The sequence below is a fragment of the Cucumis melo genome, chromosome 1 (genome assembly GCF_025177605.1).
Source record: "Cucumis melo cultivar AY chromosome 1, USDA_Cmelo_AY_1.0, whole genome shotgun sequence".
Lineage (NCBI taxonomy): Eukaryota > Viridiplantae > Streptophyta > Magnoliopsida > Cucurbitales > Cucurbitaceae > Cucumis > Cucumis melo.
This window is the reverse complement of record NC_066857.1, coordinates 24431705-24503793: the sequence shown is the minus strand read 5'-3', so window position 1 is coordinate 24503793 and position 72089 is coordinate 24431705. Positions and strand designations below refer to the sequence as shown.

General features: G+C 32.9%; 4 protein-coding genes and 1 long non-coding RNA gene across 19 annotated transcripts; 3 read left to right on the top strand and 2 right to left on the bottom strand.

Moving 5' to 3' along the window:
* Nucleotides 1–23549: 23549 nt before the first annotated feature.
* On the top strand, nt 23550–27745 carry LOC103497639 (B3 domain-containing transcription factor ABI3). 2 transcript variants are annotated; one of them, XM_051086611.1, is made up of 7 exons: nt 23550–25732; nt 25934–26026; nt 26178–26278; nt 26376–26422; nt 26547–26623; nt 27083–27231; nt 27341–27745. In XM_051086611.1, exons 1-6 carry the CDS (start codon nt 24077–24079, stop codon nt 27224–27226), a joined length of 2118 nt encoding a protein of 705 aa, XP_050942568.1. In that variant the 5' UTR covers nt 23550–24076; the 3' UTR covers nt 27227–27231; nt 27341–27745. The 2 variants fall into 2 exon arrangements, with proteins under 2 accessions (XP_050942568.1, XP_008458109.1); XM_008459887.3 differs by having other exon boundaries at nt 23551–25732; nt 27083–27745.
* Nucleotides 27746–29653: 1908 nt separating this feature from the next.
* Nucleotides 29654–34156, bottom strand: LOC127148719 (triacylglycerol lipase 1-like). Of its 8 annotated transcripts, XM_051082986.1 has the most exons (10): nt 33552–34146; nt 32840–32893; nt 32130–32192; nt 31465–31575; nt 31241–31384; nt 31111–31150; nt 30929–31005; nt 30698–30720; nt 30234–30383; nt 29654–29828 (listed from the first exon to the last, which is right to left on the bottom strand). In XM_051082986.1, the coding sequence occupies exons 2-7, from the start codon at nt 32843–32845 to the stop codon at nt 30983–30985; spliced, it is 387 nt and encodes a 128-aa protein (XP_050938943.1). In that variant the 5' UTR covers nt 32846–32893; nt 33552–34146; the 3' UTR covers nt 29654–29828; nt 30234–30383; nt 30698–30720; nt 30929–30982. The 8 variants fall into 8 exon arrangements, 7 of the variants coding, with proteins under 7 accessions (XP_050938943.1, XP_050938928.1, XP_050938925.1 ...); XM_051082971.1 differs by adding an exon at nt 32706–32754 and having other exon boundaries at nt 30234–31005; nt 32130–32143; XM_051082968.1 differs by having other exon boundaries at nt 30698–31005.
* An 11455-nt stretch (nt 34157–45611) lies between these two features.
* LOC127149861 (uncharacterized) lies at nt 45612–49419 on the bottom strand. The gene is made up of 2 exons (XR_007821675.1): nt 49048–49419; nt 45612–45877 (listed from the first exon to the last, which is right to left on the bottom strand). It is a non-coding gene; the product is annotated as an uncharacterized LOC127149861 (long non-coding RNA).
* Nucleotides 49420–51354: 1935 nt separating this feature from the next.
* On the top strand, nt 51355–55768 carry LOC103497532 (pentatricopeptide repeat-containing protein At5g48910). Of its 5 annotated transcripts, none has more exons than XM_051090521.1 (3): nt 51355–53407; nt 54202–54355; nt 55623–55768. In XM_051090521.1, the coding sequence occupies exons 1-2, from the start codon at nt 51496–51498 to the stop codon at nt 54267–54269; spliced, it is 1980 nt and encodes a 659-aa protein (XP_050946478.1). In that variant the 5' UTR covers nt 51355–51495; the 3' UTR covers nt 54270–54355; nt 55623–55768. The 5 variants fall into 5 exon arrangements, with proteins under 5 accessions (XP_050946478.1, XP_050946507.1, XP_008457970.2 ...); XM_051090550.1 differs by lacking the exon at nt 55623–55768 and adding an exon at nt 54845–54862; XM_008459748.3 differs by having other exon boundaries at nt 51356–53407; nt 55576–55768.
* Nucleotides 55769–59205: 3437 nt separating this feature from the next.
* On the top strand, nt 59206–63268 carry LOC103497530 (putative kinase-like protein TMKL1). Of its 3 annotated transcripts, none has more exons than XM_051081658.1 (3): nt 59206–61207; nt 61739–62365; nt 62936–63268. In XM_051081658.1, the coding sequence occupies exons 1-3, from the start codon at nt 59731–59733 to the stop codon at nt 62938–62940; spliced, it is 2109 nt and encodes a 702-aa protein (XP_050937615.1). In that variant the 5' UTR covers nt 59206–59730; the 3' UTR covers nt 62941–63268. The 3 variants fall into 3 exon arrangements, with proteins under 3 accessions (XP_050937615.1, XP_050937620.1, XP_050937612.1); XM_051081663.1 differs by lacking the exon at nt 62936–63268 and having other exon boundaries at nt 59208–60463; nt 60656–61207; nt 61739–62553; XM_051081655.1 differs by lacking the exon at nt 62936–63268 and having other exon boundaries at nt 59208–61207; nt 61739–62553.
* The last annotated feature ends 8821 nt before the right edge of the window (nt 63269–72089 follow it).

Here is a 72089-nt window from a genome sequence, read left to right as displayed (position 1 = left end):
ATATTCCGTTTTTAATGAAAAATTTATTCTTCCCTCGTTTCAAAAAGTGTCTCTTGTCATCGTTTTGTTTTAGTAACGACCTCAGCTTAGTATAAAGAGTTGGGTCGTTACATTTGGATAGCCAAATTGAAACGATCGCTACAAAAAATAGTCAAATCTAAACGATATTGTCCAAAAAAATAAAAGATCGTGTATCTAAATCTAAACAATCGTGTACAAAAAAAATCTTGAAATAAATCGTTTTTCCAAATCTAAAATCTATCCAAATCTAAATGTACCAAATAATATTGAAAAAATCTTTTGGATTTGTCTACCCAAATCTAAACGATCAAATCTAAACGATTATATATAAAGAATCTTGAAAAAAAAAATTGATCGTATACCGAACAATAGACAAATCTAATCGATCGTGTATCAAATATATTACGCGTTGTTGATGAGGACATTTTTTGTATTTTTATTGTTGATCTGTGGACTTTTTTATTTTTTTAAATTGTTTTATGCAATGTAAATATTTTGTATTATTTTTTAAAGGGTTTTTTTTATTTTAATATATAAAATTTAATTTAAAACAAACTAAATAAAAAAAATGTCTACCGATCAAAAAGAGGGTATGTTGAGAGAATTTTTGTAGCATTTTTTTTTAATATATTAAAGTATTTTAGTTTCAGATATTTTAAAGGAATATTCGAATTTCTACTAGAGAACTAAAAACAAAAGTAAGTAAGTTTCTGAGACTTGTTTGATGATGATTCTTATTTTTGTTTTCTGCTTCTCTTTTTTTTTTTTTTTTTACTTCGAATTTAGGCTTGTTTTATATGCTTTCTAAATTATGGTTTTCTATATTTTTTAAATGAATCTTTCGAAAATTTCAATCAAATTCTAAAAACAATGACCAACAATTATTTACAATTGCTTTTTTAATACTAATAGAAATTAGTGCAGGCCAAAACGTTAAAACTTATGGTAAGATTAGTAATTCATAAGTTTTAATTTTATAAAACAAAATTTTTTAAAATAAATAGCAAGAATAATGTTTATAAACTTAATCTAGATGTTCTAACGTGTTAACCTACCTACCTTTGCCTGTTGCGTTAGATTTAGAAAATTTATATAGGAATATTATAGGGGTCTTTTAAAAAATAGACAAAGTGGCAAAATATTTACACTGTATAAAACAAATTCTAAAAACAGAAAAAGCCTATAGGCCTATCGTGTAAAATACCAAAAATGTCCTGTCAACAACGCCATCAATAACGCACGCGTAATATATTTTCAATCTTTTAGATATGGTTCAATATATACGCGATCATTTAGATATGGTTCAATACACACGCGATTGTTTAGACATGGTTTAATACATACGCGATTGTTTAGATACGGTTCAATATATACGCGATCATTTAGATATGACTACAAGGCGATCATTTAGATGTGACTATAATTTATACGCGATCGTTTAAATATGGCTACAAGACGATCGTTTAGATATAACTATAATTTATACGCGATCTTTTAGATATGACTACAACGCGATCGTTTAAATATGACTATAATTTATACACAATCGTTTAGATATGACTATGACGCGATTGTTTAGATATGGCTACAATTTATATGCGATCGTTTGGATATGGCTACAACGCGATCGTTTACATGTGACTACAATTTATACGCGATCGTTTAGATATGACTACAAGGCGATCGTTTAGATATGACTATAATTTATACGCGATAGTTTAGATATGGTTCAATACATACACGATCATTTAGATATAGTTCAATATATACACGATCGTTTAGATATGGCTACAATTTATCTTTTCAACTTCATCGTTTAATTTTGTTACACGATCATTTAGATTTTGGTTCATTTAGATTTGGGGACCCAAATCTAAATGATTTTTTTTAAGATTTGGTACACGATCTTTTAGATTTCTTTACACGATCGTTTAGATTTATTTACACAATCGTTTATTTTTTTTACACGATCATTTACATTTTGCTACTCCAATCCAAATGATTTTTTTACAAGATTTTTTATATACAATCTTTTATTTTTTTTACACGATCATTTACTTTTTTAAGCGATCGTTTACATTTGGCTACTCCAATCTAAATGAATTTTTTTTCAAGATTCTTTATACATAATCTTTTATTTTTTTACATGATCGTTTACATTTGGCTACTCAAATCTAAATGATTTTTTTTTTCAAGATTCTTTATACAGATTTTGCTAATTTGTTGTACACAATCTTTTACACAGTTGTTTACATTTGGTTACCGTGTAAAAAAAAGAATCTTTTACACAGTCGTTTACAAATGTAAACGCGTAAAAAAAAGATGATGGAAAGATTAAACGACGTAAAAAGAATCGAAAAAGAAGAATGTGTAAATATTAAACGATGTAAAAAAAGAATAAAAAAAGAAGAAAGACGTTGAAAGAAATTGCAAAATCGGAAAAGAAGAAATACGATGAAAAGAAATCGTAGTGAGAAAAAAGAAGAAGAAATACAATGGAAAGATTAACAATGTAAAAAAACAATTGAAAAGTAAGAAAGATGATGGAAAAAATCGCAAAAAAAAAGGAACAGGAAAAAAAGAAAGACGATGAAAGAAATTGCGAGGAAGAGAAGGACAAACCTGGAATATTTAAAAAATGACTAACTTTATGGGATTTGTTACACAGGTCGTAAATAGTTTGGTGTTTTGTTACATTTATGCAAGTTTCCCAATATTATATAATAAATACACTAAAAAATATTTAAAAAATATTAATAGCTTCAAAGATTAATTAATTTAATACGTATTATAATTTTTCTTTATGAGTTTTTATGTTTTGAAATCGATCCAATATAAGTTTATTAAATCCTTTTCAATATAAGCTATAAGACAATCACATGGATTGAAAAATATTAAAACTAAAAAGATTAAAAAGAATTTGAACTTTGGTGAATTGATATAATATGCATATTCTAACGATGAACAAAAAAAATTATCTTGTAGCATTTAATTCTAAAATTAAATAAAATAAATATATACATAAGTAATATAAATGTGAATATAAAAATGATTGAGAGAGTAAAAGTTTAGATCATCGAATTTGTTGTATTTTTTTTAATATTTGTTAAATAACAAATGATAGGAAATAAGTTATGGCTTTTCATAAGGGCACAACCATTATACCTACAACCGTGCTTTAGTTAAAAAAAATTATTTAATATATATTATAATCTAATACTTTAAAATTAATATTAAAATACAAAAATCGAGTACTTAATCAAACCATTCTTGTTTGCCCATAAGTATTTCCATATGCATACGCAAATATCTAAATTATATGTAATATAATAAAGAGCAAATGTTGGACAACAAAAAAAAATGTCTTTAAAATTTCTCTTTCAAGGACTAAAACATTACAAATATTGATATGGAGAGGGACCAAAATTTAGACTATTTACAAAAATATATGAAATCAATAGAAAAACAATTATAAAGTGAATATTGGTTATTATTTTTATTTTAAGATGATAAACATTTGAGAGTTGAACATATAGATTATTCAATTAATATTTTGTTCACCATTTTCAACAAATTTGTCCTTTTGCTATTTTTAGATTTTGAAGTAATGACTTGAAATGTCGCCATCAAATTTGGACTTTTAGTTCCCTTAAAAACATTGGCTTATCCTTTCGAACTTTTTGCTTTCTCACCTAAATTTAAAGCATGGATGGGTAAAGGAAGGATAAAAATAATGGCATGTGAGAGTTTTCTTATTCTCCTTTCTTTCTTTTTTTTTTTTTTAACAATTAGAAAAGTAAATAAAATATTAATTTTCATAAATATAACAAAACACTCTAATATTTACTGTTCGTGTAACAAAATAAAAAAAGAACCAAGAAGCTGATAGAATTTTTTTCATAAATTCCACACCTATTTTCTCTTGATATTGCACAATCACTTTTCTTTCTTCTTCTTCTTTACAATTTGCTTATCTTCTCTTCCAAATATCATGTTGATATTACTTTGATATGATATAAACGATCAAAGCATTTTTTTCCTTCTGTTAAAAAGAAGTACTACATGATAGTGTAACATTTTTTAAACAATCACATATCATTTCCTACATGATCACCATGATCATTTAGAAGAAGAATTATAAGAAGCATTTTTTCCATATCGTTAAAAAGAACTACGTGATCGTGTATCATTTCCTATATGATCGCGTATCATAATCGTTTAGAAGAAGAATTATACAAAACATTTTTCTCATTGTTAAAAAAAACTACATGACTGTGTATCTTTTGCTAGCTATATGATTGTGTATCATTTTCGCGTATCATGATTATTTAGAAGAAGAATTACACAAGCGCTTGTGGTCGGTGTTGATACTACCTACACAATCGTGTATCATTTTCTAGATGATTGTGTATCATTAATTTCTTACACAATCTCATATTATGATCGTTTATAAGAAGAATTATACGCACGTAAGTGACCAGTGTTGATTCTACCTATCGGATCGTGTATCATTTTCTAGACAACCGTATCTTATTTCCTACACAATCATGTATCATGATTGTTTAGAAGAACTATTACACGCGCACGTGTGGTCAATTAATCGCGTCTTGACTGAGGCCTTTTTGGTATTCCAAATCGTAGGTCTATGAACTTTTTCCATTTTCAAAATTGTTTTATACAATATAAATATTTTGTTGGTTTGTTATATTTTTTTTTTAAAAAAATAACCCTAAATAAAAATATATTTTAGAATTAATTGAAAATATTTTAAAATACTTCCAGCTCCATAAACGAATATTAATTATTTTAAAGTCAAAATATCATTTTGGTCTTTAGGCTTTAGAGTTTGTTTAATTTTAGTTTTTGTACTCTCGAATGCATGTTCAATTTATAGTCCCTAGGTTTTCAATAAATCTTAAATTTAGTCTCTACTACTATTAAATTTCTAAAAAGATTTTTCAATTACTTTTTATTTTCATTAGCATTTTTAATATAAAATTTAAAAATATGAATATTTGTAGAGCTAAATTTATTTTGGAAAATAGGAGTAAATAACTAATTGTTCTAAAATAAATGGTTTTTTTTAACAATAAACACAAGATATAGATCAAGAGGAGGTATACCAAGACATCTCAACTAGGTTGACATCTCTCTAACATCTTCATCATACTCCAAAACCAAAAGATGCATAAATATTGAAAGAATGAGTACACAACAAACTCGAGGGAAGCTTGAGGTAATATATATAAACAAAGCAAAAGGAGGTTAGAGGAACCCCACCCTCCAATTTAGAGAAATACTTGCAATATCATAGCTACAAAAAGATTGCTTTTATCTTTTACACTAGAGAGGTGAAAGATTAAGAATATCTTCGTACAAGCGAGAGCCACAGATCGGCCAGGCATTGAACGTACTACGATCATTTCTTTCCAATCAAATATTCCATATAGAGGCACCAATAAGATTGCACAAAATGATATTTCTTTAAGACAAGTTGTTTAAATGGCAGAAAATAGCAAGAATCACACCAATAGATTGGAGAGAACTTCTGTATAGCCTCTACGTATTCACAAGTATGCCAAACTTGATTTAGAAAAAGGACAAACTATTATCGACAATTAATGAAGTTCCTTGTAATAAATGTAAAATCATGTAAATGACAAAACTCTTGAAATATTTACGAAGCTTATTAGTATCGATAGAATTTGAAATTTTGTTATATTTTGTAAATATTTATGTTTTTGAAGAAAATGATGAAAAAACTAAAATTTAATTTTATCTCCAAAAACTTCTGATTTAGTATTATTTTTCACCCTCGTAATGTCGAATACATAAATTTAGTTTAATATATGTTACAACTTCTAGCATCTGTTCAATCTCAATTATTTTGATTTTAATGGTAATGTAAGAAAATTTTGTTGATTCATTAATTTTATTTCCATCAAGTTTGAATTTGCATAAATTAAAGTTTGATAAGTGAACACGTTAATAATTAAAGATGCGAACTGAGTTTCACATTAATTAGTTAGGAAAGAATCATAGTTTACCACTACAAATGTCTTCCTAATATCCTTCAGTCTTAGAACAAGATGGTAGGACGATGCAATGCCAATAAGTGATGACTTTAAAGATATTTGATATTTGTTAGAGAGTTTGGTTAAGTGTAAAGTTGTAGATTTCAGCCAACAACCAAGCTGCCAAACTAATATAAGTTAGCGCCTAATCACATGCAAAATCATGTTTGGATAATAATTTGACACTTTTAACGCACATATAAATGAGTAGGAAATGTAACTTATTTGTGAGAAGAACAACAAATTAAGCCTATAGGTTATTCAAAAAATTCCACTAATGTGGGATAAACCCACTTAAGATGGATTTTTTCCACTCACACTAGTCCAATTCTTAACCCATGAATATTGACTCGGTTAAACTTTGACTACATATTGTCAATCTTTTTACTATTTCATATTTTTCCAAATTCTAACTTTAACCTTTTTTTTCCAATTCAAATTCAAATTTAACTAAAAAACTCAATTTTAATTTAAATAATTAATTAAACAATTTAATTAATTTAATATCCAATATTAAATTTCTCTAATGCCGATCAATTAAATTGATCCATCTCAAGTCTTTGCTAGAAAATTCGATATTTCCAATCTTGTTTAAATATCATTTCTCTCGTACTATCAAGTTATTAATCATATTGAATATATTTAACGATTTACTCTCTAGTTTAATTCAAACAATTTGAATTATTTCATCATATTTTTTTAAGATTAATTCTAATATGAGCTTGTAGAGAGATTTAATGAATCTACAGATCATGAGCTCAAATGATTCAAGATTAACTAACCAAATTCTTTAACTCAGTTAACCAACATTCATTAACTATCAAGAATATCCATTATAGACTGTAATTGCATTCTCCTCACTGTAGATATATTTCTGTCCACTTAGTATAACCAAGAATAGTAAGTCAATCATTCATAGATTATTCGTAATTGTGGGTACGTTAAAATATTGTTGTGTCCCTGAAATTACTTCTTGTTCCTTAAGTCTTGTTGATCCTCTAATGACCAATTGGTTTGTAGTCCGACCATTAGACCGACTCTCTCTCTCAAACCAATGAGAGGGTAGGACCTCTTGGTCAAGACTCGAAGTCAGCACTTAAGGGAAAATAACCCTTCTAATAACCCTGGAAAGCGGCTAGAAGTGAATTTTATGCCTTGCACCATGTCTCTAGCTACCTACTTGGTTTTACCCTCGAAAGACTAGAGTTGTTGAGTTCCTCACACCATGCGAATTTAAGGATAATTCCAAATAAGTAGGTGTTCATAGTTAGATCGGGATTAAGATCAATTTACCTAGGTTATCAAATTCACGAAATAATCAGTATAACGTCTCAAGTTTGGGAGGGGGACATGAATGAACTGATATTACACTTGAATGAAAGGGATTATGAGGACATGAAAGTAAAGTTAATAAAAACTTAAAAGAATTAAAAGTTACTACCTATATACCAACAAGGTGCACCTTCCTTTTTGGTGGATTAGTTATAGGAACTCTTAGTTAAGCATGCTTACTTGGAACAATCCTATGTTGTATGTTGGGTGGCCTCTTATGAATTTTTCGAGGATGCATGTGAGTGAGGACAAAGTATGCTGAAAAGACTCGTTTGGTTTGTCAAGCCTTTAAGATAAGTAAAGATGATTTTTCTGGGTCGCAAGATGCAGGGAAATGTCGGGGATCCGAATTCCAATCCTGAACCTGCGGTTTTATAGTCAGTTTTATATAGTAAACAGTGTTATAAAGTAAAAGTGATTATTTCATGGTTCGGTTTTATACGAACTCTTTGCATAGAAAACCCCCACTCCCATGTCTCTACATGAATGACTTAAGATCACATCATTTAATCGAATCAAACCAGGTCATATCCATAGTGTCTCCATAATAATATGTCCAACTATAAGAAATTTTACCTTTGTCGATGACAAACATGCCAACACCCCTAAAGTTCGTCGGTAGAAGTGGTATACGCCGACGGATTTTGTTAGCGTCGGCAATAAGTAGAATCACGAACGACAAAAATTATAGCGTTACCGTAGATAGGTTTTTGCCGATGACATATTTTTGTATCGTCGGCATTTGTAGACATATGCCAATGGTGTATTATAACCGTCGGCTTAGATGGACAAACGGCGATGGAATTAAAATTACCGTCGGTAATTCTTTTAAAACAAAATTAGGGTTTTTCTTTTCTTCCCAATTTTGTCTTTCTTCTCCCAAAATACGCCAACGCAACCGAGAAGAACTTCTGTAGACGATTTTTCTGCCACCAACACCCTCCATCGGCCGCTGCTTCTATTCTTCCCAATTCCGACTCAATCGGCCACCAACCCCCGCAAGTCTCCATTAGCCACCGCCGTCGGAGTGCCTTTATTCCTCATTTTTTCTTCTTTCTCCAATTCTTCTTCGTAAGTTCAAATTTAATTCCCTTCTTTTTTATTCTTACTTTCTTGTCAATTTATCATCCATTTTCATTATTATGTATTTCCTAGGTCTATTCTTGTTTCAATTTCAACTTAGGGTTTTGTTTAGATTGATTAGTGTAAATGGAATTTATAAATTTTTGTTTTAATTTTTAGGGCAAACATTTTAGAACCAATAAATTATGATTTTATTTAACAAATAAGTTCACATAATTACTACTCATAATAAACATATAAATTTAATGATTTTTTCTCTTAAAGATATTGCATAGAAGGTTAAGTACTATTGAATCCAGTTGATGATCATCATGTTTTAGTTACTTTTCTGCTTGGATATAATAAGCATGTGTGGTATAAAGTGAATTTTCTTGTAATAAAATTGCATCGAAATTTAAGGTCTTAAGAAATTTTGATACTTTCCTCCCATTTTTAGAATTAGCTATGTTAGTTCAATTCAAGTTTTCGATTTTATCATCCACACATGATTGTATTTGTTTCACATACTATTGTGATTATTAATTTTCGGTGAAGCTATGTTCTACTACTTTTTCTAAAAAAAATTAACGTTATTTTAAATTAGAAACTCTTTTATTTTTAAAGCAATCAAATTTAAAAAGACACAAAAGACAACTTATCTCTAACATAAAAAAAGCTTTTATTAAATTTTCTCATTGTTTAATTTCAAAGTTAAATTGCTTTGAGTTTCTTTTCTTTCTTTTACCATCTAAAACTTCGGTTTTGATATCATTTTACCTCAAAACATTGCAAATTTCTCGGTGAAAATCCATATACTATTCATTCAATTCTTGATGTTACACTATTTATCCACTTTAATTCTTTTTACTCCAAAAAAATAAAAGTATTTTATATTGTGAAAATATTTTTAAAATATTGTGAAAATAAAAGTCAGTCAGTCATTGTTTTAAACAAAAAACTTATAAAATTTTCACTATGCTTCAATTGGTGTGAGTCATTCTTCTATTAAGTTAGTCAACCATTTTGGAATATATTTTCTTATAGTCTAAAATGTACAGTGGTTTCTTGGTTTATTTGCTCGACCAAATCGTATCTATGAATACTCAAATGCCTCAAGATACAGTTTGTTATAATGTATTGTTTGGAATGAATTGTTATTCAAGTATAAAAGATTCAAGAAGAGAGAGAAGCAAGGAATGCAACAAAGGAAGAGCTTATGGCAACGAAGGCAGAGGTTGACGGTTTGAAAGAATTAATCAAGTAATTCATGGCATCACAAGAAGGAACTTCAAAATAGGTATATGCACTATTATTTTATTCATATGACCTTTGTTTAAGCATTTGTTGCTATCATGTAATACATTAACATTTTAGGGATTGCTTAGATTTACCATTGTTTGAATTTGTTGCTATCCTGTACTTATGGTAGCAATTGAGATGTTTTTAGGAGAGATGTTCTGATTTATTATGCAATTTTGCCTAAAATGTAGTGAAATGTAAATGTAGATTTGTTTTCTTTAATGTGGGATGAGAAAATGTAGGATGATTGTTTTTGTTATTGTTTTGGTTATGTAAAGTTTGATTATTTAGTATGTAATTGTTATTGTTTTAGTTGTAGAGAAAAGTATGTAACTTGTTATTCTAAGTTTGTTTTTCAAGAAATTAAAGTACGTAAAGTTTTTGTATATATATATATATGTGTGTGTGTGTGTGTGTAAAGTGTAAATTATACTTACTTTATTAAATATGTTTCTATTGTTTATTTTTTCTATTTTTCAGGTTCACCTTTCAATGAGATCACTTCAAGCAAATTAGAAGTTTATGTAGTTTTATGTATTGTTGTCATTTTTGTTATTTAGGATGAATTTACTGTTTTTGCTTATATTAATCGTGTAAGAAACAATTGTAACTTTTGTTGAAACATTAAATGAATTTTAGTATTTTCTATTTCTATAGTTTGAATTGTGTTTAGGTACAAACCAAAAGAATTGTGGAAAAACAATACAAATGTAAAATATATATTTAAAAAAAAAAAGTTTCTGCCCACGACATTATTTTAAACCGTCGGCATTTCATGGATTTGCCGATGAAAATTATAACTTTCGACGTAATAAATCGACACCGTCGGCTATAAATGTTGTAGGCAATACGAGGATATGTCGATGACATTCTTACACCGTCGGCATAATAAATGCCGACGAAATATTTTTTTCGTCGGTGAATACCACTTTCGCCGACGGTTAATTTCTAGTGTCGGTATAACTCCGTTGGTTCCATTCCGTCGGCGATTCCTATATTTGCCGACGGTCTCTTTTTTGTCGTCGGCGTAGGCTCTTCCGACGGACCTACACCAACGGTTTGTGCCGACGGCTGAAAATCGTTGGCAAAAGAAAAGCCAACGGTTTTTTGAAGATATGCCGACGATTTTTGTCATCAGCAAAAGGTGAATTTCTTGTAGCAACCTTATCTATATATTATAGATCGTTTAATTTAGGCTATTAAACTCAAATTTGATAAACTTTTATGTCACTACAAAAAGTTCAAATATACATATTATAGTCATTGGACCCTAGTTTTTGTTGGATTTAGGATTATAATAAGAAAATCACTAATTGAACAATCCATCAATAACAATTTTTTTATTGAATAATAGGGCATGTTAAAATTTACAAGCCACAGGTTTTAGGACATAAAACCCAACAAGTTAAATAAGGGAGTTAAGTATTATCGTTATACAAGTAATGACAACAATCTCCAATTGGACGAAACTAAAAGGCAAAGTCACAAGAGTATATGCTCAAAGTGAATGAATATAGCATACGATTGTGGAGATATTTTGGACAATCGTCATCAACAACAAAGTGGTATCAAAACCATATCTCCTACTCAACCGTGTCAACACAAATTTCCTTTTTATGTCAAAGTGGACAATATTGTATCATCGTATAAATATTTGGGGTTTTCATCCCCCAACATGAGCCATGAACTAACTTTGCTAAAATTTACCAAGTTTAACATTTATTTAATTTTCCAAAATGAGCCTAGTTCATATTTCATATTGTTTGTATTATCAATCTTAAAGTCATTGGTACAATTCTTCCACCCAACATATTGTCAAATAAAAAAAACCATATATACGTATCTTTATTTTAGAAAAATAAATCTTACCGATTTTACAAGATGTTGTAGCTGAAATGGGACCTGACCAAGTGACCAAGTAAGACAAATTAAAAATCAAGAAGAGATAAAAGGAAAATAATTAAATAGGAGATGAATAGACTATAGTTCAAATAAGTCTTATTGTATCTGATAATCATTTATCCGATCAAACTTAATTCTTAACTATGTAATTAGACCGGGTAAAGTCTATCTCATTAAACCTTAGAAAAAGGTAAACTTCATCTCATTTTCTTTATTAAGTAAACCATATTTTCGGAGAGCCAAATTGAGCAAATTCAAAATCAAGTGTACAATAATAAAGAGTTATTAAATACATTATATTATAACTCCCATATGAGAAAACCGCATCTAAGAGCTAGAATTTCGTTTGAAACTTAAATGCAGAATTATTATTCTTCATTATATAGTTATTCATCTTTGGTTTTGTTATCAGAGTCATTTTTTTCTTTTTCATGTTTTGTGTTCTTCAAATTACAAATTTATCGTTATTGTCATGTCAATGTTAGGTGCATTATTTTTTTCCGTTCAAATTTTGACATTAACCGTCGTTGTTGTCTGTGGGGAAAAGAGTGTTTTATCTTTGTTTTCCAAAGTAAATAATAATGAGAGACCAAGTAAAACTTGTTTGTAATCCAACCAAAGGTGGTAAAAAACATTGAAAATTTTCACATTATAATCATAAACCAAAGAAAATAGAACCCTTTAAAGCCGAAGAAGTCTTTTTGGTTAAAAAAGAAAAAAGAAAAGCATTTGGTGAATGTCATCCATATGATAAAAAACTAAGACAAATCCTAAAAGGTAGAACAAACAAGATGATGAAATGATATATGTTGGGCATAGAAAAAACAGATTTTGATGGAAGAAATATACAACATTGGTGCATTTATCTTGATTATGCATAGGGATATTTCTCTTATTTCCATTCCACATTTTCTGTTATTATATTAGCCTAAATATAGCTTAAAATTAACGGTTTAGTACTTAATTTCATCTTTCTTTCTTCTCTAATTTATGACCTTTCAACTTCCTACATTTCTACCCAATGATGGAATAACTTTAGATGAATTTTATTTTCAACTTCAAATTTTCTAATGCTTCATTAATATTTGATAGTGAGTTTGTTTAAATCACATGTTATATTAATTAATAACTAAATAATACACGACATAATAATTCTGTTAATAGTATTTTGACATTAAAGAAATAGTCGATACCTTAGAAGGTAGTACTCTCAAGTTGGACTCTAAACGTCCAACTAACTATTGAAAATTTTAACCTTGAATTTCAAGTCTTGGGAGTGGAGGTTAAACATTGCATGTGAAATTAATGGATATGAAAAAGTAAGCTAAAAATAGGAAAAAAATCAATAAAGATAAATACAAGATAAAGTGAACTTACACTCGAATAAGTTTAAGGGTCAACTAATCATATCCATTTCTATCTGATCCTCGCTTATCTTAGGGTAGGGAAAAATTTTCATCTCATATACCTCTACAGAGAAAAAGTAAATTTCACCTTATTCTCTTTATAAATACATTATTATAACTCGTAAGTGAGAAAATTAAATCTAAAATTGTCACATGTACATTTTTTTATATTCAAACTTTTTTTTTTTTGACATCGAACGTATGTTATACACGTATTATTGTTTACTAAAAGAATGTGAGACAAATATTTTTTTTATAAGATATAAGTTGATGTTAATTTTTTGTTTGAAAGATTAATTTCTTTCCATTGACGCCCAATTTAGGATAGGAAATTGTTTAGATCAACTTTAGCACCAAAATAATAAACTATAATCAAATAAAAAAGATTTTGGGGTGGGTACATGATAAATTAGTAATATAATATTTAAAATGTATACACGTGCACTATTGATATTTTGTTAGTGTATGAAGTGTATCACGAATGTCGAGTATATCAAAGATAGATATGAGGAGTGTATCAATTGTATCGTGTGTAAATGTGTACTAAAAGTAGTCATATATATTTTTGATATTTTTCGAGCACTCATAAAATAATTAATGTTGTTTTTATTTTTCCATTTTCTGAAATAATTAATGAATTTGTTGTTGGGATAAGATCAAATGATGGGGGAATTTAACATCGGGACTCCCAGAATTTATTAAGATAATTTGGTAGATCAGTTGCTTATCCATTCCAATTTTCTTATGTAACTTCCGCTATTTCTAGATCAATAATAATTCTATTAGTACACTATTATATAATAGTTAAAGAAGAAGAAGTTAAAATTTGTTTAGGATATCTATTCATTTAGTTGTCAGAAGTCACCTAATAATAATTCTTTTTTTTTTCATTTTTTATTCACTCATGTACATGTATATTGATATATATTATATATTGATCCCTCAAAATTATTGTACATTGTTTATATATTTTTTCTAGTGAACATTATAGCATAAAGAGTCACAATCCAATTAACTCTTTATATCTAAGAATTTCGAGTAGGAATATATATAAAGCATATCCCTAAATGTTGCCTATATAGTAAGATTCATCACTCTAGATAAATATAATAATTAGAGGATCTTACAAAGGTTTTTCTTATTTTAAAATACTATATTTATAAAATATTATTAACGTGTAATTATAATTATAGTTCAAAATAAAAGAATTGACAAAATATTTACATTTCGTACAAAAATAATTATAATAAATTTTTGTCTATATTGTGATTTTGTCTATAGAATATAAATAGTTTTGCTTTTTTCTATTTGAAAAAAAAGGTCTTTACAGGTCCTTCTCTTTTTTAACCAGCATTTTTATCTTTGAAACTCTATGAAATAATCTCCTATATACATTATGATCATGGACTTTATTTGATAACAATATTATGTAAATTTCATGGAAAGTGGTTAAGTATAACAAATCCGGGATATCTTTCAACAATAATATTAGGTTATTCATTTTAGACACAAACTCTAAACTTACTCTCAAATTAATTTACTTTGGGGATTATCTCAAGTGCACCATAATCACTTATATATGTCAGGGTTCTCATTTCGTTAACTAATATAGATTTTTTTTTTTTTCTTTTGCACCTAATAGAAAGAATTATTGTACGGATTTGTAGGTGATTTAGGGAAAGAACATCGTAGTTCACTACAAAAGTTTATTGAGTAGATCAGTAGAACCAAACCAAAGTAGGTATGGAGCTTTCAAGTGACAAGTCCATACCAAAGTTTGTAGTGTGAGAAAAGGGACTGTTTTTGCCTCTTTTATTTATTTATTTTACGGGTGTGATGAAGGTGCTAGAAACATATCTATTTAGTTGAGATATTTCAATGCACTTATTTAATTTTTCTTAAACCCAATTGCTTTTAAAAAGGAAATAAATCTCATAATGTTCAAAGACACATCTCAATGAACACATTGACATGTATAAATGATACACCAAGTCTGAAGCAATTTAATGTTACTCTAGTATCATATTAAAACTATAAGTTGTTGAAGAAAAATATGAGAATGTTGAACTAATAAATTGTTGTGTCATGATGAACCAATGCCTTGAAAATAATTATGGCTGATCGAGGTGCTAATCGTGTTGTCGGTTGCTCCTCAAGGTTAACACAACTTCCTTATTCAGACATGCACTCGCTGGAATAAAGAATTGATACAAAACTGATAAGCTTAAAACTATAAGTGAAAAGTAGAGAACATAGAAAAGAGAGAATAGAGACTTCGAGAAATTATGATTTTCGAGTGATGCCTCAAATGATGAAAAGTCATAAATGATGAAAAGTTGTTGCAATTTATAGAGGAGGTCGAACTGAAATCCAAAAGTGAGAGAAAACGTGAGGAAGAGCGTGAGAGAAGAAACGAGTGCACGTTGTGGAAGAACATGAGAACTGGACCGATCGTGACCAACGACTGAGAAAGAATTGAGAGGGAGAACGCCCCCAATGACTGCGTTAGAGAACCCAAAATTAATTTTCTGATAGGTAATAAAAATTACCTCCTTTTTCGTGGTTACCCAAACCCACCTATCCATCGACACACGTGTGTTGACAAAATTATGCTTTCACCACCAACATACTCTATATCCCACTTACATTTCTCTGGTATCTATACACATTCCCCTCTTCTAAAACTAACAATGTGGGACAAGGAAAGTCAATTTTTCTTATGGGCTTAGGCCCACATGTCATTTTCGAACAATTCCCATAAATGATTGTAACAGCAAAATTACCGGGTAGACGAAGGAGAGAACAAGATTTTGACAATTTTGTTTTGAGCTAAGATAGAATATTAAGCTTAAACATCAATATCCAAATATGTGAATTGATGCATAGTAAAGTAAGGCAACAAACATGTTAAAGAGAGTGAATTATATCTTGAACTTTTCCAATAACACTGATTGAGACCTTTACAACACGCTTTATTTTTTGTTTTGATTTTGTTTATGCAATAATAAGTTTGTGCTTTTATGGCCATGCACATGAAATGAACCTCGGGTCATCCTGAAAGCTCTGAAAAGAGACCTTTAAACTCTTTCATAAAAAGCAAGCCCACCTTCACTATCACGTAATATGCTTCATCAAGTTTGTCAAAACAAATCCCTCTAAAAGAGCTATGAAGACTTATCATCATCCATACAAATTATGGACCACTCGAATGTTTTAATATCATCCATTAAGTCCATTTAAGGACTATCCACACAATGGATTGTGGACCATCAAGTCTATCGCAACAGACTATCCAATAAGAGGTTATGGACCATCAAGTCTATGACAATAGACCACCGGGGCTTTAGGTCCCTGTTTACTAAGGAATCTAGAACAACTTTTCTAGTTAGTCCTTTAGTTAAAGGATCAACCATTTTCTTCTCAAATCAAACAAACTCTAAGCAAATAGTTCATTCCTTTAGCAATTATTTCACAACTCGATATCTAAGAAGTATATGTCTTCTTTTGCCATTATAAACGTTGATCTTGGCAATACCTATGGCAACCTGTGAATCATAGTGTATAGACACAGGTACAAATGTCCCCCACAATAGTACATCTCCTAGCTAGTAGGATTTTAATCCACCCAGCTTCTTATCCTGCCAATTCTAATGCAATAAACTCAGATTCCATAGTGGATCTAGTTGTGCAAGTCTATTTTATAGACTTCCAAGATATTGCTCTACCTCCAAGCAAAAATACATAGCCACTATTAGAGTTAACCTCATCATTATTTGTAACCTAGTTTGCATCACAATATCCTTCTAATACAACAAGAAATTTGTTAAAGTGCAAACAATAACTATGCCTTTTAGATACATATGTATTAACTGGCACATATTTTACACACATCTTCAAATTAGGAGTGGCGGTGGTAGGAGACGACGAATGACAGCAATGGAACGACGATGAGCGGAGGTGAGCACGACAGCGAGTGGCAAACTTCTCTTCTCTTCTTCTCGATTCCCCTCAATCTTCTAATTTCTTTTCTCTTTCAGTTCTATGATTTACATAACTAAAATGGTGTTTTTATAGGAGAACTCCCGATGTAGCATGAAAACGTCGGACAAACTCGCCTATTCTTTACACCATTAGTAATGTGTTTGGAATAAAGTCCCCTATTCTTGATGTATTACTAATAGCGTCGGGACTACTTATCTATATTTCTAACGCCAAGCAACAAGCAAAGGGGGAAACGAGATATATTATTTAATTGTTTCATTTCCCTCGACGTTGTGGGACACAACATCGGGGTCGGGTTCCATTTTTCCAACATTCTCGTGCATGGCATCGTGAAAGGTGGAGCAATTTAATAATAGTTTCATTGTTCCCGATGTCATCTAGATAGATGTTGGTATTATTAAAGCTAGTCTCGATGTTATTCTACATACCATCAAAGAAAATGAAACTATTATTTAAATCTTCTACCTTCCTCGACGTGTAAGTGTTAGGTTTTATAGATGGTTTATCCTTCTTCGACGTTGTTGACAATACATCGAGAACGATTCATCTTCCCAACGTACCCCTGACAATGTTGGGGGAGACCTTTTCCCTCGACATTTTTTCTCTGACGATATTTTATGCATCTGGAGAGTCTCGATTTCTTATAGTGTAATGTTGACAATTGCAGAACTAATGTTGTGGTAAATCTTTTAGGCTTACAAAAATAGTTTCTTCTATCACTTACCTTGGAGCCCCGTTAGAAGGAAAACTATCTTCAGCATCTTTTTAGGAGAATATCATTGGGAAAATTCACAAAAAATTGAATAACTAGAAATTCTTATATATTTCGAAAGGGAGCAAATTGACACTCATCAGATCCACACTTACCAGCTTACCCATATAACAACTATTCGTTTTTAGAGCTCCCGTTGGCATCTGTAAGAAAATTAAAAAACATTAGAGGAATTTCTTGTGTAAAAACAAAAATGAGGATAAGCTCACCCACCTCCTTAGATGGTCTAAAGTCACTCTTCCTATTGAAAAAGGTGGTTTGGGTATATACAAGCTTGCTAATACAAAATTCTCCTTTCTATGCAAATGCTTATGAAGATTCCATTTTGAAGTTGATCCCCATTGGAAGAAAATTATCATTGCAAAATATAATCAGTTATACATTGGAGATGTAAACCCCAAACCTTAAAAAACTTAGATGTTTCTATAGAGTTTGAAAGGTTAGTGTTGAGTAAGTTAAGATGGAAAATAGGTTTAAGAAGTGCCTTCTTAAGTGTGTCGTTGTAAGTAGGAAGAAGGAAGAAGGAAGACTATGAAGGAATGGTAAAAGTTAAAGGAAGTTAAGTAACAAGTAAGAAAATTTGGCTAAGTACATGACTTAGGTTTTTTGGGGCTTGGTAGGTGGCCAAAGGAGGAGTAGATAACCTTCAAGCATTTAGACAAGGGTAGGAGGCAAGCTTGAGTTGTGAGTGTGTGACCGAGAAGGATTAGAAACATCTCTAAGAAGTGCTTGGCGTTTGGACTAGGTGAGATGACATGTCCTTAGAGGTTTGTTGGGCATTTAGACTTGGCAAGAAAGCTTGGATAGAGGTTAGTGTCGCATTGAGAAGTTAGACGTAGAGGACACAAAACACAAGGAGGCCACAGAACACAATTCGTAGAGTTTGTGGCTGAAGTTTTGAGGTAAGAAAGTTAAAGCATTTTTCAGTAACTTTGTAAAAGGAAATATTTTCGTTTGAGTCATGGAGTTTAAGATATTAAGCTCTAAAGTGAAGTTAAGTTTCTAGCCAAGAAATGGTGTTTTGGGCAGTGTTGATGGTTAGTTGAGTGTCAGGTGTTGCTAGGTAGGATGAGCATGAAAGATGGTTCAAAGAGGTTAGTGGTGTGCAAGGAGGTCTGTGCTAGGTGCATGACTGAGAAGTTGTGCGACATGGCCTGCACATAAAGACAAGCAACGTGCAAGGTGCATGGCGTGCCCTTGCAAGGTTAACACGCGATAAGGCCTGCCCAAGCCTTATGTGCGCATGCTAGCCCCTGCCACCTATACCTGCATGCCAACATGCATCAAGATGTGATTTTGGGCTGTTTTAGGTGTTCTTGGAAAATTTAAGAGAATTTCTGATATTTTTAGGATTTAAGAGAATTAAATGGAACTATTTCCCATTATTACAGGTTAAAAGAAGATTGGGCAAGTTTACAAGCTTAGGGTCTAAGCTACCATCAGTTAGTGACAAAATGATTTTTAATGTGTTTTACATGCTATTATTTAAGTATGCTTTGAAATTATCATTGAGTTTTGTTGAGCATTATCTCGATTACAAGCATATTCATGAAAAATATTTGAGTATAATAATTATTTAGAAATGTTTCCAAAAGATGTGTTTAAAAGTATTTGGCAAAGTATGTATATATTAATAAGTTTATTAATGAGTTTTGCAAGTAGTAATTTATGAGCAAATTTGAGTTTTTGAAATTGAATTGTTTACTGTCTTTGAGCTGATTGAAAAACATGAGTTTGATGAGAATGACTTTAAGTAAGAAAACCATGATATTCTATATACTGAGTTCTCGACGGTCAATGTGCACAATCTGGGGTATGGGGCTTTGTTGACCACTTAGCCAGCTACTACCAAGATCTGGTAGGATAGGAAGATAAATAATGCTTTGCTATCTTGACCGCGTTTATTAACTCAGGCACGATAGATCGAGATAGTTACTACCGTGACCAAGTTTCCTGGGTATAGAGTACATAGAGATAAAGGAATATTTGAAAGACAGAAAGAGTTTAGCATAAAAAAGTTTTTAAGATTTTATACTTATGTTAAACTTTATAAATGTGTATTTGTTTAAAAGTATGTTTTGCAAAATCGTCACTCACTACGCTCTTTAGATTACCCTTTCCAAATTTTTCCACTTTCTAGGAAGAGATCATGATTCGAAAACTTGACCATTGTCTCCAGTCTACTGTACATAGTTGTAAATAGTTTGATTATTGTCGGTCAGTACTTGGACTCGCTCATGGTATTTTACATAAGTTCTATATAGGGTTAAGTTAGTTAAGATGTGTATCTTTTGTTGCTTAATATGTTGTCCGTAAACGATGGCATTTAGCCTTAGCTTATTTTGAGGTTATGTAATGAAAATGATTTAATGTATGTTTATTATGTTATCCACTGCATGAATTTTTTGATTTATTCAAAGTCATTTTTCATTTTAGTAAGATAGTAGTCAGACTCAATTGGTGTTATTCAGAAAGGGAACGATGTCGATTGACTTCACGTCGTCTCTCTGATCGAGAGTAGGTGATTCGAGAGGGGTGTGATAGGTGAGCTGCCTACTATTGGGAAATTCAATTTTATGTAAGCTCTATGAAGAAATATTATCAGAGGGGTCGATTAGTACAACGCCCAAATCAAAATGGTCTATCAATAATGGTGAAAATCTTTCTTTCTGAAAAGTAAATTGGTGTGAAATCGGTCCCTTATACACTTACAAACCAAGATTATTTCCTTTATCTACCGTTCAATCTGGTTCTATTAAAGATATGTGGAATGCTAGCATCTTGGATTGGGATATCAAATCTAGATGGCCTCTTCGCAGTAGTGAACATCAGTAGTGAAATGAAATTGAACAAAAATTCATCTCCCTAAACGACAGTAGAGGCTTTGATTTTCCTGTTTGGAATTTGAACATTGATGATAAATTCTCTATTGCATCGGTGAAAAAAGTCATTTCCAGTTTGAACCAGAGAGATGATATTAATATCACTGATAAAATCTTCACACAACTATGGAAATCCAAAATCCCCAAAAAATGAAGATTCTTCATCCGGTCCTTCTTACACAGTTGTATTAATACTGCAGACATTCTCTAGAGAAAAATCCCAAAGCTCAAGCTCAACCCAATTGGTGCTTTTTATGCAATAGGCAAGCTGAGGAGATTGATCACATCTTCATCTCTTGACAAACCTCTATGATACTCTGGACCAAGCTTGAAAGTCTTCTCAGATTGGAGAATCCAACATCAGAATGTGAAATCCCTCTATTATGATCTTTGTTCCATAAATCAACACAATAAAAGGGGTATCATCAAATTTAACACCACAAATTTAACATCACTTCATCTGTGTTATGGTCCAAATGGTTGGAGAGAAATAACTATATTTTCAAAGATAAAGGAAAATTGATAATTGATCTTTTGGGAAGACATTTACACTTTTGGGATTTTGGGCTAGCAAATCCTCTATGTTTTCAGATTATAGTGCCTCCCCTATAGCTATCAATTTAAATGCTTTCTAATTTTTTTTGTTTCAGACTTATCTCTGGCCTTATAGCTTTATTATATTGTCTTTTGTCCCTTGCTGCTCATGTACTAATTCTTCCTATATTAATGAAGGGGGAGATGATGAAGGTGCTAAGAGAGTGTTCACCTAGTGGAAATGTGTGGGTGCACCTGCTGGCCCTTAGTATCTTTTTCAAAAAAAAAAAATTTATGGACTAAAAAGTGATTTTTAACGTATTTTATGTCTCATTTGATAACTATTTGATTTTTTGTTTTGATTTTAATTAGAAAATTGTGCTTGTTTCTTACCATTGTTTTTAAACAAGATACTAAAGGGAGAGGGAATGAAGGTGCATTGAGATATCTCAACTGGGGTTGACATATCCCTAACAAATGGACGACTAGACTAAAATTTGAGTTTTTAAAATTTTACTTGATTTTTGAAGCCAGGATTAAAAGTTACATAACAAAAATGAAAAAAAATAGATAAAAAAATGATTTTTATAAGCTAAATTTTCAAAATTAGGAAAAAATATGGACATTTTTAAAAATAGAAAAATAAATTAAAATATTTACAAACTATAACAAAATTTTGGATTTTATCAATAATAGAAACGGATAAACTTCTATTATTGTCTATCAATGTGACTGATAGAAGGATATTTGTGTCTATCAATATTTATTATTAATAGAATTTGAAATTTTATTATACGTAGAAAATATTTTATCGAATTTGTTATTTCAGACCATTATTAAAATAAAAATAATAAAAAGAAGAAGCTAAAAACCAAGTTAATTTTCCAACAAACTTAAATTAAAAATTCAAAGTCTAAAAGTAGAAACAAATAAAAAGTAAGTTGAAAAAAAAAGCATAGTTTAACCTAAAACGGAACTTGTGTATTTAGAGTTGGAAAAAAAGGGTGTAAAAGAAACCAAAAGCAAAATAACCTACTTGTCCTTATCTGAGTTCTCAAAACTAATTAATAAATAAAAATAATAAGAAAATGTAGATAGAGAAGATCACCAAGGAGTGTACAAATTTGAAGGGGAAAAAAAAAAAGTATTTTCCTCAACCAGTAAAAACCAGATTGGAGGCCACATAACAAAACTCAGTAACAAATAAGAAATTAACTTTTATATATATAAATTTTAAATTTATTTTAGTATAAAAAAATAATGCTTTTCTTTTTAAAATAATAAAAGTAAGTTTCTGATGAGCACCGTTGAAGAGGACCATTCAAGTGTAAAGTTTCGATGAAAAAGTGTGAAGGGCACCGTTATTAGCCTCCATTCACAAACTAACGTATGGGTTACTCGTTTTTGCACCAAATCCGGATTCTAATTCACAGCCTCCACCCACACACCCACCCCATCTCTTTTTTCTTATTTTTCAAATATATATATATATATATATATATATATATATATATATGTATGTATGTATGTATGTATGCTTTCCAACCTTTTTTTCTTCTTACACTAATAATTAAACTTTGGTTTTTATCAATTTGGTCTCAATTTTAACACATCTAGCATTTTTTTACTAAAATATTAGAGAGAAGTTACATCAGTAAATGCATTAAGTTATTTCAATTAAGGTTACACATGCATGCTTAGTATTATTATCATCTTCCTGACCTTAATAATTTAGTCCTTTTTTATAAAATTAATAAAAACCCATCAAATTTGTGGAAGAATTGTAGCAACTTGATTGTTAAAATAAAAAATTGATAGTAAGTATTATTACTTTATGATATGAACTTTGTATGTTTTATAAAAATATTAAATCTTATTAATTTATCGATTTATCTAGTTTAGAAAAGAAAGTTTATTAGATAATTTTTAGAGTATAATAAATCAATTCTCTAATAAATCAATTAATAATTGTTGAATGTTAAGAAACGAAAATGTTACAAAATTAAAAACATCCACAAATTATTACGTACGAATTAAATTGTAGTTTGGAGAATTTTAAATTTTAAAAAAACTGTCTTTTTTATTATAAGGATGAGTTAAAAAAATTTTGAACTTATCTCTAGAAAAAACCAATTGAAACATAGTGGAAGAAACCAGAAGTTGCACATGGGGGGCCTAATATTTTTCATTCAACACCATGTGAGTATCTCTTCTCTTCTTCTTCTTCTTCATCATCTTCTTCAAATACTCTTTTTTTTTTTTTTTTTTCAAAATCAATTTTGTGCCAAAAGAAACGAATCTTAAGAGTGGGTTAATTTAATTTATACTTCTTTTAGTGGATGAGATCTCCAGATGCTTTTCTGCTGCTTTTCTTTTTGCTTCCTTAATCACAAACAGAATCCTTTGAATAAAAAAAATAAGAAAAGAAAATTATCTTCTTTCTCTTTCCTTATCCGTACTGATCACTTCTCTGCAAAAAAAAAAAGTTCATTATTATTATTATAAAACCCTATCTATCTTCATTAATATCTGAAACCAACATAGGAAGTTTTGTTTTTCTTTAAAACCAGCCCACAGAAATGGAAAACATGGTTTTGTATTAAAAGTTTTCAACTTTTTTTTTAACCAATTTGGGTTTATTTTGTTCCTTGGTTGTAATTGGAACAAAGTTTTGGTTTTTGATAGGAATAAAAAAGAAAAAAAGAAGAGAAAAAAAGAAATGAATGATCTTGTTGAATTCATTCTCAAGATTTGCATGCAGGGTTTGTAAATGAACAACAAGAAGAAATTATGGATCATACACAGATCTGGCTTCATGATCATCAACAACAACATCAAAATCATCAAAATTTTCTATCTGATAATGATGATGATACTTTGATGTTCTACTCAGATTTCCCTCCACTTCCTGATTTCCCATGCATGTCATCGTCTTCGTCGTCTTCGTCAACTCCTGCTCCGGTTAAAGCCACGGCTTCATCGTCGTCGTCATCCTCGTCTTCCTCAGCCACTTCATGGGCACTTTTGAAATCAGATGGTGATGAAATTACTGAAGATATCAAACCAAATTATGATAATAACAAATTATCATCGCCGGTAGCAGAGACCGGGTTTGATTGTACGGACGAGATGATGATGGAGAGTTTTGGGTACATGGATTTACTCGAAGATAGTAACGAGTTTTTCGACCCATCGTGTATATTCCAGAACGAAGAACAACAAGAAGAAAAAGTTGTAGTTGCAGAAGAAGAAGATCAAGAGGGTAATTTAGAGGATTTACAATTGGAGAGATTTGAAGAAGTTGAAATGGAGGATTTGATGATGATGCATGGCGGTGATGAGAGTAAGGATAATAGTAATAATAATAATATTAATGAAAATATAAATGTGGAGAAACTACAAAACGCGGTCGTTGAGGAGGAAGATATGGCTAAAGTGTTTTTGGAGTGGTTAAGGAGTAATAGAGAAACGGTTTCTGCTGATGATTTGAGAAATGTTAGAATCAAAAAGGCCACAATCGAAAGCGCCGCTCGCCGTCTCGGCGGCGGCAAGGAAGGAATGAAGCAGCTTTTGAAGCTTGTTCTTCAATGGGTTCAAACAAATCATCTCCACAAGAGGAAATTCAGAGACCTCACTGTTGAAACTGATGCCCATTTCTTAGGGTTTCAAAACAACCCTAATTCCTCGTCCAACCTACCTTGGATCCAAACCCCGCCCCCGTTACCGCCTCCACCTTTGTATTCTCCATCAATGATTGGGTATGTCCCGGCAACGGGTGGAGATGCGTATGGTGGTGGCCGGGGTTTCTCCGATCATTATGGTCAGTTACTTGACTCCTCTTTGTCCTGGAGTAATAATAATAGTGGTAATAATAATAATAATTTTTCGGGACAGTTTGGGCTACCCCCATCGCATTTTAACTCTTTTGTTGATAATTTTCCGACGGGCCCTCCTCTCCCACCGCCGCAACCACAAGGTTTTGCGGCGGGATACGGTGGAGCGCATCAGTTCCCTTATGTGGGCCAGTATTTTCAAGGGCGGGGTGGTGCTGGCGGTGGTGGAGGTGGCGGTGGTGGAGGTGAAAATGGTTTGGTTAGGTTGGATTCATCCGCAACGAAGGAGGCCCGGAAGAAGAGGATGGCAAGACAGCGGCGATTCTCGGTGCACCATCGCCACCATCACGGTGGGCACCACGGGAATGGCCACCAAAATCAGCATCCGACTCAGATGAATCCGAATGCTTCAGATCATTGCAACATGGCTACAACTACTCAGCCCAATGCTGGAAACTGGGTCTCCTGGCCCTCCCCAACCGGTGCGGGAGCCTCTTCCACCACATCGTCTGGTTTTCCGGTGGACTCATCGCCTGTGCATACTGCTGATCGCTCTAATTCCTCTCTGCAGAATCAGAACTATCCTCCACGAATCCCAACGGAGCGGCGACAGGTAATTGGATTTTCACACACACTATTATGTACTCAAATTGCACGCTTAGTTCTTAAACTTTCATCATCTATGTTAGTTTAGTACTTAGTAGATACAAAATTGAAATAGTCTGATTATATATTATATGTGTCTTTTACAATCTCATTGGTTAATTCTTCAATGAAATTAGAACTTATTTGATTTTAAATATCAATTGTTTAGGGATGGAAACCAGAAAAGAATTTGAAGTTTCTATTACAGAAAGTTTTGAAGCAAAGTGATGTGGGCAATTTGGGAAGAATTGTATTGCCAAAGGTAAAAAATAATGGAAAACCAAGTCAAGTTATTCCTTTCCAATTTCTCAAAAAGTCAAAAACTAATTTGAAATAATTCAAACCAGAACTCCAACTCCAACTCCAACTCCAACACAAACTCAATTTCTTTTTCTTTTTGTATCTTATTTCAGAAAGAAGCAGAAACCCATCTCCCAGAACTGGAGGCAAGAGATGGGATTTCCATTGCCATGGAAGACATTGGAACTTCAAGAGTTTGGAATATGCGTTATAGGTACTCTAAGTTTTATTATAATTATTTTTTTTAATATTCTACATAAAGCCTTTTCATATTTTATTTTTAATTTTTTGATTACTATTGTTGTTTATAGGTATTGGCCAAACAATAAAAGTAGAATGTATCTTCTTGAAAATACAGGTATTGTAATTTGAATGTAATGATGAGATCATATAATTTTTATTTTTTTGATAAAATAAAATTTATTTAGTTTATGTTTATGAAGGGGCATTTATTTTATTTCTGTTTTTTATGCGAATTTCAGGGGACTTTGTAAGAGCCAATGGACTTCAAGAAGGAGACTTCATTGTCATTTACTCCGACGTAAAGTGTGGAAAATATGTAAGTAACTTTCACTATTATCTATATACTTTTAAAATGTTCATTTTGTATATACAACTGCCTAAGAATCAAACCTACTGGCTAATACGTGATATTATTTGAGTAGCACCAGAATGGTTATAGGTTTCAGCATTCGAGAGTGACTTTGATATAGGGCAAAAATAAAATGCAATAATTAGGTGGTAAAATTTAAGTGATTTCAATATAAAAATGTGAATAATTAGGTGTAGTCTATCGGGTGCAACCTCTCTTTTGTTGCATAGTAAAATAAGAATTACCTCACATCCCAGATTTTAATTGAACAAATATCTGATTTACAAAGATAGGTGAAATCCAGATAACACCTAAATATTTGCCAATTGGTAAATGGAGGCAGGAAAAGTAGAATATGAAAAATAAGATTTGAAACTTGATATGTAATTTTTACATTTTATAACGATGGAGCGTAATGTTTAACAGATGATTCGAGGAGTGAAAGTACGGCAACCAGGATCGAAACCCGAGAGCAAAAGGCCAGGAAAAACACAGAGAAGCCACACGACTGCAGCTGGCAACGGGTCGTCACCTTCACCAACGACCATGGCAACCCCGAAGAGACACTAAAGGAAGTAAGAGAGAGAAACCCATTTTCTCTCCTCCTTTAAGGAAGTGAAATGCAACAAATGTAGGGGTGGATTTGTTCTATTTCCAACGGCTTTTTTCTGATTCTCTTGAAAGGTATTTAAGACTTGAAGGGGCATTGGCCACTGCATGAAGAACAGAGATAAAAGCAACCATACGTATATATATGTGTGTGTGTGAGAAATGATGAAGGGGTAAAAGAGAGGATTTTGCGTTATTGTGAAGCTCTGTTTCTCTCTTTTTCTATGGTCAGCAAAATTAGAGTGATAAAATGCGATGTGATATGAAATGGAGAGGGATAATTGGGATGTGTTTTGGTGTTTTTTTTTTTTTTTTTTTTACCATTATAGGCTTCGTTGGTAATTAAGGTTTTTTCTTTTAGCTTTCAATTTGTAACATATGCCATATTATTGTTAATTATTATGTGGCCTTGTATACTTTACGTGGCTTAGTATGAACAAATTAAAGAAATAATGCTATTAGCTAGAAACATTTGATGTATGATTTTTGTTTGTGAGATATATGTACAAGAATATTTTTTTTTTTTTTAACCTAATTTTTAGCTAGGTAGGATTAATTCTTAATTAATTGAATAAAATCCGTCAGAAGATTGCGCACATGAATTATAAAAAGAAAAAAAAAACGTTTAAATGTAAAGGTACAGAAGTTATAATATTTTTTGTATATGTGCTTCAATTATATTTATATATATAAATAATAACAAAATAGATTTAAGACACAAGGTACCTTAAACAGAGTGATGAATTTAGCAAGTATGGGACTGGTAGATAGGTGAGTTCCATTTTCTAATGACACCTTCCAATTTTTGCAAGAAAGCATCATTATTGTTGGTAATTGAAAAAATAAACAAAAAAAATATATGGTTATATTTAATTGCATGTAGTCTAATAAATATATCGAAGATTATGGAACTGTTTGAGATTGTGGTGGGAAGTTAGATTATGATAAACCTAATATTATCATATATTTAGGATTGTGATAAGATGTGTTTGGTGGAATAGTTATAGAAGAACTATTATGATAAGATGTGTTTGGAAGAAGGTTTATAGAGGAAGTGTGTTGGAGTTTTTGTCTAAAAGATTTTATGGAATATCTTTGACTAATTATCTTTGATTAATGAATTAAAAGATGAGATATTCAAGAGATAAAAAGATTTCCCACTATTCTAGGAATCTTGTTAAGATAAGAAGATCTATACATATATTATATATGTAACGTTACGTAGCAGTGATGCGAGCGGCGAAAAAAGCAAAAAATACAAGTTGAAGACGGTCTTTTGCATCAGGGTCGTCCGCAGAAGCTACGGAGTTAAAAAGGTACGATGATCTTATGTCAATGAAGTCGTCTTGTTGATTCGTCATGTTGATCGTAGTAACAATTATTGATGAGTAACAGACGAAACAAGTGGTTGGTATGATCACGAGGATCTTTAGAGGGATCTAAAGACGTTGCCAAAGATATTCACTCATGTGCTTAGAGGGAGCCTGAAGCTAGACATCGTGAAGATAAGTAACTCAGGAGGAGCTTGGAGTCTGATGTCAAGACGCATGTTATTAAGTTATATTATTGAACAGAGTATCATATGCTGTATCGATATATATTAACTCAAATGCATATTAATAAAGATTACTCATCAGGGCTGTACGCAGCTCCCCAAACGTAGGCAATATTAGTCGAACTGGGTTAACAAAGTTTCATATGTAATTCTCCTTTACTGTCCCTCTAGCTATTACAACTGTTATTAGCTTTAGTATTAATTGGAGACTTAATTGATTATTTCACTGTTTTTTCAATTGGTATCAGAGCGGGTTATTAGATAATGGAGATAATCAGAGAAGGACATCAGCTTCACGTCCTCCTGTACTGGATGGTAACACTAGAAGAATTTTGGCCTTTAATGTCACTTGGCAACCGACATCTTTGTGAGCGTTATTAAAGGCCTTTAATGTCGGTTGGGCTTTAATGTCGGTTTAAAAACGACATTAAAGGCCTCTTTAATGTCGAGTTAAAAACGACATTAAAGGCCTTTAATGTCAGTTTTCAACCGACATCTTTGATGGTGTTATTGAAGCCCTTTAATGTCGGTTTAAAAATGACATTAAAGGTCTCTTTAATGTCGGTTTGTCAGTTTTCAACCGACATCTTTGATAATGTTATTGAAGCCCTTTAATGTCGGTTGAACTTTGATGTCGGTTTAAAACCGACATTAAAGCCTAGTTTTTGGATTCATTTTTACAAATTTATTTTTATTTAATTGTCACATTATTGTCCTATAGATCGACATTGGATCAATGTAGATAAATATGTTTTTCACACGCCAACAAATCAATGAAATTCATATTATGTTAGAAACTATAATATTTGTCTTTTACATTTGAATACACAAAATAAAATCTTAATATTATGTTTATATATACATTCTACAATAGTACATGAAAAAAATTCTAATACAAGAATTAAATAATTAAAAATCCTAAATGCCTTCTCAGTCTTCAATTTTCAACGGTCGCTTGGCAATCTCTGCACAATCGCTTAGCTTTCAACCCGATATGACTTCAATTATCTACAAACAATGTCCAAATAAACCATTTATATAGAATAACAAAGCTGTTTGAAGTACTAAAATTGCAGAGAAGGATGAAAAGTTTTTAAGATTTTATACCCACACCCCAATCCACATAACTCTCTTTAGTCTACCTCAGCCATCAGGCTCTCCTAAATCTCTTCAATCTATTATTAGAAATATTCCATAGATGCAATCATATACAATCTTTTTCCCAAATAAAAAAAAAACATTTTATGTGGCAACCTATGAACTCTTGTAATTGATTAGCTCATAATATTGCCCGCCAAATGAATGATCAACATTTTTTTACATAACATTATTATGAAAACCAATATCAATCTATAAAGAAATAAGCAACATCAACACAATAAGTTGAAAAGTAAAGCAATCATATTTTTATACCTTGGGTGTGGAGAACCTTTGATTGGCTTTTGGCCATATTTCCTTCATGAATAATTATCATATCTGCTAGCTTGTTACTAATCGTGGGCACCTTAATCGACCGCTTCACTCTATGCTTCACTCTAGTGTTATTAAAGGCCTTCCCCTTTCCTGCCATTGCATTTCATAACAAAAATATCAACACAAAATACACAATCAACAACCAACAATCCATTCTAAGATTCTTGTAATTATGAATAAAATCATCCTTACTCTTGGACTTATCAGGATCAAGAAAGTGAATAAAAATGATTGTTTTACTTTTCAACTTATTGCTCAGTTATCATAATCGGCACATCAAGTTGACTCTCATTTATTAGATGCTCAGTTATAGTAACTTCATTATCTGCTGATACTTTAAGATGAATAAAAATGGAAACAAAAACCTTATGATTCAAGAGAATGAGGAGGAAAGCTTTACATACCTTTAGCTCTTCTTCTTACATTTCTAATGATAAAAAAGTTGCTCGAAGCCAAATGAATTGAAATAAAAGCAATAAATAAGCGTGAGAGGAGAGCCAAATGAATTGAAAGATTCATGTCCGGTTCAAGAAGGCATCATCCACGTATGTTGGATAAGGATTCCACAGTCAAGGTTTCACATAGTAAATAAATAAAAAGAAAGAGAAACATGAAGCAGGTTGCATTGAGAGAACCTGTTATTGAACTAAGAACATTGATGCAGTTAACAAGCCGATCACAAAGATTATCTAAAAGGACTGTTCCCCAATCGCTGAAATAGCATACAGAAACATAGGCATGAGTACTGTAAACTATGGTAAAGCTAAAAATGCAACCCATTACAAAATTAGAAATGGACATAGCATAGCATGATAACCTTTTAAAGTTGAGTTCATGAAATCCTGAGGCAAGAATATCTGTCGAACAAAATATAAAGAATAAGCTTATTACTATTAATAATATAATCACTTGACAATGGTAATTGCACAATATCAAGCCAAGAATACCGTATCAAGATGTGTGTCAACCATTAGACGTACTAATGGAGCAGTAATATGTTTCAAGTACGATATAGGACTTAAAAGAGCAGCTGCTTCAACATTCTTGGCTATTTCTGGCTGGGTAAGAGCAGCAAAAGACATAATTGTTCCCTGCGAACAAAGATAAAAGATGACACCATAGCAAAAATATACGATTTCAGATTAACAATCTTGTAGAAGACATATGAGACCTGTGAGTGTCCAACAATATAAATTTTCCTGTTTGTCAAGGAATTTATATAGTTAATCATTTCTGCAAGATTGTACAGGGCCAACTCTTCCCAACTCCAATTCCAAAATTCCTACAATCATAATATACTAGAGTCAAACAACATAAATAGGAACTAAACAGACCTTATGACTTATGACTTTTATTTCTAGTATACCTTTAGCTCTTCTTCTTACATTTCTAATGATAAAAACCTTATGACTCTCATTTATTAGTTGCTCACTTTAAAAGACTTTGTGTACTATATTGTAGCCTGCACCATAAAATTGTTAAGAAATGTCCTAGAAACTAAACATACTGCATACATACTTAAATTAATCAACATAGCACCATACTTGATAAATCAAAAGTAAAGCATAAAAGAGAGTTTTCCGAACTATGGAAAAGCTTGTGATTGAACCTTCAAGCATTTAGCAACAAATGTTTTCCAATTTAGAGATTTGTATAAAGAACCCATCTGAAATCCATATTCATTCGCCAAATAAAGTCACAAATTAGCCAACATCACTCAATCTCCGTTCGCCAAATAAAGTCACAAAAAACATACCAGTAAAATTAATGTACCTGATTTTTTTTCAACTATATTGTATCTACAAGACAAGAAACAAAATCAAAAAGAGTTCGCACCCGAGCAGCCACATCTGTAGAAATAAGAAAATAAACTTGTTGTTTCCTGAAAAGTTCCAAGGCCTATACATAACAAAATCAAATAATTGTTAAGTGACTTTCTTTTTGTTTTTCTTTTTTTCTTTCATTCTCTTTTGGAATAAAATTTTAAACCAACAAGAAACGCATCAAATTTTAAACAAAAAAACTAATCTAAATCATAATTTACAAATCTCAAAATACCACTAAACAAACTCATGTATGTACATCGGCATATGAATTAAATACCCATTAACCCCCCAATAATACCCACAAAGCTCTTTCTTTTAATACATGAAACATCATAAGAAAATGCAAAAAGAAAAGAAAAAAAAAAGGTAATGGGATGACAAATGAATACCATTTGCATATGATAAGGTAGTGAAAGGTAATGGAGAAATATCTGGGATTATTTTAAAGTGGGATGACAATGAAAACTCAAGCTCAACACCGACCATTCCAAAGCAACTCTCACAAATGGACAACACAAAAACAAACAAAGAATCAGGCCAACCCACACTTTTTAACTACCAACTACTTAAAGAGAAAAAAACCAACTTGGGTCCCCTTCCATTTTGGCTTCTTCTGCTGCAACTTTCCTCAATTTCTGGCCACAAATTACTCTTCTTTTTATTCCTACAAAAGTCACAAAAAAACATATCGCGGTAATGGGTTTTCAATGAGAAACACACCTTCATTTTACATTCATCTTGTGGCTACCATTGTCCTTCTCCACCTAAATTTTTCTGCAACTCAATAAAGCCAGGAGAAAAAATATTAAGGGGGTGATTTGATGTGGGAAAATGAAAGTCAGAGAGAGAGAGAAAAGAGAGAGGAAAAGACAGTTTCCCTTTTAATACTGTGCTTGCCAAGATTTCCCATCCTGCTAATTCCAGACAAATCAGAAGAGAGTAATGTTCCTTACAGCTTTTGTTCCATTGCTTGTATGTAAGCTCTTGTATTTTACTGCTCACGCCTTAGCTTAACTAGTTCCATCATCACCACTTGCTTGTCCCGTTTCAAACGGTCGAGTTCGACATCGAGTCCAAAACGACCAATTTCGATACAAGCACTGGGTTCTTGTTCGGAAGGCAAAGAGTCAGTGGTTGGTGGTTTTCTTCTCTTAATAGTTCTAAGGAGATGCTTTTGGCCTCTCAAGAAACCTTCATTTGCGAACTCCCATCTCTCTGGATTAATCTTCCTAAAACCCTAGAATCATAATTCCTTTTCAAAACTCCCCACCCCAACTAAAGAAACTCTAAACCAGAATTCACAAAACTAGAGAAACCACACAAAATACTAAAAAGAAAAACTTATAACTTATATAAGAACCTCTAACCATTCTATCTATAAATTAAATTTACTCGATCTTAGAAGTATTATTGAACACATTTTGAAACTTACATAAGTGTTGAGCTGCCGGATGAAGCTTGAGAAGTTGTTATTTGTTGATAAAGTCGGTGAGGTCTCAATTGCATTTGTTGTTCGTTCACCCAATAGCTCGATAAGCGATTTTTAAAAGATTTTTAAATTGCAGAAAAATGAAAAAATAAATAGAAAAAAACCAGTGAAGTAGCAACCCATAAACGATTTTTAAAAGAACAAAGAACTTTTAACACAAAGAAAGATTGAATAGGAGTATCGACCTATAGAAGTTGAAATTCGGAAAGGAGAAATTGTTTGCGGATATGGAACGGAGAGTGTGAAGAAGGAGGAGAATGGGAGAGAGTGCAGAGCACGCAAAAAATTAATTAATTTTTTCATAACAAAGACGAAGACAAGGTTGGGCATGTGGTGGTTCGACGACGACAAGGCTGGGCACAACGGATGACAGTATTAGATTCAACGACGACTGAGCACGGGTTGGCTTGACGGATTTCTTGCAGCGGTTGTTCGGAGTAGAATTAGGGATCGAAAGCATGAGATAAAGATTGAGAGGAATAGGAAAGAAATTGAGAAAATGAGAGGGATTGTAAAATCGTATGGCTTGGAGAGAAAAGAGTAAAGTAAGAGAGAGAAACCATTAACTTTTTACAAAATTAAAAAAAAATTAAAAATAAGCTTTAATGTCGCTTTTTCAAAAGGCGGATCTTTAATGTCGGTTTTAAACCGACATTAAACATCCGCCTTTTGAAAAGTGACATTAAAGCTCATTTTTCATTTTTTCCACCTGACATTAAAGCCCAGATTTCTTCTAGTGTAAAAATTACTCTTATTGGAAGCCTCGCATGATATTTTTCATTAAAACCTTGGATGGAAAAGCATGGAGAGCACTTGTTGGTGGTTATGAACCTCCAATGGTTACTGTGAATGGAGTATCAGTGCCAAAACCAGAAATTGACTGGACAGATGCTGAAGAACAAGCTTCAGTTGGAAATGCAAGAGCCATAAATGCTATCTTCAATGGTGTCGATTTAAACGTGTTCAAACTTATTAATTCCTGCACTACTGCTAAAGAAGCGTGAAAAATACTGGAAGTTGCATATGAAGGAACTTCTAAAGTGAAGATATCCAGACTGCAGTTGATAACTTCAAAATTCGAAGCCTTGAAAATGATTGAAGATGGAACAGTCTCTGAATACAATGAGAGGGTCCTAGAGATAGCTAATGATTCGATACTACTTGGTGAAAAGATATCTGAGTCTAAAATTGTTCACAAAGTGTTGCGCTCCTTACCCAAAAAGTTTGACATGAAGGTCACTACCATAGAAGAAGCCCAAGATATAACGACGTTAACACTTGACGAGCTATTTATTTGGGTCGCTACTTACGTTTGAAATGACTATGTCGGATAGAGAAAGTAAGAAAGGTAAGGGGACAGCATTCAAATCAGCTTATGATCAGGAGACCACTGTAAATCAGTCTGGTAATGAAGCTAATCAAGATGAGTCAATAGCTCTCTTAATGAAGCAATTCTCTAAGATGACCAAAAAGTTCAAAAGTTTGAATACTGCTAGAAAAACTGAAAAAAGTGGAAGACATGATAGTGAGAACTCTATAAGAAAGGTTAATGACTTTTCTTAGAGAAGAAATAGCGACGATGGTAAGAAAAAGGAGGATACAGGGGAGGACATTTAGATGTAGAGAATGTGAGGGGTTTGATCATTATCAGGCCGAATGTCCCACTTATCTCAGAAGACAAAAGAAAAAATATTGTGCTACCTTGTCTGATGAGGATTCAGATGAGGATTCAGATGATGATGAAGATGATCATGGTATGAATGCTTTCACCGCGTGTATTACAGAAATCAATTCAGAAGCTGGTAGTGAGTGTTCCGATATTGATGAGGATGATGAGCTAATGCTTGAAGAACTCAAAATGCTGAGGAAGGAAGACTCAGAAGCCAGAGGTATTCAAAAAGAAAGAATTCAAGATTTAATGGACGAAAATGAACGATTGATGGGAGTCATATGATCTCTGAAAGTAAAGTTGAAAGAAGTTCAGAATGTGTATAATCAGACAATTAAGTCTGTGAAAATGTTGAATTCTGGAACTGACAGCTTAGACTCAATCCTGAATTCAGGGCAGAATGGTTCAAGTAAATATGACCTCGGATTTGATACTTCAATTAGGGGTGTCAAGATTACTCTAGAAGTAAAATTTGTTTCAGCTTCAGTAAAAGAAACAACAGACACAAGTTGTAAAAAGTTGAGTACTGATACAGGTGCCAAATTCTCCAGATGGGTCTGTTATTATTGTGGCAGAAGAGGTCATACACGGTCATTTTGCTACAAATTACTGAGAAATAGGAGACATCAGCAGAAACCAAAACTTATAAACCAGCAAAATCAGTGTAGGATCACCAAAAGGAACAATAATGTAAGAGGAACTCATATGATCTAGAGGGTGAAGACTTCTGAGAAGTGCAATGTTGCATTTACAACAGTTCAAGCCCATGTTGATGCTTGGTACTTTGACAGTGGATGCTCAAGATATATGACTGGCAATCGATCTTTCTTTACTGAGTTAGAAGAATGTGCCTCAGGTCATGTCACTTTTGGAGATGGGGACAAAGGAAAAATTATTGCAAAAGGAAACATTGACAAAAGTAATCTACCCTATCTTAATGAAGTTAGATATGTGGATGGATTGAAGGCAAACTTGATTAGTGTAAGTCAACTATGTAACCAAGGATACAGTGTAAACTTTAACAACACTGGTTGTGTAGTTACAGACAAGAATTATCAAGTGTTCATGAGTGGCAGATGAGAAGCAGATAACTGTTATCATTGGAGTTCCAATAGTTCAAACATATGTCACTTAACTAAAATTGATCAAACCTAGTTGTGGCATAGGAAATTAGAGCACATCAGCTTAAGAAGTTTAGATAAAGTTATCAGAAACGAGGCGGTTGTAGGCATTCCTTCGTTAGACATAAATGGCAAATTCTTTTGTGGTGACTGTCAAGTTGGAAAGCAAACCAAAACCTCCCACAGAAGGCTAAAGGAATGTTATATAATCAGAGTACTTGAACTTTTACATCTTGACCTTATGGGTCCCATGCAAACTGAAAGTTTGAGGGGAAAGAAGTATGTGTTAGTTGTTGTGGATGACTACTTCATATTCACCTGGGTTCGGTTCTTAAAAGAAAAATCAGATACTATTAAACTATGTATCAGTCTATGTGTGAACTTGCAACGTGAGAAGGGGCAAAAGATAATCAGGGTCCGTAGTGATCATGGGAAGGAATTTGATAATGAAGATCTGAATAACTTCTGTCAGACTAAAGGAATTCATCATGAATTTGCAGCTCCCATAACTTCTCAACAAAATGGAGTAGTTGAACGGAAGAACAGAACGTTACAAGAAATGGCTCGAGTTATGATACATGCCAACAATTTGCCTTTGAATTTTTTGGCAGAAGCTGTAAACACAGTATGTCATATTCACAATAGGGTCACTACACGATCTGGTACGACAGTTACATTGTATGAATTATGGAAGGGACGGAAACCAAATGTTAAGTATTTTCATATTTTTGGAAGTACTTGTTACATTTTGGCCGATAGAGAGTATCATCGTAAGTGGGATGTGAAATCTGATCAAGGGATCTTTCTTGGTTATTCTCATAATAATCGAGCGTACAGAGTCTTTAATATTAAATCCGGAACAGTCATGGAAACAATCAATGTTGTGGTTAATGATTTTGAGTCTAATGTCAATCAGTTTAATATTGAGGATGATGAGACCCATGTTACACCTGAAGTTACTTCTACTCCTCTTGATGAAATGCCTAAAGGTGATTCGCAGCCAGACAGTGCTAAGACCAATTCAAACATAACTGATGAGGTCATAAACAATGAAACTGTGCTTGTCCCCTCTGCACATGTGAAAAAGAATCATCTATCAAGTTCCATAATAGGCGATCCGTCAGCTGGAATTACTACCAAATGGAAAGAAAAGGTAGATTACACGAAAATGATTGCTGATTTATGTTATGTATCAGCAATAGAACCCACATCTGTTGAGAATGCTCTCAAGGATGAATACTAGATAAATGTCATGCAAGAAGAGTTATTACAGTTCAAGCGTAACAACGTTTGGACTTTGGTTCCTAAACCTGATGTGGCGAACATCATAGGAACTAAGTGGATTTTTAAAAATAAAACTGATGAATCTGAGAGTGTAATAAGGAACAAGGCCCGTTTGGTGGCTCAAGGTTATGCACAGGTAAAAGGTGTTGATTTTAATAAAACTTTTGCACCTATGGCTAGACTTGAAACTATCCGCCTTTTGCTCAGTATATCATGTTTCCGAAAATTTAAATTGTTTCAAATGGACGTTAAAAGTGCCTTCCTGAATGGATACTTAAATGAGGAAGTCTATGTAGCACAACTTAAAAGGTTTGTTGATTCTGAATTTCCTCAGTATGTCTACAAGCTAAATAAAGCTCTATATGGGTTAAAGCAAGCTCCTCGGGCTTGGTATGAACAACTAACAATGTATCTTAGTGAAAGAGGATATTCCAGGGGTGAGACTGACAAGACACTATTCATAAATAGAACCAGCACTGGTCTCATTGTAGCTCAAATTTATGTTGATGACATCATCTTTGGTGGATTTCCTAAAACACTTGTTAATAATTTCATTAACATAATGAAATCAGAATTCGAAATGAGCCTAGTAGGTGAACTGTCCTGCTTTCTGGCATTGCAGATCAAACAGAGAAATGAGGGAATATTTATATCACAAGAGAAGTATGCCAAGAACTTAGTCAAGAAGTTTGGTCTGGATCATTCACAACACAAAAGGATTCCAGCTGCGACTCATGCTAAAATTACAAAGGATACGGTAGATAATGCAGTCGATCACAAATTGTACAGAAGCATGATTGGAAGCCTTTTATATTTGACAGCAAGCAGACCTGATATTGCCTATGTTGTGGGAATATGTGCTCGGTATCAGTCAGATCCACGTACCTCTCATTTAAATGCAGTTAAACGAATAATAAAGTATGTTCACCGAACAACTGATTTCGGGATTCTGTACTTCTACGATACATCTTCTGAACTAGTGGGATATTGTAATGCCGACTGGGCAGGTACTTCTACAAATAACCTCTTTACACTTAACCAAAGTCAATTATCAAGCCTTATTCTTCCTCGCCAACTTCAAGCCTTCAACTCTTCCATTTTTTCCACTTCTCTTGACCACCTAACAATGAACAAATAAGCACAATTAAACTCTTCACAACAACTTAACACTTAGGGGTCTTTTGGGGGAAGGGTTGGGTTATGGAGAGTTAGTGTTATGATAAACCGATTTTTATCATAACACGTGATTGGGGGAGAGGGTTTAAAAGTGTAGTTTTATGATAAGATGTGTTTGGGGGAAGGGTTATGTAAGTAGTATTATGAAATTTATTTTTATATATATTTTTTAAAAATTTATATTCTAAGTCCAATATACACAAGTTTTGTATATTTAATTTATCAAATTGTCCTATTTTCGTAAAACAATTTTTAGTAATTTCTTTAAATGTGATGTCCATTTTCAACATTTTTTACGAGATCGTTACATGCAAATAAATTGTTAACTTTTTTAAAAAAAATTTATTATAAATCCAATACACCAATTTCGTATATTTAATTTTCCAAAATGTCCTATTTTCGTAAAACAATTTCCAATAATTTCCATTTTCAACCCTTTTTACGTAATTGTTACGTGTGAATAAATTATTAATTTTTTAATTCATATTCTAACTCCGATACACAAATTTTGTATATTTAATTTACGAAATCGTCCTAAATTTCATAAAACAATTTCTCAAATCTTTTTTAAGTAATCATTACGTGAGAATAATTTTTTTAAAAAAAATCATATTCTAAATTTAGTACACGAATTTTATATATTTAATGTAACAATCGTCCTTGTTTTCGTAAAACAATTAGCCTTAATTTCTTTAAATACGATCTAAAATTTTCAACTTTTTCTAAGTAATTGTTACGGTTGAATAAATTACTGTTTTTCCTTTTAAAATAAAAATTATAATGAGCAAATGAAGATATAAAAATAAGGAAGAAGAAAGAGAAAAGACTACATTTTGGAAAACTATGAGCATAATTTGGTAAAAATTTTAGATTCAAAATTTAATTGAAATAAATCTTAAATTAATAATAATAATAATAATAATAATAATAATAATAATAATAATAATAATAATAATAATAATAATAATAATAATAATAATAATAGATACACGATCATTTATATTTGATATTCCAAATAAGTTTGAAAAAATTTTAAAAAAATAGATCATTTATATTTGATACACGATGAACCAAATAACACTCTGAAACAAAAAAGACAATGAAACAGACCAAGATGGAAGAAAGGAAAAAAAAAGAAGAAGAAGAAAGACGATGGAACAGACGAAGAAGAGAAGAAAGACGGAAGGGCAAATTTGGAATATTTAAAAAATGGCTAACTTTATGTGCTTTGTTATACGAGCCGTAAATATTTTACCGCTTTGTTATATTTATGAAAATTTTCCTAATAATAATAATAATGCAATCCCTCTATAACAAAGCATCTTTACCTTTCTAGCCAAAATCTTAATTGGTTGCTCTTCCTAGCTCAAATTCTCATCAATTTGCAATAGTTCTAAATCCACTACATGAAATGGATCTACCACGTACTTTCTCAATACCAAAACATGAAAAACATCATGAATAATAGAGAGTGATGGTGACAATGGCAAACAATTACGTCATAGGGCCAATTCACTCTAGAATCTCAAATAGCCCAACAAAACGAGGACTCAACTTCCCCTTCTTTTTGAATCGCAGAACACACCTTTCATAGGTGCCACTTTCAAGAACACCTTATCTCCTACGTCAAACTCAAGATCTTTCCATCCTATATTAGCATAACTTTTTTGTCTACTTTATTCTACCTTCATATGTGCTCTAATCTTCTGTATACCCTCGTTAGTAGACTGAACTAACTCAGGAACCATCAATCTTTGCTCACCAATGTCATCCTAACAAACAGGGGATCTACAACATTTACCATACTGGGCCTCAAACGCTGATGTCAATGGTAGCCTGGAAACTGTTATTTTATAAAAATTTCATTAAATGCAAGTGAGAGTCCCAACTCCCTAGAAACTCTAATGCATAAGCTTGTATCATATCCTTCAAAATTTTGTTCAAACATTTAGTTTGACCATCAAACTGTAGGTGAAAAGTTGTACTGAAATCTAACCTCGTGCCCATGGCAACCTGAAGTCTTTCCAGAACTTAGAAGTGAAACGAGCATCTCTGTCAAAAACAATTGATATGGACACTCCGTGTAGTCCCACTATCTTAGTCAAATATAACTTTGCCCACTTACTAGCAATATGAGTGGATATCCTTGAGATGAAATGTGCTGATTTAGTAAGTCTGTTGACAACAACCTAAATCACTGTATAACCCTTTAGGGTTCTAGACAGTCCTGTAATAAAATCCATAGACACATTCTCCCACTTCCAATCTGCACTCAAAGGTTGCAACAAACCCATTGGTTTCTGTCTCGGTGCTTTAACCTGTTGGCACACCAAATTTTTACTAACAAAATCAACCACTTCTCTCTTCATATTACGCCGCCAGTAAACTAGTTTCAGTTCCTAGTACATCTTTGTACTACCTAGATGTGTGGAAAATGGGGAACTAAGAGCTTCAGTCAATAAATCTATCTTAAATATACTGTCTTCTGGCATAAATAAACGTCTCTCAAACAAAAAAGCCCATCATCAAAGGATATGGAGAACTCATCAGCTTGCCCCATTTCCACTAGGCGGCACTTCTCAACCAAGTAAGGATCATTATGCTGAGTAACAATAATTTTCTACCTTAAAGTCGGTTGCACTGACAATTGAGTCAACTGTGAGGTGACTTCTCCTACTGATACTACAATCTTAGCTAGCTCTCTCAAAGACTCGATGCAATTGAACCTGTAGGATAATAAGTGCTACTAAATTGATACGTTTCTACTAAGAGCATCAGCTACCATATTCGCCTTACTTGGGTGATACAAGATCTCACAGTGATAATCTTTAACTAATTCAAGCCACCTTTACTTTCTCATGTTTACTCCTTCTGAGTGAAGAAGTATTTCAAGCTCTTATGGTCTGTAAATATCTTTATCTTCTCACCGTACAAGTAGAGTCTCTAAATCTTAGTGCAACAACTACTGCTACCAACTTTAAATCATGTGTAGGGTAGTTCTCCTCATGACTCTTCAATTGACGAGAAGCATAAGCAACTACTTTACCATGCTGCATCAGAACACAACCCAAACCTTTCCTACAAGCATAACTGTAAATCACAAAACTACATGAACCATCAGGTACGGTAAGAACCAATGTAGTAACAAGCTTCTACTTAGGATTCAGAAAACTATCCTCACAGGTTTTGATAGCATGTTAACTAGGAATAGTAAAAGGTATTTTATAACCTTTATAGATGATTGTTTTGACATTTCTTTTATTTATTTGCTTAAAAATAAAAGTGATGCCTTTGACATGTTTAAGGTGTTTGTAACTGAAATAGAAAATCAATTTAGTAAAAGAATTAAGAGACTTCGTAGTGATAAAGGAACTAAATATGATTCAATTGTCTTTATTAATGAGTTTTATACTCAAAAGGAATAATACACGAAACGACTGCGCCCTATTCTTCTGAAATGAATGGAAAAGTTAAAAGGAATAATATAACCCTATTTGAGTTAGTAGTTGCTATCTTGCTTGATTTAGGAGCAGCAATCTTGGTAGGGTGAAATAATAAAGGTTGTTATTTATGTCATTAATAGAATTCCTAAATCAAACAGTAAAATTTCACCATACGAAATCCTTAAGAATAAAAGACCAAACCTATCTTATCTCAAAACTTGGGGTTGTCTAACCTATGTAAGAATACCTGATCCTAGAAGAAGAAAACTAGCCAATAAAGCCTATGAATGTGTTTTTATAGGATAAACTAAAAATATTATAGCCTATAGGTTCTATGACTTAGAAAATAAGGTAATTATAGAGTCAAACAATGTTGACTTTTTCAAAGATAGATTTTCTTTTAAATATAAAAATAGTGGAGGCTTAAATAGTCAAACTAGTAGGGGCTCAATTTCAAGTAGTCTACCTTCAGTTAGAATCCAAACCCAAGATAAGGAAGTAAATCATGAACCTAAAAGAAGCAAGAGAGTGAGAACCATAAAAGACTTTGAAATGTATAATGTATAAGATCTAAAAGATCTAACAAAAGCTTTATCCTCCGTAGATGCCAACTTATGGCAAGAAGCCATCAATGATGACATGGACTCTCTTAAATCTAATAGAACTTGACACCTAGGTGACCTACCTTCTGGCTGCAAAACAATAGGCTGTAAATGAGTTTTGAGGAAGAAACTCAAACTTGATGGATCAATAGATAAGTATAAGGCTAGACTAGTAGCAACAAGTTTTAGGCAAAGGAAAAACATAGATTTCTCCAACACTTTCTCCACAGTTACTAGAATCACCTCAATTAGAGTGTTGATTTCTATAGCTGTCTTGAATAGTCTCTTAATACATTAGATGGAAAGTTAAGATTGTTTTCCCTAAACAGTGATTTAGAAGAAGAGATCTATATGGAACAACCTGAAGGTTTCATAGTTCATGGTTAAGAATCTGAAGTTTGTAAGTTAGATAAATCCCTCTATGGCCTAAAACAATCTCCTAAGCAATGACATGGAAAATTTGACAATCTAATCATGTCCAAAGGATTCAAAGTAAATGAAAGTGAAAAATGTATCTATTGTAAAATTGAAGGTTGGTTATGCATTATCATATGCTTATATGTAGATGACATGTTAATCTTTGGATCCAACTTGCACGTCATAAATGATGTAAAATCAATGTTGAGTGCAAACTTTGACATGAAAAACTTAGGAGAAGTCAATGTAACCCTACGCATCAAAATTACTAGAACTGAGAATGGAATTTTCTTAGATCAATCTCATTACATTGAGAAGATTCTAAAGAAGTACAACTACTTTGAAAGCAAACCAGCATGTACACCCTATGATTCTATTGTCAAGTTATTAAAAAACACTGACGACAGTGTCAATAATTCGAATATGCAAGCATCGTATGAAGTCTGAGATATGCTGTTGACTGCACTAGACCAGACATAGCTTATGCTCATGATGTATGGTTACTATATAGGTTTACTAGCAGACCTAGCCTAGAACACTGATATGCTATAAAAATAGTAATGAGATATCTTAAGAAAACCCAAAATCTATGATTACATTATCAAAAGTTTCCCTCTGTACTAGAAGGTTAATGCGATGCTGATTGGAACTCACTTTCAGATAACTTAAAGGCTACAAGTTGCTATAATTTTCATATTACAAAAGGAGTTGTTGCTTGGAAATCCAAGAAATAGACCATTTTAGCCCAGTCAACGATGGAGTCAGAAATGATAGCACTAGCTACTACTAGTGAAGAAACAAGCTAGCTTCGAAGCTTGCTATAAGAGATTTTCATTTAGGAAAGATTGGTACCGACCATACTAATCCATTACGATAGTACTGCAACTATCGCAAAAGTTCATAATTATTATTACAATGGTAAGAGACAACATATATCGTAAACATAGTACCATTAGAGAATTTCTCACTACTGGTGTAGTGACAGTGAATTATGTATAGTCTGATGACAACATGGCTGATCCATCTTTGACGAAAGGACTAGCTAGAGAGAAGGGTTTTAAACCCTAAAAAAGAATGGGACTCAAGCCTATAGAAAACAAAATTACTTATGAGGTAAACCTAACTTGGAAGACTAGAGATCCTAAGATACAAGGTCAATGGGTAATAACTGATCAGAAGTGATATGAAGAGAATCATGCTAAAATACCTATAAGTTCTTAATGAATGTATGAAAAGTATGAAAAGGCTAAACTTAATTCTTAATGAATTTTATACTTGATATCAAGTAGGGTACCTAACTACAAGAGTACTCTTGATAGATTCAACTTTGTGGATGTGGAAGTGAGAGCTGCTTCCTATGGAATTCTGGGCAAATTCTCTAGAGCATCTACTAAACTAGGATATATGTGCAAGGCCTTAAAGTATGGGCAATTTTTCAACTTCACTAGAATAATGCTGTGTGAGAAATTTTATTATAGGTAAAGTTCAAAACTACAAGTTACTTTATAATAATCTAAACTATTGTTACTACGTAAAGAGCGGAGGACTGAGAGTAAAAAAATTTCAAGTGGAGGATTGTTGATGAAAAATTTTGAAGATTTCATTATTATAAAATATTCATCCAATTGTGAGTTTGGAGATGAGAGAAGATAAGCAAACAAGTTGCGTGATATCATCCTAGGCGATTAGATCCATTAATCTCCACACGCAAACTTTTATCCTAGGTGAGACGGTTAAGACACTACTACAAAAACAGACTCTCTTGACGATTTTAAACTATAAAAAATTATTATTCTTGATGGTTTTAAAATCGTCATTGAAGCCAGTATCAAGAAAGTCAAAGTTATTGACGGTTGGAAAAACGTCAAAATTAGTGAACGTTGACGGTTTATAGCCGTCAAGTATACAAATTTTCATGACAGTTTAAAACCGTCAAGGGTATAAGTGTTCATGACAATTTAAAACCGTCAAGAATATAAGTATCCATGATAAAAACCGTCAAGAATATGAATATTTATGACATTTAGTAACTGTCAAAAGTATGCTTTTTCATGACATTTAATAACCGTCAAGAAAGTGATTATTTATGACATTTAAAAACTGTCAAGGTATTTTAAAATTGTCAAGCATTTTTATATTTTTTTAATTGTAATTCAATTATATTTTTGTTCATGTATTATACTCCCATTGGTCCTGTATAGTAGTCCAACAATTGTTCCATAAATACAAATAAATGACAATATTCATCAAATATAAAACCTTTCACCATATCATTTCCAAAACTTTGCAAATATTAGAACTTTCATATATAACAATAACATAGAAAACGTTTTTACAAAGAAACTGAGTACACGAAATCTATCGAATTTCACTAAAGGGACAAATACAAACAAAATAGAAACTAAATCTTGGTAATATATTTTTACAAAGAAACTAAATACAACAAGGTATTGTCGTGAATAACGTAACTACAACAAGTCTTGTCACTAACCAAACATCAATCACTTTCTTGGTAGCTTCATTACTACAGTAGATCGATCGGATATTGGTACAAGACCTAATAAAAACACAATAGTTTTCAAGAGTTACAAAGTAGGTTCAACACTTTACAAGAGATTAAAATGATCAAAGTGAAGCTTGAGAGCCAAAAACTAAAGAGAGGTTCCTAAAAAGTGTTTAAGTGACACTCTCGCTCTCCAAACAAACTAAATGACCCAGCTTGATCCCTGTTCAGTATTTGAAGCATTATATCTTCATTTCAAAATTCAAATTGTAAATAAAAATAGGAATGAAAAAAAAAGATTCAACCATAATACAAATGAAAGCTCCAAACCTACCTCAAAATAGCTAAGGAGTAATGTTAGCATTGCATAACTAAACAAACACATGTTTTTCTACACAATTACAATTATAATGCGGGAGGGTAAGACAAAATGGAATTGCAAATCTTAGGTGGCCACACCTCTAATAATTCGAACTATAAATTTCTTTCAACACAATTAAACAAAAAATCAATACAAAAAATATGCATAAATCACAACAAACTGATTCCAAGCAAAAATTTTAAAGCTAACACCATCGATGAAAATTTTCCGTAACAATTGTGTAATTTATAAAGCATCTAAACATGCCTGCTCAATAAGTAAAGACAGGCACATGCCAAGAATAGTTATCAAGGAACAATATCTACTTTACAACAAAAATTTGTGCATTACATAGATCTTTTTTCTAAATGCAGAAGAATTTCTCTTGCATTAAAGTAATGGTATACATAAAAAAAATTACCTATTGAGGAATAAAAAAATTGAAGTTACCACTTGTACTTTGTAAACAACTTCACATCAAGACTGACAATATTAGAGATGAAAATAAAACAAAACATAAAATAAGAAACATGCTTCACTAAATTCAAATCTGCTGGTTGATGTGAATAGCAACTAACATATAAACCACTGCTTGTCAAATGGATGCAAATATGTTAGAAACATATAAACCTATGAATTCTCTTCTATTGTATTCTTTCTGAGTTTCTGCAAAGTTGCACCATTATATCGAACTTATTAAGCAAAAAGAGAGGGGAGTCTGAAAGAATCATATACCACCTATTTAATCCTTCACAAAGAGTTAAATATACAATTCGTATCCGGTACAATTATTATTAACAAAACGTATTTGCTTATTCCCCCCACCCATCTCAGGTTGAAAGATGGAAATGGTGAAGTTCAATATCTGAGGTCATCATTCCTTGTCAATTGTATTGGTGAGTGCTTGTTCATTTGTCATAGTATTTCTATTTGTTTGATCTTTGATCTTTGATCTCTTTTAGTGGCTGTAATTATTCAATTAAAACATGAATGCAGGTGATGTTTGTAGAGGGAATACTGTTCTGTTCACTCAGAAAGTTTATGTAAAGTACCCAAACAACTTACTTTTCCACCACTATTCTTGTGCTATATATTTTGGATTATAGTTCTAATTCTTGTAGTTTGCTTCTTAATAGGTTTGACAAAGTAACTAGGCATGGAGGGCTCATAAGGAAGAGAACTGTAGCAGGGAGGGTAGTAAAGGAGAGCTATGGTGCAAGCAAACAACAGCATACTTTTACTGTAAGGCTGCTTTTCTACTCAAGTAATCATTTTCTCCAATCTCCATACTGTAATTCAAATTGTTTATGAATTTTAAGATCAATTTGTTTGCATCTAATATTCACTGCAATGATTATGTAGCAGTCAGCAAGTTCTTTCTTTTCTATGTTCTTTGGCTTATATATCTTTCCATTTGGGACTCATGTTTCCAACACTTGTGACATTAAAAATTGAACTATTAAAAACTATCATTAAAAAAAATGATAGTTTCAAATTCTAAGTAACAATGAACTATTAAATCAAAGATCTCAAACAATGCACTACAAGCCATAAGTACAGTCAAAAGAGAAAAAATGTTTGTTTTTAAGCTATCCCAAAGATATAAAGTTCAAATTCTAAGTAACATAATCAGTCAAGCAAATAGAAAGGACGTGTCTATATAGAAATTGAATTTAAACCAAGAAACAAGCTCAAGAACCAAACAAGATGAGGTCATGTGCCTATACCCCCATTAAACCATTCCATTTATAAGCAACAACCAACTAAATAAACATAAAAAGATTGGCAGATCTAGGGTCTGATGTTCGTAATAATTATAGTCAAGCTGTTAGCAAACGAGGATGAGAAATGATGTATATTTTTCTTTGATACAAACAACTTTCACTAAGAAATGACAGTTTAGTGTTGGCATATGAGGAAGAGAAATGAAATCTCAATTGCAAGCTTACATAAGCTATTAATTTGCTAACAATTTGTAAGCAGTTCATAACTTCATATTGGAATAACGTTGGTTGGTTCTTGTTGGTCTAAACGTAGGAATCCAGACTAAATTCACTTAAAATGTTGTTGTTGTTTCCAACCTCCCAAAATATCACGTTATTGTTAAGAAATGACAGTTTAATGTTAGCATGTAAGGAAGAGAAATGGATCATAGATTTGCAGAGCCCATCAATTTTTTATTTCTTTTTATGTTTTCGTAAATGGAAGATAGAGTTTCATAAAAAAAGAAGTATAGGCAATTGTGGAGGATGATAATTCCACTATCTAAAAGATAGGATAAAAACAAAGAGAAACTCACTCAGATCAAATAGAAGCATAATTAATCTCCATGACAAGTGAAGAATTCGTTAGTCTGAAAATAAAGTACTACGTTTTTGGCATCAAATTTGCAACTGGTAAGACCAAAATATACCAGCTAGAAGTACGATAATATCAATATAAAAGGATAAATTTATGAATCCAATCTAGTCATAGCAGTTATAGACTACATTTAACTCTGACAATTATACAACATGAAAGCATTAATACAGAGTATAGCAAATTTTGTATATACTATTGAATTAACATTTATCCTTTTCAAATGTGCTATCTGGTGGTCACAAATTCTGTAGATGTATTGAATTAACATGTCCTAAAGGCTAAGAGCTTTGAATCTCTCTCCCTGCACCCCCACCCCCACTCAAAAAGAAAAAATCAGTGAAGTAAACATCAGTATAGCAAGATCAGAGGGCAGAAAAGAACATGTTAACTACTAAAAGGAGAGTTCCAGTAAAAACAATAGCCTTTAGGTTATAAAACAATCAGATGGGTAAGATGTTGAAGTACCAGAAAGAGAGTTATAGAAGTAAAAAGACTGAAAAACCTGAAAGCTTTCAGCTACGGAGCAAAAAGCAACATTCGACTGAAGAAGCACGCTTGACCAAGCTGAAGAAGAACACTCGGAATGAGCTGAAGAAGAACAACGCTCAGCCGACGAATATAACTATTTAGGAGCGACGAATAGAACAACGCTTGACCTTCATCGTTCGACTGAAGAAGTTTGGAATGACTAGAACGTCCGCTGAAGAAGAACGCTCGAAACGACGTGACGGAGCGACCTTGACCAAGCTGAAGAAGAACAACGCTCGGCGATGGAGCGACGTTCGACGGACGACTTTCAGAAGAAGGAGCAACAGCCGACGAGTTCACAGCAACACATGCAAAGAAAGTGAAGAAAAAATTGTGTGAGGTGCGTGCTTTGGAAATTTGGAGAAATTTTAGGAAATCTTGATCGATTTATGTTATGAAATATTTATATTAAAATAATATTTTTATTTAAAAGTTACTTAGTAATTCTTGACGTTTTTAAAACGTCAAGAAATTTCGAAAATAACTCCCTCCGTCTTTTTATAAAAATTCTTGACGTTTTAATTGATATAATTTGACGTTTTTAAAACGTCAAGAAAAAATACATTTTACTTGACGTTTACAAAACGTTAAGAATGTTGAATTTTTAATATTCTTGACGTTTTAGAAAACATCAAGAATTTAATAGATAATTATTGACGTTTTTTAAACGTCAAGAAAGCTGAAAATTGACCTTCCATAAAAGTTCTTCACGGTTTCTCCTTCCAATCACCCCTTTCTTGACGGTTTTTTCAAAAAACATCAAGAAATAAAAAATACAATCATCAAGAAATGTCTTTTTTCTAGTAATGAGAATTTTGCTATAATCTTCACACACTTGCCACCATACTAAGCGAGATGGTAAGGCAAGATGAGATGTAATAATGATATTAAATTTGTTTCTTTAAATACAAAATATTTATGACCAATGTTATAAAATCATTTTTATACTTAATTTCCAAACGTTATCTTATCTAAAATACAAACATTTGCATAATTAATTTTTTCAATTAATTCCCAACTTTTTTTTAGTCTCCTCATCCTATAAAACACATTTCATTCTCCATTTTGTGAAAGTGAGAAAACCAGGAAGAATCTTTCTTAAAAACTTTCTTTGTGAGATTTTCGACCAAAAAGTGTCTATTTGAGTGTTGAGATTCCAATTAGTTTCTAGTGCAAAACTGATTGAAGAACACGACTGTTTTATCCTGGGGACAACGAGACTTTATAAATCTGTTTGCACAAAGGAGCAGAGCCGCAAAACGTCCTAAAGAAAGCGAGATTTGCGACTCAACTTTCTTTCTTAACTTATTATTTTGCAGTAGACGTGTTGACAAGAGGCATTTTGACCATGCAAGCTAATCATTAGGCGAACTGATTAATACCTGACAAGTTTCTGTGAGTTGATTCTTAGGCATTTTGATCATAACACAAGGCAAGACATCAAGTGTCTAGACAAGGTGAAATACAAGTTTCATTAGGTGAAGTTCAAGGCAAAGAAGCACGCATATTGTTTAGGCATTCAGTCTAGACTTGAAGGCTTCTGAACCTATTACAAGCTCCTTGTAGGCGAATTTGCAACAATACGACATAACGTTAACAACTTGGGCAAATGAAAAGACGATGGAATTTCGGCCACGAAGCATGCCCATGAAAAAATAACATCGTAGAAGCTCTGCCCACATTTTCCTTATCTACCATCGTTTCTTTGCATCTGCAGAGATCAAAATTCTTGTAGTCACTCCACCCTCATATATTAATGTTAAATTAAGTATTTATATTTAAATTGAGAAAAACATTAGCCATTATGAATTCAAATACAATTAATGTGTTTAAAAATGGTTTTGGAACCAAAAGATTACAAAATATACTGGTCGGTAAAATTAAATATTGCGATAAATAAGCATTAAAAAAGAAAAAGCAAACTTAAACCAAGGAAATTTGAAAGATTTTGGGAGGGTTCTTACTTAGCTCTCGGCCGAAATGAGAAAAGTTTTGAGGGTTTAGCACGTTCTGTGAATATCAAACAATTGGTATTCTAGAGTTATTTTGGTTATTTGCTATATATCACTTCATTTTCAATATTTTATATATAAAACCTACTATTTTGATGATGCAATCGATTGGGAGAAACAGAGAAATTTCATTGAAATAGTTTTTTAAAATTTGAGAAGAATCTCATGATCGATCTCGACCGAGATTGAACTAACCAACAAAACAAAATTATAAGTTTTTCGAGGTGTGATATTTTTTAAATATAAAACTAAAATGATGGTGTTACATTGAAATTGAAAAAACATCAACAAGAATTGTGGAGAAACTCCACATTCCATAAGCAAGCCAATCCAATCCACTGAATTTGCTGATCATCTTTCTTTCTGTCGTTGCTAGACCCAAAACCCAAACCTAATCTTCACAACTTTCCATGAATTCCACAATTTACAACCCAAACCGGACTCTCAATTCCTCAGCTCAACCGCGATTAATCCTCTCAAAAGCATTAACATCATGCAAAACACCCAGAGACTTGAAGCAACTCCACGCCAGTTTCATCAAAACCGGTCAAATTCAAGACCCTCTCACGGCCGCTGAAGTGATTAAATTCTGTGCATTTTCATCCCGCGATATCGATTACGCCCGCGCCATATTCTGCCAGATGCCGGAGCCCAATTGCTTCTGTTGGAACACCATTTTGAGAGTTCTTGCTGAGACCAACGACGAACATCACCAATCGGAGGCGTTGATGCTCTTTTCCGCAATGTTGTGCGATGGGCGTGTGAAGCCCAATCGGTTCACTTTCCCTTCCGTGTTGAAGGCGTGCGCTAGAGCTTCGAGGCTTCGAGAAGGGAAACAGATACATGGGTTGATTGTGAAGTTTGGATTTCATGAGGATGAGTTTATTAGTAGTAGTCTCGTTCGGATGTATGTTATGTGTGCGGTCATTGAAGATGCGTATTCTCTGTTTTCTAAGAATGTTGTTGATTTTGATGGGTCTTGTCAAATGGAGTTAGATAAGAGGAAACAAGATGGTAATGTTGTTCTGTGGAATATAATGATTGATGGGCAGGTTAGACTTGGGGATATAAAGAGTGCTAAAAACTTGTTCGACGAAATGCCTCAAAGAAGTGTAGTGTCGTGGAATGTGATGATATCGGGGTATGCACAAAATGGGCACTTCATAGAAGCCATAAACTTGTTTCAAGAAATGCAGAGTTCCAATATTGATCCAAACTATGTGACGTTAGTGAGTGTTTTGCCCGCCATTGCAAGAATTGGTGCACTAGAATTGGGCAAATGGATCCATTTATATGCGGGAAAGAATAAGATTGAGATTGATGATGTGCTTGGTTCTGCTCTGGTGGACATGTATTCCAAATGTGGTAGCATTGAGAAGGCACTCCAGGTCTTTGAGACGCTGCCTAAGAGAAATGCCATTACTTGGAGTGCCATAATTGGTGCATTTGCTATGCATGGTCGCGCAGAGGATGCAATCATTCACTTCCATTTGCTGGGAAAAGCTGGTGTAACGCCCAATGATGTTGCTTATATTGGAATTTTGAGTGCCTGCAGTCATGCAGGGCTTGTGGAAGAGGGTAGATCATTCTTTAGCCACATGGTTAAGGTCGTTGGGCTACAACCAAAAATTGAACACTATGGATGCATGGTCGATTTACTAGGCCGTGCTGGGCATCTGGAAGAGGCTGAGGAACTTATCAGAAACATGCCAATTGAACCAGATGATGTAATATGGAAAGCTTTGCTTGGTGCTTGTAAAATGCACAAGAACCTAAAAATGGGTGAGCGTGTAGCTGAGACTTTAATGGAGTTGGCTCCTCATGACAGTGGATCCTATGTTGCTCTGTCAAATTTATATGCTTCTTTGGGAAACTGGGAGGCGGTTGCACGGGTGAGGTTGAAGATGAAAGAGATGGACATTAGAAAAGACCCTGGATGTAGTTGGATTGAAATCCATGGAATAATCCATGAGTTTCTTGCAGAAGACGATTCACATTCTCAAGCTAAAGAAATCCAGGCCATGTTGGGAGAAATGTCCATGAAGTTAAGGTTGAATGGCTACAGACCAAACACCTTAGACGTGTTTCTCAATACAGATGAACAAGAGAAGGCAAGGGCCTTGCAGTATCATAGTGAGAAGATTGCAGTTGCCTTTGGACTAATCAGTACAGCCCCAAAACATCCGCTTAAGATTGTTAAGAACCTACGTATATGTGAAGACTGTCATGCTTCACTAAAACTCATTTCCTTGATTTACAAGCGTCAAATAATTGTGCGAGACCGAAAGAGATTCCATCATTTTGAACACGGGTCATGTTCATGTATGGATTATTGGTAACTTCTGAGTCATGGCCATTGTCTTTGCACAAAACTGTAGAAGATCGAGTAGTCATTGTGACATAAGGAAAACTCGGCCCCTTTTTTCCCTGTCATTTGTCTCATGGAATGATTTATTTATTTACTCGAGGCAGTTAGGAGATCGCTCTACAAGTAGAAGATTTGTTGATCAAAACTATTTACTGAATTGCATCAGTGATTACTTACATTATATTATAACTGGGATGTGAGCCAGCTTTATAGTAATGGCTCACCCCAACTAATCATCAAAGAAAAAATCTTGTGCTTACTTGATACTACACTGTCTCTGCAAGAGATGGATTGGCTGAAGTGTTTTCTCGAAGCTGAAAACCAAGGCAAAAGATGTATTCATGGGGTTAGGGAGAAACTGTATTTTTCTCTGAAACTATTAGCTATCTGTAGCTCTGTGGAATTGTTGCTTAATGAGGACTAAATCAGCCCTCTTCCGGAAGTCAACTCCAAGAGATAATGAGGATTTTTTCAAATATTGAAGCCCTTACCAGTAGACCACCCAAGGAGTTCAGTGATCTTAATTTTAAATTCAGATATACTCAGAATCTAGATAGTCAATTTCTTTCCAACTGTTGCATCTGATGTTTACTAGAAAATGTGCTTTTAAAAGTCGGCCTCATAGGAAAATTATTTGTTTTTGCTTCATGTTGTTGATCATAGCTGAATTAGTTCCTGTGCATGTTATTTCTTAACACTTTTCTTCGAGTACTGATAATTCTGCGTCAATGCCAATCTCATCAAATAGGTAATGAGGATGCTTCCACCATGCTGAACAAAATCTATCGAAAGAAAATTTGTGTTGCTGATTTCTGAAATGAAGGGAGTTCACAAAACCTGTGGGAAACACTTTTTAGGTGAAGGGAAAGCAACAAGCATGAAGTTTTGACATCATTATTCAGGTCAGAAAACTTGTTTCTGAATTGAGACGTGTTAATAATTGCATTGTCTTCTTTATGACTCAGAAAAGATTTTGATTGGGTGGAAAGTTTTACTTGGTTTGAATTTTAAGCTGGGACATAAAAACAGGATAGCCTATTTGAGACCATGAAAAATTATTCATGCTTCTTGCTTACTAAGATGCTTTTTACATGGAAAAGTTATATTACAATGAAAGCCCCTTTCGTTAGTACTTTTTTGGGCCAATCAAATTATGGATTGCCTATACGAAGAAAGGGAGCCTTCTCAGTTTGAATTCAAAAGCCTCTTTTTCCACAGCCTTTTTTCTTTTCTTTTTTTTTTTTTTTAAAAAAGATTGTATATTTAAATAATTTTTGTTAAGTACCTTTTATTTTTTCTATAATATTTGGAAGAATGTGTACTTTTTTTTTCTTCTTCTTCCTCCTTACGTGGGTTGATGAAGTTGACTCGTCTTTTAACGGACCTACTAGGCAAGGGTTGATTTTGAAGAAAAGAAACACAAACAACACACCCATGTAACGTGGTGAGTTGAAAATTGAAAAATATACGAATACATATATTTAGATTCTATTAAAATAAGTGAAATGGCAGTTGTTTTGAAATTATTTGTTTGACTAATAAAATTAAATAAGTTGGTAATAAATGATTAAACTACCTATAATGAGGAGCTCTTTAGACCCACGTTATGGCCTATTATTTCAATCATTTTGATTTAGATTTAAAACTAATTTCAATTTTTAAATGGGGTAGTTAAGAATATGGTTAAACACATAAGAATTTGCAGATATAATAAAATTTTAACTTCAATTCTTGGAATTTATCGGTGATAGATGCTATTTTTAGTAGAAGCTCTGGGAGTCTATCATTCATAGATTTTACTATACTTATAATTTTATAATAAATTATGTACTAAGTGTTAGCCCTTCTTATCATCCTTTTAAATTCTGGTTTTTTTCTTTTTATTTTGATTTTTATATTATGAAAAATTATTTTATCTTGGGTCATAAATATTAATATTTTTTTTAGATAAGAAACATTTCACTTCAATAAAAAGGTGATTACAAAAAGATCGCTAAAGGGTGCGGTGTGTCGTGGGCATACTTGTCCAAGACATTGTTTGCCTATGGCCTATGTCCGATTATCTCCAAATCGCTTTGTCTTTATGTATTTGGTAGTTTAGTCTATTTTTTTTTATTTTCAGGTCGTCGAGTTAGAGAGTGAAATTTTGGCATTTTCATATGTAAGCAGGCCAAAAATGCTAAAACGTATTATAGGGGAGGCATAGTAGTTGAATTCCCGACAAAGCCTTGTCGCACTCTTTGTAAGCTTAGTTTTTCTTTGCAATTGACAGTCTTCAGTGCTTTTATTTATGATATTTTCAATGATTTTCTTTCTCTCTCACGTTTTATAAAACAATTTTCTCAAGAACGTGAAGGGAGACTACATTATATCGCAAGTTTGTCCGCGACTTTTGGATTTTGTACGATTGATTTGTTGACAGAGAAGAAGGAGTGTCCCACAATTGTATTTGAAAGGCTACGATTGGGACACGGTGTCCGATATAAACATTAACATTTAGGGTGCGTTTGGGAGAGGGAAAGAGTTATGGGGGAAAAGGATTATGATAATTCTATGATTATGATAATCTTGATTATGATAATCTTAGTGTTATAATAATATATGTTTGGGAGAAATGTTATTATTGGTAGTGTTATGGTAATATGTGTTTGGGAGAAAGAATATAAAAGGTAGTGTTATGATAGTATGTGTTTGGGAGAGAGATTATGATAGTAGTGATAATAATATGTGTTTGGAGGAAGGGTTATGATTGTAATAACTTAAAAAATAATAATAGAATTTAGATTGGGTTATTTGGGTAGGGTAATGTAGAATTGTAAGAAAGTAAAAAAGAGGATAAGATAGGGTTATTTAGGGATTAGGGTTACCCTAATCCTCATTTATCATATTCCTTGGGCCAAACACGGTTTGGCCCAATTTCCTAATTTTTTTCCTCCTAAAACCCTATCCCAAACACACTCTTAAAGTATCATGATTGCCTTTTGTTGTACATTTAAGGAAAAAAAAAAAGGAAAGAAAGACCGTGCGCATGTCTTACAAGTTAATTTCTCTACCAAGATAGCTATTAAATTGAGTTGGTATTTTCTTTTTACCATTCAATCACTCCCTTTTTGTTTTTACTTTTAATTTTTCAAATAAGTAAATTTAGTCCTTTGAATTTAATTTTATCATTTTTACATGAAGACAATAATAAAAAAAAACAATAGTTTTCATTTAAGAAAAGAGGTCTTTTAAAAAATATAACAAAGCGGCAAAATATTTACATCGTATAAAAAAATTTCGAAAATAAAAAGAAGCTCATAGGTTCATAATAAAAAATATAAAAAATGTTCCATCAATTACGTCAACAACGGACGTAATATGTTTGGTACACAATCATTTAGATTTGATTATTGTTTGGTACACGATTGTTTAGATTTGGTCGTTTAGATTTGGATATCGAATCTAAACAATTTATTTTTTAGATTTGACTATTGTTTGGTACACGATTATTTTTAGATTTGGTCATTTAGATTTGGATAGCAAAATCTAAACAATTTATTTTTTTCAATTCTATCGTTTAATTTAATTATACGATCGTTTAGATTTAATCATTTAGATATATGATTGTTATATTTGGCTACCTCAAATCTAAACAATTTTTTTTAAAAAAAAAAATTGGTACACGATTGTTTATTTTTTTTTCTCAAAATTCTTTGGTATACGATCGTTTAGATCTGACTAAACAATTCTTTTTGTATTCTTTTGATACATAATCATTTATTTTTTTATAAGATCATTTAGATTTGGCTACTATTCAATCTGAGTGTTTTTTTAAGATTCTTTATGCGCGAGCTTTTAGATTTGGTTACCTTAATCTAAACGAGTAAAAAAAATTAGGAAAAGAATAAAAACGATGGAAGGAAATTGCAGCGAAGAAAAAAAGAGAAAAAGAAGAAAGATGATAGAAAATCAAATTTAACCAAATCTAAACGACGTAATAAGAAAGACGATAAAAAAATCGCAAAGGGAAAGAAAGACGGAATGACAAACTTGAAATATTTAAAAAATGGCTAACTTTATGAATTTTGTTACACGGACTATAAATATTTTAATAGTTTGTTATATTTATGAAAATTTACCTTAAGAAAAAGACACATATTAGGGATATATTTGTATGCTAGAAAACTTACGAAAACTATTTTTCTAGCAAAATTATTTTATTTTTGTCAAACTTGGGGTGCATTGAAGATCCAAACTTCAAACATCCTCGGATTGTCTTTGATCAAAAATTGAAGTCTAATATTGGAACCCTAACATTCAATATTGCCTCATTATCTTTTGTCTAAGTAGCACACCCCATTTCCCGACTTTATTATAAAGTAAGTTGATAGGCTGGAAAAGATAATAATTTGAATAAGATTGCTTTCAAAAGATCATATACAGTGCTTCTCCTTTATCGTCCCATAATAAGATACATAATTATTTGTTTATGTGAATGTATTTATTGATTGCCAAACATTGGCGTGAGTTTGAATAGGAAAAATGCTGGAGCAAGATTTGGTTGGGATCTTAGATGAGACTGTGTTTAGGAGAGATGTTAGACTCTCATGCTCATATAGCTGTCATTCTCTAGTGGCGTTCTTTTAGGTTAGGATGGATGAAGTCAATATAGTTGGGATCTGACAAGGCCCAAGTAAATGCTTACAAGAATTGGATTTCTTGTTTCTATCTCCTTCAATGAATCGATATCAGCAGGAAGAACACATAACAAGCTTTGGTTTGAACTTTGGGAAAACAATTCCAATTGTTCTAAAACTTTTGGTGCCAAATAATCAATGTTCAAATTTATGGATATCAGCATCAATTCCAACATCAAGTATGATCGAGTTAAAATAATTTATATCTTGAATGATTCAACGTTTCTAATATAAGAAAGATAGTTGAATATTAGTTGCTCTCAATATAAGTTTGATTCCAATCAAATTTAGGGATAATCTAATGGAGGAATCATGATAAAGGTAAGCGTTTTAGGGGAGTTTGAGAAAAGTTTATTTGAGAGGTGTGAGTTGAGGGAAGCCAATCTCTTTGACTACGAGAGACTATTTGAAAATTTCAGATTAAGAAAGATGTATGTGATCGATGAGGCATATATTTTGAATGTTAAGTTTATTTGGGATTTGTGAATATTATTATGATATTTCTATGTGCTTTTAGATATTTTACGTATAACAATTATGTTGTTATGAACCTGTCAAATATTAATTTTTTTTTTTAGTATAATAAAAACAGAGAGATTTAAATGACACTTTCTAATAACTAATACATATTAAGCTATATTAAATGTCATGTTTGACATAGTGGTGAGATTGATAATATTTCCTATAACAAGTCCAATCATACTCAAATCCAATTTTAAAAGTAGTCAGGCATAAGTGGGCAACTAAGACATCTCTCTTTCAAATGGAAATATAACCTTAAGAAAAAGAAAAGTGCAAACTGATCCCCTTGAATAATTGATTGCATAAGGTATGGGTAAATCTTTTTAAATACACTTCTCAAATAACCACTCAATTGGTCATTTATATTTTAAAACATCGTATAAATGCAACACCGAGACTTGCCTTAAAATCCTCAAACTTAAACCAACAATTTCCTACGGTGCTGGTTCGGGACAAACATGGATGGCCCACAGCAGCATGTGACCTCCATCACTCCAACTCTACGCTCTCACACTCTCACACTCTCACACTCACCGTCACCGTTGATCCTCATCACCATTTCCAATCAAAAAATAACATTGGGACACGTGTCGAGAAATAAGTACTGTTTGAGAGTTGAGACCAATCTACAGAGCTCCTCTGCAAGTATCCGTTAAAAAGGACGAAACCTTGGTGGGCTGTTCCATGGAAAATCTTTATTTCCTCTTTCTCCCCACCAAATTTGAAAAACCCAAAAACAAAAATACAAGAAAAATGAACCGAAAATATGCAAATTTCAAGGGCAAGCGTGCAGAACGAAAGATGGAAAATACAGAAAAACACATACTAAAATAATTTTAATAATACCTATCAGGTTACCTATTTCAAGATGTTCTTACTCTATCTGATGTTTGTCTTTGTACAGATCGAACGGTGGAGAATATGGGAGGAAGAGTAATTGGACTATCAGTTCACTCGTAGTCAACAGTCTGTCAGCTTTTCCAGTAAAAAAGAGAAAAGAAACAAGCTCTCTTTTAGTGATTCTATAAAACCACACTTGACTAACTTTCCCATTTCTCTCCTCTTTCTCCACAGTCATGGCGATTCTGAAGCATTTTTCTCTCTGCATTTCCCTCTTCTTATTAATCAGAGCCCCTGTACGATGTGATTCCATACATTTCCCTTCTTCTTCTTCTTCTTCTTCTTCTTCTTCTTCTTCTTCTTCTTCTTCTTCTTCTTCTTCTTCCTCCTCCTCCTCCTCCTCCTCCTCCTCCTCTTTTTCTTCTGATGTTCAGCTTCTTTTGGGAAAGATTAGAGCTTCACTTGAAGGAGACACTCAAAACTTGCTTTTATCTTCATGGAATTACTCTCTGCCTCTTTGTCAATGGAGGGGACTCAAATGGGTCTTCACTACTGGAACCCCGCTGGTCTGCAGTGATTCTTCTTCTCCACAATGGTCTAATCTCACTCTGTTCAAAGACCCTTCTCTTCATGTTCTCTCTCTCCAACTTCCATCTGCTAATCTTACTGGTTCGTTGCCTAAGGAGCTTGGTGAGTTCACTATGCTTCAAAGCCTCTATCTAAGTATAAACTCTTTGACTGGAACCATTCCGCTTGAACTTGGTTACAGCTCCTCTCTTTCTGATATTGATTTGAGTAGCAATCTTTTAACGGGAGTTCTTCCACCTTCGATCTGGAATCTGTGTGATAAACTTGTTTCTGTCAGACTTCATGGCAATTCTTTATCTGGGTCTCTGCCGGAGCCGGCTTTACCAAACTCCACCTGCAGAAATCTGGAGGCTTTTGATTTAGGCAACAATCAGATTTCAGGTACGTTCCCAGAATTCATTACTAGATTTCCGGGTCTTAAAGAGCTTGATCTTGGGAAAAATTTGTTGTTTGGACAAATCCCTCAGAGCTTAGGCCAGCTAGAGCTGGAGAAGTTGAACCTTTCAAACAACAATTTCAGTGGAATATTGCCTGTTTTTAGTAACTCAAAGTTTGGTGTTGAGGCTTTTGAAGGGAATAGTCCTGGGCTTTGTGGGGAGCCTTTGAAAAGCTGTGCAGTACCTTCTCATTTGAGTTCAGGCGCCATTGCTGGCCTTGTTATTGGCTTGATGACTGGCACAGTTGTTTTAGCTTCGTTGCTTATTGGTTATATGCAAAACAAGAAGAAGAGTAGTAGTGAGAGTGAAGATGAGATTGATGAAGGAGAAGATGAAGAAAATGGTGGCAGTGTCGGTGCAGGCGGTGAAGGAAAACTCATTTTATTTCAGGGTGGCGAGCATCTGACATTGGATGATGTCTTGAATGCTACGGGGCAAGTTATGGAAAAAACAAGCTATGGCACTATATATAAGGCAAAGCTTGCTGATGGAGGGACCATTGCTCTGAGACTGCTGAGGGAAGGTAGTTGCAAAGACAGAAATTCTTGCTTGTCTGTGATTAAACAATTGGGAAAGATTCGCCATGAGAATTTGATTCCTTTGAGAGCTTTCTATCAAGGAAAGAGAGGAGAAAAGCTCCTCATTTACGACTATCTGCCAATCAGAACTTTACATGATTTTCTACATGGTATGCACATTCTCTTACGTTTCAATTTCATGGATGAATATTTAAAAATAGTTCCTTATCTTTGCTTTCTTCTCGATTTTCCATCCTTTTGAAATCAGGAATTTGCAATAATCATTTTGAGTTGGATTAATGAACATCATACTGCTGCATATTTTTGGAAGTGGCTACTTCATTGAAGATCTGATATTCGAAGTTTTACCAAAATTCTGAACCATAGCTTTTGTAAAATTGAAAAACGTGGCAATTGCAGTCAATTAAACAGAAAAAAACTGTACCTTTGTGTTGAGCATCTCTCCATATACTCTTCCAAGACAGAAGTCGAAACTTCAAACCTAATCATCTGTAATTGTGTCATATACGAGCTTTCTAGATGATTTCACTTCCTCATACAAGTCTTGCAGATGTCTTTAGTAGTTAGACTAGAAAATGGTTTGTCTGAAGAATTAAACTCACAGATATTCTAAAAGTGAGGGTGTTAGTGTTTGTATACTACTATTTAACATAGAATGTGTGGTTTATGATTGATCGCAGAATCTAGAGCAGGAAAACCAGTGTTGAACTGGGCTAGGAGGCACAAGATTGCATTAGGCATCGCCCGGGGATTAGCCCATCTTCACACAGGTCTTGAAGTGCCCATTACACATGGTAACATTAGATCAAAAAATGTGCTTGTGGATGACTTCTTTGCGGCGAGACTGACAGAGTTCGGGCTAGACAAGCTAATGATCCCATCGGTAGCCGATGAAATTGTCTCGCTGGCAAAATCAGACGGGTACAAGGCACCGGAGCTGCAACGGATGAAGAAATGCAATTCAAGAACAGATGTGTATGCATTTGGAATCTTATTATTGGAAATTCTGATTGGGAAGAAACCAGGAAAAAGTGGAAGAAATGGAGAGTTTGTGGATCTGCCATCAATGGTGAAAGTGGCAGTTCTAGAGGAGACAACGATGGACGTTTTCGACGTGGAGGTTTTGAAAGGGATTAGAAGTCCAATGGAAGATGGAATTGTACAGGCTTTGAAGCTTGCAATGGGTTGCTGTGCTCCAGTGGCTTCAGTAAGACCTTCCATCGATGAAGTTGTGAAGCAGTTGGAAGAGAACAGACCAAGAAACAGATCTGCTCTATACAGCCCAACAGAAACAAGAAGTGAAATCGGTACCCCATTTTGATCCTTTTTTGTGCCACTTTAAAATCATGATGTGCTTCACTGATACCATTATATTCCTCCCTTCTTCACTTTCTTTTTTCTCTTATATTATTACATTTTATTCTAACATGAACTTAATTGTATTACATGCTGATAGTGTTCATTCATGCTAGTAATTAAGAGGTATTTACAGAAATTCTTATGGCCTCGGTTTTCCCTTTTTGCTGAGAAATATCCTCGTCACATGGAAAACTACTTCTTAGATGAGAAGTGATACCTATCCTCTGTAAACATGATTGAAGTCTGATTATTGAGGAGTCTTGGTTAAATTTTTTATGGCAAAGAAATGAAAACTTAACTTTGTTTGCTCATTAGAATTTGTATTTATGCACTCTAACAAAGCTGATGAACTTTAAAAGTTGTATAAGCTTTGACATGTTTGAGAGTAATTCTAATAATTGTTAGAACTTTAAAAGTTGTATAAGCTTTGACATGTTTGAGAGTAATTCTAATAATTGTTAGAGTATGTAGTACTTGAATATAAATATAATAGTTTGACATTATGTTATTTAACATAGGTTGATTTCTCTTATATTTAAAAGCCCAATTGGAGATATATCATTAAGAGGTACGAATTTTCATCCCAAATCTTGAAGTTTAAAACAAAAATCAGATTATGACATCGTGGTTAGGGATATTGAATGAATGCAGCACGTCAGGTCTACCTACTCATCAACATTATTTTTCATAACTATGGAACTAAAAGGTAGGTGTGAAATTGAAGATAAGAAGCAGCTTTCTGTTAGAAAATGACTGACAATTGTTTACAAGAAAATGTAGAGAATTAAAGGGACCAAAGAAATCATTGTAAAGGAAATAAATGTCCCAAGTTTTCTTGCCTTTTAACTCAATGGATGTGTGGGCTCGATACCATAATTTGCCTTTACTTTATTTAGAAAATTATTACTTTTGCTTTGGTGGAATATAATTATGGGGTCACTGCTTTGAAATAAATAACGGCTGCTTTTATATTTTATTTAAAGATAAAATACACTTTTGATCTCCGCATTGAGTAGGTGTCCATTATGAAATTTTATAATAGATATTTTCAGTTCCTAAGTTTGATTAATGGTTCTGAATGATCTCTAAACTCATATGACTATTAGTTGACTTAATAGTTTGTTTACTAAACCGTAAAATAATGATATGTAATTTAGATTTTATTAGGTTAAAATGTTAGATGGTTTAAAATGGTTAAAAAGGAATGAAAAAAACTAATCTTTTAGTTTTTTTTTTCTTTTTTGGATCTTTATGTGATTTCCGGGTACCCCCACACAACAAGAAGATTATGTTTATTCATCTTTTCTCCGTAAGTTTGTTCAAAATTGCCGATTTACTGTTTTTTTTTTTCTTTTTATGGAATTGATTGATAAATGATGAAGGTTAGTTTAATAAGTGGCAAAAATAAAATAAAATAAAATAAAATAATTGCATATATAACACAACGATAAAATAATTGCATATATAGCACAAAAATAGTAAAAGACTAAAATACCCGGTCCAATCGCCATTTTGGACGTTTCTTGCCGAATTTCTCAAATTTAAACCTGTCGCTGATAGTATCTATTCTTGTACATGAAGAATGAATGATTAATGAATCTTTGATGCCTTAGATCTTGTAATTGGTCCACATATTTTCCACCTCGATCTGATCAAAGTGTCTTTTTACAGTTTTATAATTGAATCTCAACATCAACTTTATATTCTCTGAACTTTTCAAGAGAATCCGACTTGTGATGCAATATTCATACTGTTCTTGAATGTTGACATTCATTGGTCCACAGAGGTTCGAATGTACTAGTTCTGATGATATTTTGGTTATGAGACCTTTTTTCAATAAAAAATCTTTTCGTCATTATTCCTTTTAAGATAAGACTCACATGAAGGTAAAGAGTTATCTTCTAACTAATTTAAAAGTCTACTCTTAACCAATCTCCCAATCACATTGAGATTTATGTGATCGAATCTTAAGTACCATATATAGGTATTAGAAGAAATCTCTTCGTCTTTTATGCTAAACATTTTAGTATTAAAGACAAATTTGCTCCAATTGGTCTTAACTTATATAAGTTGTTTATAAGTATGGCAGAACAAAACTGAACGCTTTTTCTAGAATAATGAACCTTTTATTTATTTCAAAAAATATTTTATACATTTGTTCTGAAATACAAGAGATAGATATTAATTAAATTTCTCAACTTTTTAAGAAACATACAAAACAATTTTAAGTATGAAATATCTATTAAAACAACTTAGATCTCTCATTTACTTCAACAATATTGAAGTGCATCATCATGTCCAAGACATATTCTCTAATAGAAGTCCATTCATTCGCTTGGTGTAAATGTGCTTAATAACTTCGTGTCTGAGGGACCATGAAGGCTGACCAAACATTTCTATCAATGAATCCATAAACTCTTTAGCCGTAGCTAAGGATTCATGTTTCTTTCCTAAAACATCAGATATGTTGGCAAGAATATAGACACAAGCCTTTTCATTAGCCTTAACCCATCAATCATGTGAGTAATATATAAAAAACATTTGATTTATCTATATGAGTAATATATAACATAATCAACACTTTGACTTTTTACAACTTTGACTATTTTCATCAATTTTGAGCTTTCAAATATGAATATGTATTCATACTTTTAATATTTAAATCACATTTAAACATAAAGTTCTATAACCGATGGCTATATATCACATATATTTGTCGGTTTCTCTCTCTCTCTACCTAATTCGAACAATTCGAATTATTCCAACATATTGTTCTATGTTAATTCCATATGACCTAGCAGGAGACCCTAATGGACCTATAGATCATGGACTTCAACGATCCGAGATTAACTGCCTAAACGCTTTTAGAAATCAACATTCGTTAACTAACGGGTCATTTCACTAAAGTCGCGTAGTTGCACTCCTCTCACTATAGATATATTTATGTCCATCCAATATAACCATGATCAATAAGTTAATCCTTTACAGGTTGTTCGTAACCTCGGCTAGGTTAAAATACCATTTTACCCTAAGACTACATTTTGTTCCTTAAGTCCCACTGATCCACTATTGAACATTTGATTTAAGGTCCAACCTATAAACCGAATCCCTCTCGGGCCAATGAGAGGGCAGGATCTCTTATTCAAAACTTGGATTCAGTCCTTAAGGGAACAACCTATCTACTAACCCTAAAATGGGTAGGAGTGAATTCCGTCTTGCACCTTATGTTCCTAGCCATTCACCTGGTCTTACCCGTCAAATTGGAGGCTTATTGGGCCTGTGCCGTTGAGCTACCCTCACCTATGCATATCTAAGGATAATACTGTTTGAATAAAATTTTATAGTTAACTTAGGATTAACATTAAGTTACCTATATAAGTCATCAAATCAAAATAGTCAGTTTATATAGTCAATGGTGTTATAACTTAAAAGTGACTATTTGATAGTTGCAGTCTTATGCATGTTGGATTATATTTACTAGATTTTATTTCCTAAAACTCGTAGATAGTAAATATAATCCATTGACCATTATTAATAAAGTGTTTTATTATTATTTCAATAAGTGTTATTGATTATATTATTAGTTTTGTTTTAATAACCTAAATCTAATAAACTAACATCCTAGGCTGTTTGATGAGTCTTGAACAGTATGTAGAGACATAAAGGATCAATGTTCAAGATTAGCTTAAAGGGTCTATAGTATAGGGTTAAGGTTGGGTACCTTATCTTGGAAACACTATGGATACGACTCAATTTGTATTTGATACAAATGCATTGATCCAACGTGTTCATGTAGGCGACATGCGAGTGAGGATATCCTATGCAATGAGTTTGCATAAAATTGAACCATGAAATAGTAATCACTAGATGTAACTCTGTTAACTAGTTGGGTTTCTATTTCATTAGGATGACTTAGATAACTTAGTCTTAATCCTGAGTGTATTATGAACTCCTGTTCACGAGGGATTGTCCTTTGATTATTATGGGTGAGAGTGGCCAGATTGTCGATTCAATATGCTTATCATTTTGGGGACAATACCGAGTGAGGAGCTGGGAACATAATCACACAAGATAGAATACACTCCTTCCCGACTTTAGGGTAAGTAGATAAGTGTTCTTTTAAATGGTGTCTCCGGGACTTGAACAAAGGGTCCTACCCTCTCTATGGCACGAGAGGGGTTTCTGTTTAGTGGTTGGACCATAAACTGGTTGTTCATTAGAGGAGCACTGGTATTTAAGGACTAGAAGTAACCTAAAGGTAAAACAATAATTTGACCTAACTGGTGTTACGAACACTTGTGAAGGACTAACTTACTGGTATTGGTCTATATCCATGGATATAGAAATATATCTACAGTGAGAAGAGTTCAGCTGTGAATCTTTAGTGGAGTGTACACATAGTTAACGAATATTAATTAATGTGGTTAATGAGTTTAACCAATTAATCTCATATCGTTGTAACTTCTGTTATGTAGGTCCATTAGGTCCCCTTCCTAACTTGTAAAGAGTAATGAGATTTATTTATATTGGTTGTAGTTTGAAATGTTCAAATCTACTTTGAGAATTAATATAATGTATAATGATACATTATAATATAAAGTTTATATTTTAATTAGACTTTATTATATAAATTTAATTTTGGATATGATTCAAAATTAATTTATGAGAAAATAAAATATTTGAATAAGTTCAAATATTAATTTAATGTGAATTAGATTCATATTAAAACTATAGGTTAAAATTTAATGAATATATGATACATATTAAAACTATAGGTTATGAGAGAAATTCATATTTGAATATGATTCAAATTTGGATTAAATTAAATATATGATTTTTGATTTAGCAATTAATTAATTAATAGTTTGGTTTAATTTGATTTAATTAAATTAATTAAATTAAAACTATAGGTTATGTGAGAGATATTCATTTAAATATGATTTAAATGAAATATTAATTAAATATGATTTAATTAATTATTTAATTAAATCATATTAATATTATTTTAATAATAATAAGTTATTATTAAATTAATAGGAAACGTGGGTGGTTTCCCCACGTTCCCAAATTTTATCTCAACTTCCTATTTCTTCCGTCTGAAGAACAGGGTGTTATCTGCATAACAAAAGTTGAACAATTCTGTGATTTTTTGCAGACCCTCTAATTCTCTCTGAAAGATTTTTTCTCTTTGGAAAAATTTCCTCTTCCAATTTGGTTCCTACAAACCATATCAATCAAGAGAATAGGAAGGTTTCCAAGTGGTGGTTCCCCAAATTGGCGTTTGGTAGATTCAGAGTCGTCAACGTGCGTAAGTTCTTCTTCTCTATAATATTTCTTGAAAGCATGTTTAGCCATAGAAATTAGTTTTGTAATTTCTTTTGCCAATGTATTGGTATTTTTTAGGTTCCTAATTAAATTGAGTTAAGGTCTCTATAATTCTTACGATGTGCAAAGGGCTTTCATCCCTTCAATGCAAACTTACGTAGGATGCCCCCACTCCTATGTCTCTACATGAACGATTCAAGCATTACAAGAAATCAGGGTTCTCTCGACGCAGAGAAAGACGTCGGGAGATAAATCGTTGGGAAGGAAAGGATCTTCCGACGTCCAGTGTAAAACGTCAGGAATTACATGTTTCCCCGATGCCATGCATCATGCGTCGGGGCAGGCACCGAGAATTACATGTTATCCTGACGCGTCGTGTATGAGTCGAGAAAGAACCGTCGAAAATTAGGCCACATTAATTATGGCAGACATGTATTCCCGACACCATGCATCATGCGTCAAGGACGACGTCAGGAATAAGGAGCATTCCCAAAGCCGTTAATGGGATATCCCAACGTTTTTGTGCTGTGTCGGGAGATCCTCTATAAATTTTATTTCAGTTCTGTGAAACACAGAACTGAAACGACAAAGAAAAAAAGGAGAAGCAAAGACGTCGTTGCCCTCGCCGCTGTCGTCCTTTGTCGTCGTCTGCCACCGTACATTGAGGTAAGTTTAAAATGGTTAATTTTTAGGTTTATTTAGATAGTTTAGGGTTGTTTTTAAAAAAAAAATTATTTCAGGATTTTGTTTTGGAATAGATTTTTGTTTGTGAAATTTATTGTTGTATTGAATGTGTGTTGAATTGAAACTTTGAATGTTGTTGAATTGAAATTTGAAGTGGGTTGAAAAATTTTAGGGGAGGGAGTGTTCAATAGAAAATTTGAAGTGGTGGAGGATGAATTGAAAATTTGAAGTGAGTTTAGTTGAATTTAAATTTTAAAGGGGGAGTTAAGGGTTGGATTGAAAGTTTGAAGGGGGTGAATTTAAATTTTGAAGGGGGTTTAGGGTTGAATTGAAAGTTTGAAGTGGGGGGTTGAATTTAAATTTTGAAGTGTGTGAGGGGTTTGAATTGAAAATTTGGGAGGGACAATCCAATTTGTTTGCGTTAAAAATTCTGTAATATGTGTTAAGATTTGTTTTGGCTATCCTGCAATTATGGTAGTCTATTTGTGTTGAATAACTTTAATTTGTTGTTCATTTGGGATGACTTTTTTGCAGTTATGGTAGTCTTTTTTTGTTTTAAATTTATTTCTATTTGGGATGGTTTCAAGGGTGGTAGTAGGATAGCTTGTAAGGTATCGTTGTTGGAAGGGGTGGGTAGGATGCGAAGATTGAAGTATTTTGTTGTTAATAATTAGGTTGTGTTGACTATCCTACAGTTATGGTAGCCTCTGTAGTTTGAAGTTAGTTTTAGTGAAAATTTTAAGAGATCGTATATTAGTGAAAAATAGTGAAAATTCAAGAGAGTAAGTTATGGATGTGATAGGAGAGAGATATGTTTCTAGTCAAATCTATTTATGTTTTAGGGACTTTGATGGACAAAGGTTGGATGAAACTCAGGAATAAGTTCTCCCTTGAGTATAGAGAGTGAGTGACCCAATTTTTAGAATTTGCCAAGTTTCACGTTGATGCCTATGGACGATTAAGGTTGAAGAGATATATGAATTTAAATTGGAGCTCATTAGAGGGTGTGGAACGACATCTACTGACTATTGGAATATCCCCCTATTACAAAGAATAGGTGTATCATGGAGAGTCATTAAGCTTTAGAGGTACAGAAGTCTTTGAGGAAGGAACTAGTAGTAACCCTTTTGACAAAGGAACTAGCAGTAGGCAATTTAATGAAGAAGATGATATGTTCGGTATGCTAAATGATTTACAAGCCCCGATTGAACAGGAAGAGGAAACAGAGGAATGTCGTTTGGAAGATGAAATGACGAGGAATATTGAGGTAGATATAAATGAAGATAGAACAAACATATTTCAGGACTTATTGAATGAAGCACGTAATGAGTTGTACCCCAGTTGTTCTGAATTTTCGTCGTTGAATTTTTTGGTTAAGTTGATGCATGTGAAGGTTCTAAATGGTTGGAGTAACAAGTCATTCGACATGTTGTTAGAACTCTTAAGAGCAGCGTTTCTAATGTGTATTAGTACTATCCCTAGTTCATTTTATGAAGCAAAATGAAAACTTCGTGACTTGGGCTTGGGATACGAGACTATTCACGCATGCAAGTACGACTGTGTATTGTATTGGAAAGAGTTTGCTGATTTGCAACATTGTCCTACATGTGGTTAGACTCGATACAAGGTTAATCATAATAGAGGGAAAAAATTTTCGTTTAAGGTATTGCGCCACTTTCCTTTGGTACCGAGATTACAGTGCTTGTTTGTATCGTAGGAAGGGTCTACTGACATGAGATGGGATAAGGATAAATGTGTTGAAACAAATGGTGTGTTGAGACATCCAGCTGATGCAAAGGGGTGGAAGCACTTTGATTCTGAATTTCCTGATTTTGCTTCTGATCCACGAAAAGTACGTTTAGGTTTGGCTAAAGATGAGTTTAACCTATATGGTCAAATGAATACTTCGTACAGTGGAAATGGATGAAAGAGACTAATTTCTTCATGTCACCGCTCATACCCGGTCCTAGATTTCCTAGTAGGAAAATCGAAGTGTATCTCCAACCACTGATTGAGGAATTGAAAGAGTTATGGACTTTAGGGGTGCGTACGTATGACTCTTTTACATATCAGTTCTTTCATCTATATGTAGTCTTGTTGTGGACGATTAATGACTTCCCGACGTATGGTGACCTATCAGGGTGGAGTACAAAGGGGTATCAGGCATGTCCTATATGTATGGGTGATGAATCGTCCTTTGGGATACGAGGTAGAATATCTTTCATGGGACATAGACGTTATCTTTCAGAGAACCACATGTGGCGTAGAAGTAGGCTACACGATGGAAAGATAGAGTGTAGGGCTTCTCTAGTGGTGATGAATGGACAGAAAATCTTAGAACAATTAGATTAGTTGGAGTTTCTAGTTATGAGTAAACATTCGATAATACAGGATAAGAAAAGAAAGAGAGCTCTTAATTGGACGACGAGAAGTATTTTTTTCGAACTTCCTTACTAGTCGAGACTACTATTACATCACAAACTTGACGTAATGTACATTGAGAAGAATGTTTGTAATAATTTGGTTGGTATGTTGTTGAACATTGAAGGAAAAATCAAGGATACCATTAATGCTCGATTGGACCAATAAGATCTGAAGATAAGAAAGGATTTACACCTTATAGAAGTTGGTAACCGATTGGTCAAGCCACACGCAAGCTACACGTTGACTAGTAGTGAACGAGTTGAGTTTGCAAGTTCCTGAAATCAGTTATGTTTCCAATGTATCGAGATGGTGCATAAAAGAGAAGGGAAAATATCAAGACTCAAAACGCATGATTGCCATGTTTTATTACATCGACTGCTACCTATTGCTATCCAAGTATTCTGACCGAAAAACGTGTACACTGCTATTACCGAATTATGTAATTTTTTTCGTAACTTGTGCGCTAGAACGATAAGAGTAAGTGATTTGGACAGATTGCAAGCAGATATCATAATCATACTTTGTAAGTTGGAAAGAATATTTTCATCTGCCTTCTTTAGCGTTATGGTACACCTTGCTATTCACTTACCATATGAAACGAAGGTTACTGGTCCGGTTTTTTATAGTTGGATGTATCACATTGAAAGAGTCTACGCACTTTAAAAAAGCATGTTAGAAACAAAGCATGTCCTGAGGGGTCAATTGCAAAAGTATATGTGATGAATGAATCGAGCACCTTTTGTTCGCATTACCTAAGTGGTATAGAGACTCGATTCACAAGAGATGAGTGAAATGATGATACCATTATAGAGGACGAGGTAATTGGTGACTTTGAAATTTCCAAGCAGAAAGTACGACCTTTAGGTGCGTCAAGTGTTCGTACTATATCACAAGAAGAGAAACGACTCTTCCATTGGTACATACTGAACAATGTAGACGAAATATCGGAGTATCGCAAGTAAGTATTCCTCATCTTGGTAATTCTTAGATATTTGTTATACATTGTTCTTATAGAAATTATACGTCGACATTCTCAAAATGCTATGGATTTATATAAAAGACATGAATGAGCATTCCTTGAATGGTTTCGAGCACAGGTATATAGCAAGTTTTAGTGTGACATGTAAGCATGCACTAACGTATTTAAGCACGTGAAATGTCTATAATCGTTGTCACATTCATTTCAGGTGTTAGAACTACGTGAGTTTGCAAATCTATCTAACGATTTCTTCTCACTTA

Bases quoted from the DNA above. Each gene is read 5' to 3' on its own strand.
- LOC103497639 (XM_051086611.1), top strand. From the start codon at position 24,077: ATGGATCATACACAGATCTGGCTTCATGATCATCAACAACAACATCAA. The intron at 26,279-26,375 runs GTACTCTAAGTT...TGTTGTTTATAG, and splicing joins GTTTGGAATATGCGTTATAG to GTATTGGCCAAACAATAAAA. The intron at 26,624-27,082 runs GTAAGTAACTTT...AATGTTTAACAG, and splicing joins ACGTAAAGTGTGGAAAATAT to ATGATTCGAGGAGTGAAAGT.
- LOC127148719 (XM_051082971.1), bottom strand. The intron at 31,151-31,240 runs GTATTCTTGGCT...TTTGTTCGACAG, and splicing joins TTGACACACATCTTGATACG to ATATTCTTGCCTCAGGATTT. The intron at 31,006-31,110 runs GTTATCATGCTA...ATGCTATTTCAG, and splicing joins CATGAACTCAACTTTAAAAG to CGATTGGGGAACAGTCCTTT.
- LOC103497532 (XM_051090521.1), top strand. From the start codon at position 51,496: ATGAATTCCACAATTTACAACCCAAACCGGACTCTCAATTCCTCAGCT. The intron at 53,408-54,201 runs GTATGGATTATT...CTCATCAAATAG, and splicing joins TGAACACGGGTCATGTTCAT to GTAATGAGGATGCTTCCACC.
- LOC103497530 (XM_051081655.1), top strand. From the start codon at position 59,731: ATGGCGATTCTGAAGCATTTTTCTCTCTGCATTTCCCTCTTCTTATTA. The intron at 61,208-61,738 runs GTATGCACATTC...GATTGATCGCAG, and splicing joins TTTACATGATTTTCTACATG to AATCTAGAGCAGGAAAACCA.